Below are 72089 nucleotides of genomic sequence, written 5' to 3' on the forward strand. Positions count from 1 at the left end.
ACACATGTGCAAAGTCCTCTGAAATTCTATGCAGCAAACTTTCATTACAGTTTTACTGATGTTATCACTAGCTTTAGTTCTATTTGCGGTGGTTGTTTTGCCTAATTGGTACATCATAATCTTTGATGTCCTCATATAATCAATGCATATTTATATCCATGTTATAAGATTTGACACTGCATTTTAACATTTTAAATAACCCTAGGTTTACGGTTGTGTCATTTTTTCTTTGAGCAGCATAAAGCTCTCCTTGACTGAGGCTGAATCCTTAGACAGGAAGGCAGCGCACATCAAAGGAGCTCTCTGTGCTCTGGCCCAGACCACCCTGCCATCTCTCCGCTACAGGTATTTCTATTGCTGTTCCCTTAATAGGCAGAATATTCTCCATCCTGGGCAGTTCCCTCTGCCTGTGATGATGATGATGATTATTATTATTATTATTGGTATTCTCAGTCCTTTCTCTTCTCTTTCTCTCTCCTCCTTCTCCATAGTCTTCTCCTTCTCTTAATCCTCCTCCTCTTTTTCCTCCTCCTCCTCCTCTTCTCTTTATCTCCCTCCACTAACCAACATCCTAAAATACCCAACTTGAAAAAGAAAAAAGAAAAAACACTTATTTCCCCCACCAACATGCAGTAGTATTTTCTCTGTGCTCCAACTGAATAAAAATGGTAAAACTAATATTTTGAGAATTTACTATGCGGCAAGCCCTGATGCTAAGCACCACAGAGATCATCTCATTTAATCCAACCAATATACCACATAATGAAGGTTTTATTCATCTCAGTTTTACAAAGGAAACCAAGATGGAGAAATGCGAGAAAGATGCACGTCATAAGAGGCAGAGCTGGGATTGAGACGGACCCCAAAACCAGCCCCGGACTCCTTAATCTGATCCCACTCAACAGAATCTCATTTGTGTTAAGGTTACTAGTTTGGGGGCCTGCTCTTCTCATTTGATTGTGAATCCTTGGGGTGGGGCAACGGGGAGCAGTACCTGATTTTTCCTTGTAATTTACCAGCTCCTGGTACAATGCTTGGGGCATGATGGTGTGCAATTCAGATTTGTGGAATTAAATTATACTAGCATTCCTATGGGAAATTACAACCAGCTTTAGGATAATGCTTCATGATATTTGTCCAGAAATGTCTTGTGGCAGAATGACTAGACCGCTATAAGCATGGCATTCACCCACCCCTTGTTGGCTGGAATGAGCTTCTGTATTAACCCACACTTGTTCCTCGGTATTCACCTGAAAAGAGGTTATAACCCTGTCAAATCATTAGAAGAAAGGATAAAATAATCATTATGATCATCAGAATCATGATGATTATTCTAAGCAACAGACAGTATTCTAAGTGTTTTGTGTATACATCGTTTCATACGCATAACAAACCTGTGAAATATGCACTATCTTTATTGTAAAGATGAAGACCCTGGCACTCACAGAGGTTCAGTGACCTGGCCGAAGTCACAGAGGTGGTTAGGAGGTCCAACCCAAGCTATCTGACTCCAGGAACATGAATAGCTCCCTGCATCGTCTGCTACTGGAATAGGATAGGGTGCCCTGTATGGGGACAGAAATCTTCCACCCAAATGCCCTGTCCCTCTGCTTCCTACAATGTCCTCAGGGTCCACAGAGTCCCACAGCACCCCTTAGACCTAGTAGACAACTTTTTTTTTTTTTTTTTTTGTAAACAACCATTACTTATTTGTAAACACAAAATAACATTTTTGGGTTTTTAGTTGCCTTTTTTTTTTTTCTTTTCTGTTGCTAGCCTGAACATGTCCCCAAACTTGCTAGTAGCATGCCAGTCAGATCAATTCCATTTCAAAGAACTGACTCTTAATTGCTTTTTCTTGGTATTGTTCACCCGGCACGCGGTCTTCCTGCTCATCTCAAATGGGATGACAGAGTCAGCAGTCTGCATTTGAGGCTGCAGTAGGCTCTTTAAATGGAAAAAGTTCATTGTATTGTGCTTTGTTCTGGTGAGCTGTGTGGCGCTATGCTAGGTTGTGCTGTGTTGTCTCATCTCCTCTTGTCTTACTGATATAGTAAAATATATATATATATATATATATAGATTTCATTGTGGTGAGAAACATCTTCTGGGTTGTTTCAAAGTAGTCATTGGAAATTCCTTTTCCAACACTGAGAGGCTTGGAAGCTGCCGATGTCAGTAAACGCACAACGCCCTCGTGTTGTTTCTGGGCTTGCAAAATGCCTCACTTCTTTTTTCTTTCTCGTGTACACACTCAAAATAGCACAGACGTGTCCTAAAGTGACAGGATCACTTCCCAATACTCCACAACGAACCTGCTTATAAGGATCCAGGCAGCATCTCAGTAACTCTCTCTTCCTGGCATCTTCTCACCAGACTAGAAATGACAGATTTCACCGATACGAAAAACAAGCACTTTTGCAAAGGAAAACATCTAAGGGATGTTTGTACAAAATAGTTCCAACAGGGAGCTCTTAGAGGGGAGATATCCAGATGTATTAAATTTGTAGCATACACCCTCTGACCTTTCCAGTGATTTGTTTAATAATGACTTTGGCATTTTTGCTGCTTAATTAAATGGGAAAAAAAAATTCTAAGTCTTGTCCAGTCAATATTAACTAATGTTTGCATAAATTTGAAAATCTAATTTAAGCAATTAATATTATAACAAGGAGGACTCCTGAATTAAGGAATGTTCATTTGCGCAAAATGAGCCGGTGGGGGTGGCCTGTCCACTGTTGCCAGTTTGTCTGTTTCTTTTAGGATTTTGCAAAGGGACATCAGGTACATGTTGGCCCAGGTTCCATCTCCGTGGTAACTAGGATCGAGCTGATGGAGGACTGTGACTTCATGAAGGTTCAAGGTCCACAGAACGGCATACTCAGGCCTCTGAGAGTGTGCCCGAGAATTCACATCAAGGAAACAAGAAATAACGCCAAAGAAACTGTGTTTCTTATTCATATCATGCCCCTTGGTGTTTTCCAGTGCTCCACCTTCCTTTCTATTCCAAATATTTTACAGAATTACCTATAACTAAAAGCCAATGAAACTAAGTAAACAGGCAAGTGTGGAATGGAATAGGAGCCTAGTAGTTAGAAGGAACTGCTACTCCATTTATTTTTTGTTTTTGATAGATTTAGGGGTACAAGTGGGTTTTGGTTACATGGATGAATTGTAGAGTGGCGATGTCTGAGTTGTTAGTGTGCCTGTCACCAGAATAGTGCACCTTGCCTCAGATAGGTAGCCTTTCTTCCCTTACTCTCCTCCCTTCTCAGCCCCCAATACCCATTGCACCATTCTGGATACCCACAGCTCAGCTCCCACTTATAAGCGAGAATTTGTGGTATCTGGTTTTCCATTCTTGCATTACTTCACTTAGAATAATGATAATGGCCTCCAGTTCCATCCAAGTTGCTACAAAATACGTTATTTCATTTTTTATGGCTGAGTAGCATTCCATGGTGTATATCTACCACCTTTTCCTTACCCACTCCTCAGTTGATGGGCACTTAGGTTGGTTCCATAGCCCTACAATTGTGAATTTGTGCCACAATAAACATAGGAGTGCAGGTGTCTTTTTGATATAATGACTTCCTTTCCTTTGGGTAGATACACAATTGTGGGATTGCTGGATCAAATAATAGATCTACTTGTAGTTCTTTGAGAAATTTCCATACTGTTTTCCATAGCGGTTGTACTAATTTACATTAATTCCCTCTTCACTGCATCTTCGCCAATATATATTGCGTTTTTGGCTTTTTAATACTGGCCATTCTGACTGGGGTAAGATAGTATCTCATTGTGGTTTTAATTTGCATTTCCCTGATGATTAGTGATGTTGAGACTTAGCTCATATGTTTTTTGGCCATTTGTCTCTTCTCTTTTAAGATGGAATTTTCCCCAATTAATTAATAATAACTGAAATCTACTCATTTTTCTAAAACCTTTTATATGTGTCTTCTTATTCATTCTCCAAAATAAAATAACTGTGAGGTATTTGGTAGGAATAGTAGTAATAGTACTAGCTGCATTTCCTTTTGAACAGAGGAGGAGACTGAGGCTTTGCGGAGAAAGGTACAATGGTTTTCTCAAGGTGCCATGGGATTTGTACGTGGGCATTTCAGGCCCAAGTCAATGACATCAAACAGCGACACCCTACCACCACCATGAGGCCAAGCCGTGTGTGCAGTCTCTTGGATTTGACTGTATTGTGGCAGCCTATGCTGTTCCGTTACCCATAGCTTTCAAATCTGGACAGCTCTATAGAGACAGCTCGTGATGAGATTGGGTCCCCTAAGCTGAAACTGCCGAGCCTCCCTCCTTCTCAGCCTCCTCCCACCCACACTGTGTTCAGACGTTCCTTCCTCGGGGTCCAACTCAGCAGGAAGAGCAATTTCTCTGCTCCTTCACTGACATTCCTCAATCCCTTACTTGGTACTTTTCTTCAGTCAATTTCACAGGAGATGGATTTTTAAGGTTTTAAAATGATTTGTTCTAAACTTCTTGTGTTTAATGTACAATATTTCTTAACATCATAGTGTGAAAAGCATTATAAACAATAAACCAATTACTTATCTCTTCAAACCAGTGGCGTGATTATCATAGTTCACATACACATGGGGCTGACAACCTAATAAAAACCCCCTTAAAAAATACGTCAAAAGTTTGGAAAAAAGAGTTGACTCTCAGGTCTCCTTAAACTCAAAGTCTTTATGGCATTGTTTCATTGGCCAAAAAGTAATTCTGTATTGACATGAGTTTGGACAAGGTTAACAAAAGATTTTTCAATCCCCAATTTAACTTCAGGGCATTTGCATTAAGACAAATGGGAAAGAATAGCTTTAAGGTTTAAAAAAACATATATTCTGCATGAATGGCAAATTGTTAAATGAGAAGGAAAAAAACATTCTAATAAAATTCCTGCTTCATTTAATTCAGGGTCCAAGAAAAACTAAACTTTCTGAGATACTTTCTCCTTATTCAATAAACATCTCAACTTAAACTTTTCCTCCAAACACTGGTATTTACATTTAATTACTTTTCCATACCCGTTTAAAAGACATGGTTTTAAGGGAAAACTCAATATGAGTTATATTTTGTTCATTAACATTGATCGCTCATATTCTTAACTTCACATATACCATTGTAAAGTTAATTCCAATTCAGTGGTTTCAGAAAAGAATTTTTGTTGACAATAACTGCTAATCATCCTTCTACATAAAAATAAAATATGTCCAGGCATTTTCTTAGGCTATCATAACATTATGTAATGGAAATAACTTTTCAAATCTAATTTTTGAGCTTTGTGATAAAAAAATTCATTACCATTGAGGGGAACTCTAGCTTTTTTGTATTAGGCAGATCTATTGCTCACAGAAATAGATAATCACAGGCTAAAAAGTGTTAGAAGCAATAAAAAACTAATGGTGACCATGCTTGAAAGTTTTTGAAATGGAGAATTTTACACTGCCACTATTCTAATTGCCTATCCATCCAACAAAGTAACTCCAGTTCAGTGTGTGTTCTAGCGTACCCTGTGGCTGGAGGCACATGGTCAACACTGGTGGAATTCACGTAGGAACCAGTGCTGCCCAAATCCCTTTTCTCAGTAGATGAATGATCTCACCTCCTACTTCACCAGAGCAGAACCCATCAGGAGACCCCAACTTTCTAACATCAAACCTACACACCTTTTGGAGCTGAAACATGTCTGTTTCTCCTGTTAACCATGGAGAAAATGTCCCTTCTCCTATCCCAGGTCAGCCCTTCAACTATGTTGAGACCTATTTTTTTCTTGCTTGTGCAGGACTCTTACCTACATTATCAAATAACTCTTCTTTTCCTATATTTTTCTTCTCTCCCTGCTTAGTGATTTCACTTCATCACCATCGATGCCTCCAGTCACTTGTCTATGTCCTCTCCTTTAGACAAAATTGTCAAAATAATTGTGTTATCTTGACTCACTATCTTCACTTCCTCACCTCCCTGCACTCAACCCTCTTCAATCTGACCTACAACCCCTCTCTCTACCAAATCGACTCTCCAGAGTTTGTCAGTGACTCCAGGTACGATCAATCTAATGGAAATTTTTGAGTCTTCATCTCAACATTATTTTTAAATTTTCTAATTGAAATTGTATATATTTAAGATACACAGCACAATGTTTTAATACACATACATCATGAACTTACTACTAGGCAAGCTAATTAACATATCCATCACCTCACATAGTTACCTTTTGTGTAAGTCTGGGCTGAGAACACTTAAAATCTACTCTCTTAGCAAATCTTGAGTATGTGATACAATGTTATTAACTATAGTTCCTGTGCAATACATTAGATATCTGGAACTTTTTCATCCTACATAACTGAAACTTTGTACTCTTTGACCAACATCTAACCATCCAACCACACTGCCACCCTCTGCCCCTGGAAACCAACAATCTACTCAACCTTTCAACAGACTGTCTACTTTCCTTCTTAAGACATTCTCATCTTTGGCACTGACAGCACTACACACCATTGGTTTTTCTCCGTTCACGTCCCAGTTTCCTTGGCTAATCCATCCTCCTCTGCCTAACACTTTAGTATTTTTTATTATTTGTTTATTTATAGACAAAATGTTGCTCTGTTGCCCGGGGCTAGAGTGCAATGGTATCATTATAGCTCACTACAACCTCAAACTCCTGGGCTCAAGTGACCCCCCTGCCCCAACCTCCTGAGTAGCTGGGACTATAGGTGCACACCACCATGTGACTAAGGCCCCAAAGCCAACTATGACAACAACAAAAATAAATAAATGGGACTTAATTAAATTAAAAAGCTTCTGCACTGCAAGGGAAATAATCAACAGAGTGAACAGACAACCTATAGAATGGGAGAAAATATTCACAAACTATACAACCAACAAAAAAGCAATACCCAGAATCTACACAGAGGTCAAACAAATCAGCAAGAAAAAAAACAAACAACCCAATCAAAAAGTAGGCAAAAGACATGAACAGAAGTTTTTCAAAAGAAGATAGACAAACGATCAACAAACATGAAAAGATGCTCAACATCACTAATCAGGGAAATGTAAATTAAAACTACAAAGAGATACCACCTTACCCCTGTCCGAATGGTCATTATTAGAAAGTAAAAAAAACAATTGATGCTGGCATGGATGCAGAGAGAAAGGAACACTTACACAACTGTTGGTGGGACTGCAAATCCATACAACTTTCCCTCTTAAACACACTAAACACAAAGGATCGATTATACTCCCTTTCTATATACAAGCAGGGCTATTGTACAGCCTCACCCATAAGGAAGAAGCCACATCAATGATCCCAGTGGCTCTTACCTTTCTCCAGGAGTCCTTCAGCAATTCCAGGAAGACCAACACCCATGCTTGAAGACAGGGAATTCTCTCCCCAAATTCCAAGACGTGTCTTTCTGGGTCTTCTTTCAATGGAGATAAAAGGACAAATGTAATTTTATATCACTACATTAACAGAGGAGACACTTAAATAAAATAAAATAACTCACACTGAGCCCACATCTCACCATTCACCAATGAACTTGATATGGATTTCTTAACACCTGCATGTCAGGCCAAGCCTGCCTCTCATTACCTTCATCTCCCTGCGTAATGCCTAGTGGTAAAACCACCCATTTGGGCTAATTTTTAAAATTAGATATAAGGCTGAATGGACCAAGGTAGTATGTCCTGACCCATAAATTTAACCACAAACTATTCATTTTTTAAATAATATGTTTATCTCACTGGTGTTGGTATGACCTCTTATACCTAAATAATTCATAACTATCCATATATGATTTAAAAAAAAAAAAAAGGTTGCCTTAGTCAGATTTTTCATCATGAGCAAAACCAGTGGGAAGATTTTTCAATTCATCTCAAGCCACAGCTAATGTTTTGATGAGAATGAGGCAAAATGATAATTAAATGAAATAAGCCCAAATCGCACATGGCTTATGTCGTAGGATTTTAGTGCCGTAAGGGGACTTTGAAAATGATCAACAAAGATGCTTTTATTTTTCAGCTGAGAAAACTGAGACCCGGAGAGGCAAATCCACAAGATTACACAACTAGCCAGTCATCCATCCAGCGACACATTAGTCGACAAGTGCTACGTGCCAGCTCTGAAGTGGGAAGTCCAAGGGTGAATAAATTGTACACAGAGGAGTCCACTGTCTTCATCAAAGTTGGAACTAGACCCAGGTCTCCTCAGTCCTAGGGCAAGGGTCTCCCCTTCCCAGAAAGATAGACTATTGGAAAGGCTCTTTGGGACATAGAAGCAGAAAGCCATTTAATGCCCGATTGTATGAGTAAAAACCCACCCAAACCCACATTCTGAGAGTTTCACTAACCATCAAGGAGTCACTTTCACACAAACAGACTAACAACCTCTGTTTGAAAACAAGGAAGATTTGGGAAATTAATTATTTCCAAAGTCATACAAATAACATTCAATTCAATGGTATTATCAAATCCCCACGTGACTTTAAATGCTTCCGCCTTCATTTCAAGCCACTGCTAAATTATCTGTGCCCTGGAGCATGAAAACGCAGTGCATAAATCAAAAACAAGTCAGGGTTTTTTTTTTTTTTTTCCCCCTGTGCTAGTGCAGAAATGTCAATTTGCCACATCATTTAGCAGGAGAGAAGAAAGCTCCAGATGGGATACAAGGAAGCATGAGCAATGAGCTTTTTCACTTGGGGGTGGGGGTATTTCTGATCAAAGTGAATTTCTTACAGTTTTAGAGAAAGTTCTTAACATGTAGGTAAAGTGTGAGGTCAGAAGAACTGCGTTCCTTTCCCAGATGGAAGAAACACAACTGAAATCAAAACTGAGACTAAGTTTCTACCCGGAACACCATCATCACCACTGTCACCGTGTTGTTTTCTTTAATTTGTTTATTTATTTTTACAATGTTTATTTGTTCGTTTGATTTTAGAGATGGGGTCTTGCTCTGTCGCCCAGGCTGGAGTACAGCGGCCCAATCAGAGCTCACTGCAACTTCGAACTCCTGGCCTCAAGCCATCCTCCTGCCTCTGCCTCCCAAACTGCTGGGATTACAGGCGTGAGCCACTGTGGCTGGCCTACAGCTTACTGATGACTTCCCATGCTAAGACAAAATCAAGACTCCTTATCTATCTTAGCACATGTGAATCTATGTTTTTCAACTGCACAGGGGAAAATCCACATGCACCCACCAATACGGGGAGCAGCTGCAAGAAGCTATTTGCTTCTATAGAAGAATCCTTAGGCTAGGACTTGGAAGAGCTGAGTTCTGGGTCCAGGAATGATAGGAGATCTAAATTATTCATGCCTGTACTCTCCCACCCAGGGCCTGGCACAGTAGAGGAGCTAATGCCACCTGTCTCCCCACCTACATACCGTTGATTCCTTTTTCTAAGTGTTCATTCATCTTCTTAGTCACTTAGTTTTCATTAGTCATTCATTCTTCAAATCTAGAGTAGCCACCTTCTACACCATCCGTCTCATCCCACTCAAACACCACGAACTGAAACTTGAATTCTACCTCTGAACGACTTCAAGTCTACTGACATTGGCCTCACCCTGCTCTGATGTCCTCACCATTCTATTTGCATCACATATTTTGTCACTTGATTACATACTGACTCATATTAGTGTTTGGGATTTTTGTGCGTGCGTATTATCTCTGAATTGCTTCACTGTGTTTGCCTGGACACTCATCTAAGTCTTGAACTCCTTTTCTAAATAGTCAAAAGTCTTAGTTTCTTACCCCAAATCTTTCTCAACTACTCCCAAACCAAAGTCTGAGCAAAACCAGTGATCCTTCATGTTCTTATATAAAAAATAAGATATCTTGCGGGGTGGAGGGGGGCAAGGGCAATATACATAACCTAAACTTTTGTACCCCCATAATATGCTGAAATTGAAAAAAAATAAGAAATCTCTAAAATGGTTTCTAGCTCTAATAGTCTGTTAAGTCAAAGATTTTATTTACCACTTAGAAATTCAGACTTGTCTTTTTGGATTTTATTATTGCTCCTTTCAATTCCCTACACAATCATAGTATATCATAGATGCTTAATCCAGGAGGAAATTTGACAGAGACCAGTGAGATTATTTCTCTGGCTACTCTTTGTGGAAGTGGCCAGAATGCCAAGAGTCAAACTCAGGTACTTTGCAAGTAGCCTTCAACTACTAAGGCCCTTGCTACTAAGCTAAGAGCATCAGAGATCTTTCTTTTTTCCTCCTCAAAGCATGGGAGAAGATGATACAAGCAGCTCAGTATTTGTTGGAAACAAAAGGCTTCTCCCCCAAAAAATCTGTCTTCGGAGCTAACAATTTTCAACCAACGAGAAGCAATTCCCTTCCTGCCAAACGGCGGGAGTCTTCTGTCTCTTTAAATAAAGAGAGATGCACGGCATGTCACAGGACAAACTGACCCAATTTAAGAAGAAAGAAATGAAATGATCAACACTTTCAGTTTGCAATTTGGAGATAAAGAGTGAGATCCGATCATCCTGGCATGTTCCTCATTTTCTGCTGGAGGAAAAAAATAACGGACGTTTATGAGAACTGTCCTCTGTTATTAAAGTGAGATGATTGCTTCGGCCTTTCTACAATGTTTTGTAATATTAATTTTCCGCTAACGACACTTTCAACAGACTCTGTGATAAATGCCTGTCCAAGTCTTGCTCTCGCTAGTGTCGATGTGTGGGACCGTAATGAGCACGACCCGAGCCTCTGACACAGATGGGAACCATCCATTACCCAACCCCGTGGCCAATTTGCAACTCTGATCCACAAGCCCTTTTTTTTTCCTTCTTCCAGCTGTTACCTAAATTTGTCCTTGCAACCGTTTGCATTGGTTCTGGAGACTTGTGTGTAACAGTCTCACTTTGCAGGTAAGTGAATGAAGAGAGGTTACATGCCCTACACCAAGGGATAGGACACGGTCAGCTTGCAGGGGAGACTCCTAGTGGGAAACCCTACGTGGCCTTTTGACCTTGTGGCTCCCCCAGTCACAGACATCAGCCTGAAAGCTAGTTGTTGGCAGGCTTCTGCTGAATTTGGAGCCACTCTATATTTTGTCAGCACCAACTAATTCAGATGGCTCTGCAAAACTGAGGCTTTGAAGTTTAAAAAACAAAAAAAAAGCAACCTTGAATACATTCTCTTGCTCTGAGTCTAAGCTATCATTTATCTGCCAGACAAAGAAAGAAAAAGAAGAGAGTAAGAAATGAATGGAGTGGGGAAATATTGGCCAGGTTCTCTGGAATTACCCAGCACCCACTCGGAAATGGGAGCCCCAAACCACATGCAGGCAGAAAACATGAGCTGCTGCCTGTTCTTAAGTGTATGGAAATATTTGAAATCAGTTTATTTCTGATTTCATCATTTTGTTCATTAACAAGCTTTCATTGCCAGATATGGGCCAGGTGTAGGGAATACATGTGTGATTAATTATTGCTCAGAGGATCTCTTATCTGTAAGCTCCATGAGACTAAGTCTCTGCTATTTAGTGTTATATCCCCATGCCTACCATGATACATGACAGAGAGTATGTCCAATGAAACAGACGTAGAGAAAGAGACAGAGAAAAAGAAAGAGAGAGAACAGGAAACTTAGGGTAGGAGAGAGCTAAGTTCCAACCCCAGCATCTCAGGAAATATCTGACCCAGAGTAGGAGCTCAGTGAATGTTAGTTGTTTATACATATAGTGGAATTACTATGATTTATTTCCAAAGCATTTACTACACTCTATGACTTGAGTCATTTGTGCTTAGCCTGGATAAAAATATCCTCACACAAAAATTGTATGTTCTGTTGAGACTTGTTTAGAGGGACGTGAACACAGTTAGCAGCTACTGGTCTTTATTATATGTTTTTGCAGGTGCACAGATATGTTTTGGCAAAATCATTTAACTAGTACCACTTCAAGGAAAGGTTGCAACTAAGGTAAAAGAACAAGAAGGCTGCGGGGACGTGGAGGATGCAAGGCAGGAAGCAGAAGGGCTCAGGAGGAGACTTCAGGGCACATTTTTATTGTTTAAGTTAAATTCCCAGAACATAATCCACCCAGTGCACAAGCATGTATTGAGGCCTTGCTATGTGAAAGACCCTGAGTTAGAAGGGACAGACAGACCCTGCACTCAAAGAATCTATGGTTGCAAGGGACCTGGACTGAGAAAAATACAATTAAGATGCCCTGAAGGCTGGATGCCATGGCCCACGCCTGTAATCCCAGCACTTTAGGAGGCCAAGCAGGGAGGATCCCTTGAGGCCAGGAGTTTGAGACCAGCCTGAGCAACACAGTGAGACCTGTCTCTATAAAAAAATTTTAAAAATTAGCTGGCCACACTAAAGAGACTGGATCTCATCCTCAGGATAATGGGAAGTGGCACTCACCGCTGAAGTAAGCACAAAAACACAGACGGGTAGCAAAATAGAAGAAGGCCTTGCAAAGCCAGCTCCCTGTAAGGCATGAATGCAGACCATTGAAATCCTCCGGAGTTCAGCTACCTGGCACATACTGTCAGAGCGCAGGGAGTAAGCAACGTGGAGAACACAGAAGTGAATGTGACCTGACCTTCAAACTTCTTACTATCTACAAAGAGAAAGTGGAGTACAGAGTAGTAACTGCCCCAAGAGGAGGACAAAGAGCAGTGACAAAACCAAGTTAAGAAGGAATTACCTCCAACGCGGGCGTCAGAAAGTGCTCCATGGAGAAGAGGACATGGAAAGCTCTAACCGTGGTTCTCCAGCTTCAGTGTGATCAGAACCACCTGGAAGGCTATTTAAACAAGGCTGTTGAGCCCCGCCCCAGACTTTCTGATTAAGCAGGTTTGGCGTGCAGGCCCTCAAATTTGCATTTCTAACAAGCCCCTGGGCCATGCCGACACTGGGACAAAATTTCGCCGAAGGCTGAAGGCATCCCGCAAAGAGGAAACTGCCTACGTAAAGGCACAGAATTAGAAAAGCAAAGCGACATCCTGGTTACAGTCAAATTGGTGTAGCGTGTAAGGCGCATGGATCTGCAGCTGAGCCTTGAGCAAGGCGGGTTTGAATTGCGCAGGTCCACTTTTACACAAACTGTTTTCAACAAACACAGTCGGCCCTCGTGTCCCTGCGTTTTGCATCTGCCACCTGCGGGTACAGGGGGTTGACTTTTTCTATAGGTAGGTGACTGCAGGACCTGAGTGTGCACAGATTTTCGCATCCTCAGGGGTCCTGGAACCAATGCCCCGCAGATACTGAGGTATGACTATAGGATACCGTCCGACACAGCCTTGGTGAATTACCCAATCAACCCTAGTTAAGGAACAGCAACTGTGCCAGAATAGTTATCAGGTATAAGGCAATGATCAAAGTCAGAATAGCTTCCACATGGCCTGCCTCTGTCCCCATAAACCTGCCAACCCTTGAACTACCCTAGCTCACTAGGTCCACCTGCTTTCTAAACCAAAACAGCTGTTAGTACCCACCAGCTCAGCCACTGGAGTGCATGACTGCTCCCTTTCCTCTAAATGAAAAGGAATTACAAAATCCCTTTAGCTTAGTCAAGGTAGGGTTGGGAATTTTCAAAAGGAGTTTTAACAGGCAAATATACATACAGTTTTCATTTCATTTTCAAAAAAAAAAAAAAGTCCAGTCCAAACAAAAGATTAGGTTGGCTGATGCAATTTTACAAGGTTTGCAAGGTGCTACAGATTGAATTATACCCTTCCCAACAAAGGTATGTTCAAGTCCTAGCTCCCAGTCCCTTAGCACGTGTTCTTATTTGAAAATAGGGTCTTTATAGAGAATCACAATGAGGTCATTAGGGTAGGCCTTAATCCAGTATTGCTGGTGTCCTTGTAAAAGAGAAAATTTGGGCTAGACACAGTGGCTCAGGCCTATCATTTCAGCACTTTGGGAGGCCGAGGCAAGAGGATTGCTTGAGCCCAGGAGTTTGAGGATGCAGTGAGCTATGATCGCACCACTGCACTCCAGCCTGGGTGACATAGAGAGACCCTGTGTGAAAATAAATACATAAATGAGGCCATTTGGGCAGCTACACACAAAGGGAAGACTGCGTGAAGGCAGAGGATTGGAGAGATGCATCTATGAGCCAGGGAGTGGCAAAGGTTGCTGGCAACCGCCAGAAACTAACAAAGGCAAGGAAGGATTCTCCGCTGTAGGTTTCGGAGGAAGCATGACTCTGCTGACAACTTGATCTCAAACTTCTGATCTCTGGAACTGGGAGACAATAAATTTCTGGTGTTCTGAGCTACCTAGTCAATAGCGCTTTGCTGGGGCAGCCCCAGCAAACTGAGACAGAGGCAATCTCAAATTCTTTCCGTACAATGCAGGCACACACCCACATATACCACACACATCTTGGCATTTGCCATTTTAAAGAGTATGTCCACATATTGCCCTCTGTCCTACTAAGTGGCCTTTGTAATCAGGGTAAGGACTTTCATTCTCAGATCACAACTGCATGGAAAGCTTTGTATTGTTTTCAGCGAATGATAAAGAGCAAGGATATATGTCCCCTAGGTTCCCCTATTCTTTTGATGACACATATACAATTAACTGTTACCACACAAATGGTAACTGTTAAACTCAATGAAAGGCCAGCCAACGCTGCACGTGATCACAGGCCTGCTCAGCTGCTATCACTTTGCCTATAAACTCTGTTCCTTCTGTACACCTTGCCTTGCTCTTGGGTGGAGGCATAATTTCCCACAGGTTTGCACAAATAATGAATAAGTGGACAGGAGCCACGTTGAGTGCCAGCTCGCTATGTCTGCAGAAACTGCAAAACAGGTTGCTTGAAATTACTAGAGTCAGGGGCTTCCCCTCCTGTTAGGATTTTAGAAGTGAGAATTAAATCCATGGTAATTATAAGCTTTGATGACAGAAGTGGGACGTTGGAAGAGACCCTACTGGTTTATGGTGCTCAGAACTTACGGTCACCTGCAAAGACACCATGTGAACCCACAGGGTCTAGGAGGCTGGATGAATTACCCTTCCCAAAAGCGTCCCACCTGTGTGTTCCAAAGCCATGCACCTGGAAACCAGCCTGCTTTCTGTATATAAGGAAACCTCCCAGCGCACGAGGGGCCCCTGACTCAGGAGAGGAGGTGGGCAGTTGGCGAGTTGGCGAGTCGGCGAGTCGGCGGCCAGCCGGGGCTCCTGGTAGCGCCATGTGGCTGCTGTGGTGCGTCTTGCTGTGCTTTCCTTTAGCTCTGGCTCTGAGTGGCCGGCACACACCCAAGGCACCGGATCGTGCTGGCGTGCTCCACTGTGGGCTCCACTGTGGGCTGCAGGGCTTTCGGGTCACTGCAAACCTTCTCAGCCAGGAGGCAGAGACTCCCCCTGTGTTAATAGCGTGGGGTAAGTCTGAAGACTCGCTCGGCCTGGCCGGCACATGATATGTCTCCTCTACTACCTAAAACTGCGCTCTGGCTTCCTGCCTTTAATGAACCCCTGTAGCGGAGAATGAAGAGTCTAAAACATGGCCACTTCTGATGTGCATCTGAGTTCCTTCTTACTGGCAGCGGACCCTCGGGGTCTACTGGCCAGGCTGGCTGTCCTCGCCCAGCGCTGGTGACCCAGACTCTGACCACTGTGCTTTTGACCTCTCCCCACCCCTCCAGACAACCAGGGGCTACCGCACAGGCTGCAGAATGACTCCGGCTGTGGCACTTGGGTAGGGCAGGGCCCGGGCAGCTCTGTGGTGTTGGAAGCAACCTACGGCGGCTGCTATGTCACTGAGTGGGTGAGTACGAGCCAGTGGTCGGGGACACTGAGTGAGCCCCCCTCATGCCACCGTCCAGGCTGACGGCACGGGGCCTGTCCCTGCAGGACTCCCACTATGTCATGCTGGTCGGAGTGGAAGGAGCAGGTGAGGCTGGACCCGACGTGGTTGCAGAGAAGCTGCTGCTCAAGTGTCCTGTGGATCTTCTCGGTCAAGGTTGGACGCTCGCAGGTTCTGGGTGGGGTGGGGCTGCCTGGAAAGGTGCCTTCGGGCCTCTCCTACTGGCTCAGTGCGGTGACACCTGACACTCATGAAGGAAGGGTGGTTTTCTCCCTCTCTCCCCTCCCCAGGGGGTCCTTACGATAACTCCCAGTTGAGAGCTTACTCAGTGCTAGGGCACCGTGGTAAGGGTTTTGCATGTCACTCCCCTAATCCTAACCCCATGCTGCAAACACTATTGCTGTCCCCTGGCAGCGAGCATACCCACAGGCCCGTCCCTGCTGAGTGACAGAGCCGGGATTCAAACAACAGCTAGCCAGGAACCGGGGGCTCCTCACCCGGGGGAAGGGGGAAGGGGACTAACTAGGGGACTTGGAAAACGCCTCCAAGGTGCCAACTGTACACTGAGACTAAAATCCAAGTCCCCTACCCCCTCGGCTGGGGGACACTCGGCCGTCTCACTGGGGAATTAGCAAGTAGGACACCTATTGCAGAAGGTCTCGCCTTGCCATCTGAGAGTCCCACTTCAAAGTCGCAACAGACCTGAATTCCCAGCTCATTCTTCCCACCTGCCTTGGTACCCAAAACACAGCCTGGGTGGGCAACACCCCAGACCTACTGAGCCAGACTACTTTAGAAAGATACCCGGGTAATTCACGTCCACACCATAGCTTGAGAAGCACCCCTCTTGTTACTTGAGGCCTCAAGGAAGGCACCCCACCACTTCTACAGATCTTGCTGGTGTTCCCGCCTTTCAAAAAGAACTAACATCAGGGCCCTCCTAGGAGGTGACTTAATAGTTAACCTTCGGAGACTTAATCTACAATATATAACATAGATGTGCTTATTCAATCATCTACCTATCTGTGGGAATCTAACGTTAATGACTTGTAGCAATGATGTTCAAGACCAACCTTTCTGTACTCTGCCTTCTTCAATACCTAGCCCGAGATGCTCCCGGGGCCGACCCCTGTGACTCCATCCCAGTGGGGGACAGGCTTCCGTGTGCAGCTCCATCCATCTCTCGCAGTGACTGCGAGGCGTTAGGCTGTTGCTACAGCCCCACGGAGGAGAATTCCTGCTATTATGGAAACATGGGTGAGTTACCGCGTTTCTGAAACCAGCTGAGGAAGGGAGCCACTGACTTACAACGAGAGCCAGAGGAGGGTGGAGAGAAGGGTTTGCTCAGAAGGCAAATGGTGATCGGAGGCTGCCTTATGAGCGACGAGTCCTAGGACGCTTGGACCCTAAGTAAGAGTTTTCTACAGCCTTCCAATTTCTATTGTCCCAGAATCCACTGTAAAGCCAGTAACACTGGAACTCGAGAAGTCAGGTCTATGTGCCAGATAATCACTGATAGAAGCTTAACTTTTCCCCCAAAGGATAGCCACTTTGGCTGATGGTCTGAGATTGTGTTTAGAGAGCCTCATTTTTTTAAGATGACTACTTTCTGTGTGTCCTAACTCATGCTCCAAGTTTTTCTAATATTAAAAAGTCGCTTATTGAACATATACACGCCACACTCTAACATCTGAGTCTGAACTGATAAGTAAAACAAGGCAGGAGATAACGAAGGAAACAGAAGCGAGGAGGCTCAATACCTTGCCTGGGGCCATGAGCGGTGCAGGCAGGACTCGAAGGCAGACGCTCATTCAGAGCATCAGCGAGGCAGTTGACAGCTGAGCTTGCACTGAGGCCGCAGCTGGGGACACCAACTTCTCAGAGGAAGGGATCAAAAGTTGTTAGACCTCCTGTCTGGCTCCTTAACGAGAGAGATGACCTGCCTTCAGTATAGCCACTCTGATGTTTCAGTGACCTTGCACTGTAGCCGAGAGGGCCACTTCTCCATCGCTGTGTCTCGGAATGTGACCACGCCCCCCCTGCTTTGGGATTCCGTGCACTTGGCCTTCGGGAATGAGAGCGGATGTGGCCCTGTGATGACGACACACACCTTTGCCCTGTTCGTGTTGCCGTTTACTTCCTGTGGCACTACAAGACGGGTGAGAGCAGCTCTATTCCTGGCTCTGAAAGTCGGTGGGAACGTCCTGGTGAGGGATGGGGGGTATCTTGGCCATGAAGGATGCTCCTGACTCTGTTGCTTGGTGTTCAGGACAGTCTCGAGGGCAGAAGAATGCCTCATCACTGAGACAGTTGAAACTTCCCCTGGGTCAGCAAAGGCCATCACAGCCGTGATCCAGCTAAGGGATTTTTACTTTGCCAAGCCATAGAAAAGGAACAGGTTGCTCTTACTGCAGTGCTCTTGTAAACCAGCAGGGAAGCTTATTATTTTGGGATTGGTGGTAGCACTCCAGCTGCCTCTTGGTTACTCAAAGCCCCTTTCCATTCCTTTGTTCTGCAATAAGGCAGAGTGGTAACTTCCCAGATTCTCACGTGCTCAGGGTAGCATTGCTCAGCACCAGATGAGCAAGCTGCACGAAGCATCATCTGGCTCGCAGGAATGACCAAGACTTCTCACCACCCACTCCTGCAGATCACTGGAGACCAAGCAGTGTATGAAAACGAGCTGGTTGCAACTCGGGATGTCAAACAATGGGGCCATGGCTCCATCACCCGCGACAGCATCTTCAGGTAAAGTCTTAGTAAACCTGACCCTGTTTGGCCAGAATGACGTCCCTTCTTCCATAAAGCCGGAGTTCCAAGGTAAACCCTGAATCCACAAAAGACATTCCTCTGCTGGTGAACCTGTCCACCGCCTTGGTTCGCCAATCTCACGACCACGACTTGATTTGGTCCACCTGCATGGCTGCCTCAAACTTGATCTGAGCCTCGAGCTCTCCTGGGTTTCTGCTATTCCACTTAACCGGGTTGTTTCTCATTTTAGCCTCCATTGTTCATGCTGTAGCCAAAAGGATCCATTGAAAACCTTATATCGGTCAGATCACACACTTAAAGCTTTCTTGTTGATTTTATGCTACGGAAAGACAATATGAACATGACCATCAAAGCCCTGGGCATGAAACAGTCCCTACTCTCCTCTCCAGCCTGACGGCTTCTCACATTCTCGACCCCTCATTCACTAATGGCCAAATGCAGACTGGTGCTTCTGGTGAATTTTCCAAAGTCTTCAAGCTCTCTCTTGCCTCTCTGCTTTTTCTACATCAGGTGTTGCTCCTACCTCAATGGTTATCTTCATTCTCCTTCCTATCAAGTCACCTGAAATGTTTTCCCCGGATCCCTTTCTCTACACAAGGCACCTGTTTCTCATGGAACCATGTCTGTTTCTTACTACGGTTCTTATCTCCAACTCAACCACTGGTCTTAGCTACATATCAATCTCTCCAACTAAAATACAGCTCCCACAAGGGCAGGAACCACAACCATCATATTTACAAATGTGTCTAACACCTGATACTTACTGGGTCCACAAGAGTTAAAATGAAAGGAGGTGTGGTCAGCCCACCCAAGCCAGCGAGCTAAAGTCTCGTCTTCCTGCAGGCTCCGAGTCAGCTGCAGCTACTCCGTGAGTAGCAGCTCTCTCCCAGTTAATGTCCAAGTCTTCACTCTCCCCCCACCCCTTCCTGAGATCCAGCCTGGACCCCTCACTCTGGAACTTCAGATTGCCAAAGGTAAGACCCTCTTGGCTAGGGCATCTGGCCTGAGATCTAAACTGTCACTGCTGGGGCATGAAGACCCCAACTTGGCAATGAGACACTTGTACAGAGGTGTTTATGGAGAAGATAGTCCTCTAGTGACTGTTTCTTACCATGTCAACGCCGTATTTTGGCCTCTTGCAGACCACAACTACAGCTCCTACTACACTGCGGGGGACTACCCAGTGGTGAAGTTGCTGCGGGAGCCCATTTACGTGGAGGTCTCGGTCCTTCACAGGACAGACCCCTACCTGGGGCTGCTCTTACATCAGTGTTGGGCCACGCCCGGCGCAGCCCCCCTGAGTCGGCCACAGTGGCCCGTGCTGGTGAAGGGGTAAGAGGTTCCTCCATCCATCCACCCCCGAGTCCCTCAAAGGAGCCCCTCCTGACTGCCGGGTCTCTTGGCGCAGATGTCCCTACAGTGGAGACAATTATCAGACCCAGCTGCTCCCGGTCCAGAAAGCCTCGGATCTGCCATTTCCCTCTCACCACCGGCGCTTCAGCATTCATACCTTCAGCTTCGTGGACCCTGCGGCAGCAAAGCAGCCGCTCAGGGGACAGGTAGGACGCCGCCTTCCCACCCCTCAGCAGAGCCCTGAACCTCCCTGGGACCTGGGACTATTTCCACATCCTGTCACTCCTCAGCCCTAATACTGGCTGTCGGTTCTGCCCAGAGCAGCCCTTGATACCAACTGAGTGAGGTCTGTCAACCGGACTCTGGTTCTTTAGGGCTTTTATGACATTGGCTTGGGCTACCAAGGTTTTCTGATAAATCTCCTGAACTTCTTGCTTGGGAGACAAAGCAGGTTTGAAGACGTACAAGGTGGTGGCACACAGTGTGACTCGCATTCTGTTGGCTCCCAGGTGTACCTGCACTGCAGTGTGTCAGTGTGCCAGCCTGCTGAGACGCCGTCCTGTAGGGTAACCTGTCCTGCCGACCGTGAGTATCCCAGCTGTCTATACGAGAGGACAGACTTGAATGAGTCTTGAGTCCCATGTTTAACCCAGCTTAGCCTCTCGCCAAATAATTCAACTGGAGATTTCCCTTATTGTATAAGACTGCTCCAAGTACCTACTATACAATAGAACAGAGTCTACTCACTTCCTGGAATACCAGGTCTCTTCAAATAAGTTCTAGTGTTCTATACTGCTGTAGGATGACTACAGTTAACAATGCATAGTCTCAAATAGTTAGAGGATGTTGAATGTTCCCAACACAAACAATAAATGGTTGACATGGATATGCTAATTACCCTGATCAGATCACTATACTTTATATATAGAGACACCACGATCAAATATGTACAAACACAAAAAATAAGCTATAAATCCTCAGGTAACTTTCAACCTTTCCATATGAATTTTTATTAGACCAGGTGCCAAGCCAGTCTATTTCCTACATATGGTTCAAAATCATACCTGGCTAGCTTACAAATGTAAATGTCTACACCTGCTTGAAGGTCTGGCAACATGGGCTAAAGATCTCCAGGTAGAATGACTGTGGACATAGTATGTCCTCCAGTTAATCACGGCCAATGCTCCTAAGGTGTGTATGTACTCCACCTGGTCCACTAACCTACCTGTCTAGCCCCTGAATGAACTGGGATCCATGACCCCTAAAGCTTTAAGTCCCTTCCAGCAAAACTCACAGTAACTAAATGGTACTTAAGTATTTAATGTAGCATTTTACATACTTAGCATCCAGCTCCGATCACGTATATTACCTCTACTTCTAATGAACTAAACCACCTCAGACCAACATTCTCAAGGTCCTATAACTGGAAACAGAAGCAGGATTCGAATAGTTCTGTTCTCTATTTTACCAGTTGCCTCTCTCACAGGCAAAGGGCTCTAAATTACAAACATGCTAGCGTCAAAGGGATCTTTCATCAGGAAAGGATGGCGGTTGGAGATAGTTTCTAATATTTCTATGCGCAGATCCCAGTGATACTGAGGTGTTAGATACAAAGTCTGACTTGATCAAGTTTGTCTTAACACACTAAAATGAGGCCTTTGTAAAGCATGGAACAGCTTTCCATATCAAGGGACCTGGACTTGTACCATAACACCCCCTACCCCTGCCCTATGTGAACAAAAACAAAACTTAAGTCGCCAGCTCTCATCTCTCCACCAGGAAGAAGAAACTCTAACATCAGTCTTCAGAATAGTACTGCTAGTGTTTCTAGCAAGGGCCCCATGATTCTACTTCAAGCCACTAAGGATCCTTCAGGAAAATTCCATAAATACTCAAGTGAGTAGGAGGAGACCTAACTTGCTATCTGAAGCACCAGTCAACCCAAAGCTGCTCCTTCCCTACTGATCAGTGTTTTTCTGAAAAGAGACTAACATTTTCCCATACCAGAAGACTGCCAGTCGGTCAGGCCACAGACTCGCTTGGTTGACTTCAGCATGTATTAATCTGTCTTTCCATCCTCTAGGTGTTCCTGTAGACTCGCAAGCTCTGTGGGTGGCAGGCCTTTCTGGGGCCTTAATTGCTGGAGTCTTGTTAGTATCCTACTTGGCTATCAGGAAACGGAGATGAGTTACTCAGACCAAATGTGTCAATAAAATAAGATTGCACTACTCGCCTGGGTCGAGCTTTTCATTTGAAAGGTAGGAAGCTAATAAAATGAACCTATCTGCTTTTGCCATCTCATCTTTCAAGCTTGGGGTGGTATCTCACCTGAGAATAAAATAAAAACTGTGATATGATAAACCCCTTACTTAGTAGAGGTTTTATAAGCTCAAGAGGAAAATACAGAACCCAACCCTTCCACAAGACAAGAGCAACCTAGCTGGAGTTAGAACTGGTCTGTAACTAGTCATGAATCTTAGACCACTGGTTTGCCAACTCTAGTGTATGCATCAAGATCACAGGAAGACTGGGAAGAAAATTACTGGCCCCACTCTGAGTTTGATTCAGTAAGTCTGGGATGAGGCTTAACCATTCACATTTCTAACCGTTTCCCAGATGATGATGTTCTTCCTAGTCCAAGCATCAGACTTTGAAACTCGTAGGTAGAGCAATGACTGAAAGGATGTAGCCAATCATGAATCGGTCAGCAGGAGGTAGCTTGATCAGAGGATGCTTAGTTGAGCCAGAACTGACGAGTAGTTTCCTAGTCTAGTGGACCTTAAGACTGGTAGGAAAGACAGGGGCATACAATCACTGTGACATCTCAATCTAAATGTCCTGTTCAAGGAACACTCTGGGGTACCCTCCTGCCACAGTAAAGCTCCACAACTAATCCTGGTTAAACAAAATTTCCTTATTCATCCCTCTTCAGGAAGTAATGTCTAGGTTGACACTTCAGCAATGTGAAAGGTGTTACTGTTGGCTTTTGAACGACATTTTTGCAGTCAAGCCAACCCCACTTCAAACTGCTAAGCAAGGAAATGAATAATTCCCTTTCTCAGACAGGGATGCTACACGCTTATATGACAAACCATCCTAGATGTTTGATAACATGCTTGAGCCTCCTGACAGTCGATGTGGTGAGCATTCACCCCCAATGTCTAGAACCCAGGGCAGATAGAGGTCAAGTAACTTGCCAGTGTCACCTGGTCAAGTAAGGGTAGAGCTAGAACTTGAACTTCAGTTTTGGAGTTAGACATTTATATTTTACGAAAGCTCTTTCGAGACCAGTTTCCAGGGGCAGGCACAGGTTCAGCTTGATGAAGAGTTCTCTTAGGCTTGTGGGCTTTATGCTTTGCAAATGTCTGTGTCTACTGACCTTCCGTGCTGACAGCTGAGACTTCGAGAGGAGAAGTAGAACAATGGTCTCTAATTGCAGTGGTGGCAATTTTTAACTCATCACTAAACAACTCACCTTGGCAATTGTAAATGGATAAAATCTTTTAACCTGATACATCTAAAATTTATCTGACATATAAATTCAAGGTTTTAATATTGTCTCTGAAAACCATTACATACTTAATTTGCATGGTGAACATTGATGGGAAATACTGTATTTCTAGGTATTCAAAGTTGAGAATTTACATCTATTTTCCAATAGCTGAATACTACAACATCTGTCTCAAAACTACATTTTTATACTAACCAAACTTCAAGTGCTCAACAGCATCATCTGGCAAAGAGCTACTCTAGCTAGTAGCTACAGAGTGACCCTAAAGTCTAACTAATTAAAATGTCTGTTGGACGTACTATATGACTGACATGATACTATGCATTGGGAGTAAAGCAATGAACAAGAAAGCTGCCCCAACAACTGGAGCAGGCAAGTGTCAGGTGACAAATAAGAAAAATAAAGTTGGGTAAAGAATGACTGGAAAGGGGAATTGCCAAATTACATCTTACTCTCCCTGTACGAGAAATAAGTGGATATGGTCAGGAATTCTTAGCTTACCCCTAAAGCAAAGCAAATGTACAAGGTCCTCTAAATGCAACTAAATCATGAATCTGGGTGCCAAGAACCAGGAAGGCTAGTCTAGCACAGTCCCTGGGATGTAGGTTGTTTACGTGGTATCAGTTTGCCCTTTGGGGGGGGAGTGGTAACACGTGTACTATCCTATATATCTCCAAAGGGAGCTAGAACTTGTTTCCTGTATTTTACCACGGAATTTCTCTTCAAAAAATATAAGAGTAATATCCTATATTTCTGCACATATAGTATTCTGGTTTTATAACAATAAAATCCTTACTAGAACTTAGTCTGATCAACGGAGAAAGGAATATTGTTGTAGAAAAAACAACTAAAATGTAGCTCTGAATTGTAATAGTCCCTCCTTAAAGTTGAGTAACTGCTCTAAAGAGAAATATTAGTTGGAGCCATTAATTTGAATAGCTTATTATAGTGTCTCTTAGCTAAACTAGAAACTTAATTATTCCCCCCACACATACTCCTGGCCTCATGCTTAAACTTGCATTATTTTTTTGGCATTTGTCCAATTTTCAACAGCCTTTGCCTAGGAACTAGTAAAAATTTCTCACCAAAGGATGCTTATTAAATATATACTTATGTGCAATGCAGAGCTTAAAGCTGCACCCTAAAAATGAGAAAAATTTCATGAGCTACCCAGGACCCTCCATATCTCTCCTTCCTGACAGAACTATCGTTTTAATCAAGTATCTACCCCACCCTACATCTATGTCCGGAGGTGAAGCTGACCTCATCCTGGTTCTAGCAAGAAGTATCTTTAGTCTAAGCATAATCCCATCCCTCTTGTTAGCAGCTGGTTCTGGAGTGAGGGTGTGAAGCTGCCCTGGAGAACAACTACAGAGAGAATTTGGAAAAATCTCCTCACTCCTAAGAGCTATTAGGGGTACTCTCTCTTCTTCCTCCGTATTTTTGTGTGCAGCTGTGAAGTCTAAAACTGCCACACCCAGTGTGCTATGTGCCTACGTTTAAAATCAGAATTAAAGATGCCAGAGTGAGGATTGGAAAAATACTTGGTTCTTGTTGACATCTTTGAACCATCAAGTCAACCTGTCTCTGGACTTCTAGTTATATATGGTAATAAATTTCCTCACTGTTTCAGCTCTAAAAGATAACAGCGCTGTTAAATATATAGACATAGAGACAAAAGCAAGCAGAACCTGTTGAACACTTATGGTATGCTGCATTCTATAGAAGATAAAATAATTACAAAAAAGCAAACTCACATTTACTTTGATTTACCCAAATGTCTACTTTGAGTTTATCGTGGAAGGTTTACCAAGATCATTTTGGTTTTCTACCCATTTGGTACCTTTCCTTGGCAAGAATGAGGGGCACACCCCCTCACAGAAGCAAAAGTAAAATTCATTGTTGAAAGTTTTTTTTTTTTTTTTTTCTTTAAACACTCTCCATATGTCAGGCACTGCATGGGGGAGGTACTGAGGATCAGAACTCAGTCTAGAGAACAAAAACTTACTGAGCTGACTAGAAATACAGAGACACACACACAAGCAAGGTTATTGACTATGGCCACGCGTAGGGACCCAGACTGCAGGGTGAGGGCTTGGGAATTTGAGAGTGTGTTTGGTGAACGATGCAGGATGAGAAGGGCAGAGAGAAGGTCCAGGGCTTGGAAGAAGAGACAGGACATTCCAAATGGAAGAAAAAACATGACCAAAGTCAGACGGAGGCAACAAACAGCCTGATGTGTCCAGCAGATGCCAAAGCATGTGATAAAGCTATAATTCTGTAAAGACCGCAAAAATGGATCCAGAAGGGATCGACATAGCCATGGAACGAAGCAGAGAGTTGGGAGTGAACCATTTGTACGGGCGAATTTACTACCTAAAAAAGGCAGGATTTCTAAATCAGTGCAGAAACAATAACACATTTCTCTTTTCACTCTATATATCTCTATATTGTTTAAATTTTTTTACAGCAACCATATTCATGTATCATTAATTTTTAAATGACAATTGAAATCATCTGTTGCCTTTACGCACTATGAAAGTGATACCTCTACATTGAACATTTTAGAAAGCACAGGAAAGTAAAAAGATAAACACTGCCCTTTGGTTCATACCCTTCCAAACTTTTACACATGTATTACTTTTTAACAAAAGATTACACTTGACATCCTTGTGTATCCTGATTTCTTTTTATCGCCAATTGTGGTGGTTTTAAAATATGTCTGCAAGTTCTTTGACACCTGTCTCTTCAGGAGGTACCCCCCGCTTAGTTGCTTAAAACAACAATAATCTTGTATTACCTGTCACAGTGTCTGTGGGTTGGGAGTTCAGGCAGGGCACTGCAGAAATGCCTTATCTCTGTCCCACAATATCTGAGGCCTGGGCAGACTTCGAGGCTGGGGGCTGGGGCCACCACGAGTGAAAGCAAGGCCAAGTTCTCTCTCTCTCTCTCTCATTCTCTCTCAGAGAAAGGATAATAAAAATAGTCACACTATCTGTTCCATGGGCTAGGGGGAACCCAACACTAAGTCCCTTTACCATCTTGCAGAAAAGACTCACCCAGCTAAAACAGGATATCCTAGAATTCAATCAGCCTGGGTACCAGGCAACCAGAATTCAGACCCAATCAGAGCACTGTTTAAAGATCAACCCAAATCTAAATGGGCCGTTGGATTTTGGGCTCAAGCCTTGGGTGTCATCCCTAAGGGCATGGACCACAGGCCTTGCTAAATTCTTAACGTTCTTTTTCAGGCAAAGACAGGGAGTATTTCAAATAGTTAATTAGACTCACCCTTTTAAGCACCACTGATTTCACCAATGGAGCCCACTCCTAACAATCATTCTGGTGATTGGCAAAGCCTCTGTGGTTGGTGAACGGAGGGGGAAGAGGACCCCGGCAGTGGCCACGCTGGGTGGGAGCTTCCCGACTACAGTGTTAGCTGACCACTCCCGCAGGGCTTAACTTCCTGAGTGACTACACTTAAGGTGTAATTTAACACACTGTCTACGGTGAAATATTTCTTAAGCAAATGTAGACATCCTTGCAAACAGCTCCATGATATTCCGTCGTATGACTATACCAGACTACTGAACCATCTTCACTTACGCCAAACATTTACATCATGGCCAGTTTTTACAGTATCACAGACAATTTAGGGAGGAACGCCCTAATACAGACACTTTTGCGTACTTTTCTAACTATTCCTTGAGAACAATTCCTCTGTGTGGAATTCCTAGGTCATATATTGCCCAGTTTCTAGAAAAGAGAAATAGTAAATATAAGAAAGTTGGGGGAAGGTTTCAAAAGAAACTATACTGCAAAACTGAAGGCAAGGGAAAACGAAAGGAAGTCCCAGACAGGAAATGGGAAAGGAGTCAAAGGGGTCTCAGACTTCCAATTCCTCAGTGTTAACTTTGTGGCCAGATTTTTCCCTTCCCGAGTTTCACTAGAACCCCCTGCGCTCACCACCCCTAATGCCCAGCCAGTTCATCCCTGTTTCTGGAAGGACCAGGTGTAGAGTCCTAGGGCTGATGAGAGGTATCACTTGCTAGGGCTTTCCCTGTGGAGTCCCTCACTCCTACTATTTCCTCCTCATTTGCCCTCAAGAGAAGGAGTGGGAACTATAATCCCAGTCTTTTCTCCATCCCCAGCAAAGGGCCAGGCAACAGCATTTCTGGAGGGCAAATTAGCACAATAGCAGAGGACACAAACATTGAACTCCCAGGCCTGGACTCCCCACCAGAAAAGAGACGGCTCCTCCCTCCAGCCGGGACTCCTGGGAAGAGACAGTTTAGGTCCAGACGAGAATAATCCAGTTCCAGTTTTGCAATGGAAGGAAAAAAGATTATACTGTTAAGTCGCCAATGAAATCTTCTTTACACGACTGAGACCAATTTACATAAATTTTCCCCCATTTTAAAACAAAGGAAAAACAAACTTCAAGCTCCTAAAGAACGCACAGGATTTGAAAAGCCAAGTCTTCTCAGGTTACCTCAAGGCAGGGTCTGGTACAAAGAGATAAGAGTCCAATCCCTTAACCCTGACTGCGTTCCTAGGAGGCAAATGCTTATTTTATTCTTTGTCCTATTTTCAACTGCCAGGCAACTGCTTCGCTGGTTGAAATCATTTCCACTGAGAGAAAAGGAGAGAGAAAGAAGGAGAATGATAGCAGGGTCAGAGTGGAGCGACCCCTAGACAGGATGGGCCGATGGACCAGGGCAGGGACCAGAACATTTTCTTATTACCTGTGCAGCCTCGGTTTCCCGTGCGGATCTGCCTGGTGCTCAGTACCCAGTAGACAAACCTCTTCTTTTCCCCAGGCAGCACGGGATGGGGAGAGAGGCCAGGAGTGCTTCAGATGGAAACATAAAGCCAGGGACTGTGCCCAACCTCCTGTGGAAGCGAGGAAAGGGAGGAAAGGAGGGAGGGAGAGAGAGAGAAGAAGCATCCCACCTGCAGTAGCCCTGGCTGGTACTCAAGCTCTTCTGTGCTTCAGCTGTTTTGAACAACACAGAGGGGCTGGGGGCAGCGGAAGCTGTTTGAGGCAATTCCATTAGGCTAGAAAGCCCTGGGAAAAAAAGTTGGATAAGACTTAGGACTGATTTAATCCATCAACTATTGTATTTTAATCTGTGTTTCTTGCTCAAAGTCAACAAAGATAGATTTTTTGTTTTGTTTGTTTGTTTGTTTTTAACAAAGTTTCAGAAAGGAAATTACCACACGAAAATTTCTCCAAAATCAGCTGTGTGATCTCAGATGGTAACATTGCATGGTTTTCTTTTCCATATCTGTAAAATGACAAGATTAAACTCCATGATTCCTAAATTTTCCTTCCAGCTCAGACATATAATATTTGCTTCTAGGGTGCATAAGATGTTTTTCTCTATAATTTTCTTTCATAGTTTATATTAGAATTGTCATGATTTTATTAAAAGTGGTCTAGATCCGTGGCCCCCAAGCTTTTTGGCACCAGGGACCAGTTTCATGGAAGACAACTTTTCCACCGATGAAGGAGGGATTAGCGGGGTAGGCAGAGCTTGGGCGGTGATGCCAGCGATGGGGAGCGGCTACAAAAATATGGATGAAGCTTCACCGGCTCTCCTGCGTCTCACCTCCTGCTGTGCTGCCGGTTCTTCAGTTTCATGGAGGACAATTTTTCCATGGGGGGCGTCGGGGGAGTGGAGGCCGTGCTCAAGTGGTCGTGCCTGGCGGTGATGCGTGGCCTGGCTCCTAACTGGCCACGGACGGCAGGTGTGGGGGTGGGGACCACAGGTCTCCATGATAGAGAACAAAGTCCCACTGACTCTGGCTTACACTAAAGGAATTAATTTCCAGGAAAGGAGTAAGGAAGGGAAAACTGGTGAGAAGCCACACACACAAGCTGAAATACAGTCAAGCCTCAAAGAAAGAAAAGCTAAAGGCCCCCCCATCTCTCTCTCACGGGCCTTGAGGACACCCTCGTGGCTTCTCCTCTTCTGGGCACATCTGACCCATTCTCCACTCGCTCCAGCAGCCGGCTGTCCCCGCTAAGCCATACCGGGACTTCTCACAGCTCCAGTTCGCCCTCAGTGACTATCTAGGCCCCGAGTCTGCTTCATGGATGTTTTTGACTGCGGTTCAGAGAAATAAAATTAGAGCAATTCATCTCTGGAGGCAGGTTTCATGGCATTGGTCATTAACAGCCTGTGATTGGCTGTCCTTCGGGGCGGGCAACCACCTCTGGTCCAATCAGCTGTGGGTGGGAGGGTAAGGTCATGTGACACAAAACATGGCCCCTTAACTTCCGGCCAGGAAGATTCCCTTGGCTGCGGTTAGTGTTAAACTGTATAGATATGTGCTGTCTAACTAGTAAGGCAGCCTCTAGCGTCCTGCGGAACTTAAATTCGAATTAACTGAAATAAAATTAATTTAAAAATCAGTTCTTCATTTATATTAGCCACATTTCAGGTGCTCAGTAGCCAGCCACATGTGACTAGTGGCTACTACACTGGACAGCACAGGTAGAGAACATTCCTATCATTGGAGAAAGTTCTGTTGGATGGTACTGGCCTCTAGACAATGGATGTCTCGAGTAGAGTTATTAAATGTAGAAGACAGTGGGAACAGAATTATGTTACTAGCTTGTCTATCTTGATGCCACAACTTAACTTCTTGAAGTCTTTGGAGAAATATAATAGGCAAAACAGATCCAATTTTCCTTATGTACTAGGGGCTTGTTGAAGATCATGAGGCAGCCAATGGTACATCTTATCAGCTATCACTTTCTCAAATAAGCAGAGGCTATTTCCTGGGCTGTGTCCTGGTCAATGATTCTGAATCAGCAAGATCTACAGATACACAGGGAGGAAGTTAGAATGTAAATCTGGGGAGTTAATTTGTTCCTTTCACAAAAGCCACAAATAGACTTGAGTTAAAACTGTGAGATTTGGTACCTATTCAAACAGGGGTTCCATTGTCTCTACCATCAAGGTGACCCTCAAAACGTGGCCTTGAAGCATGATGGTATATGTAATAGAGACACAGTATTCAGTCCTTGCAGAATAAGAAAAGCAATCAAATAGGTCAGGGTTCTTTTGCTTCTACTGTCTTTGCTCTTATTTTCTAGCCAAAACATAAACAGGGGTAGAATTCACTGAGTAGCTAGGGTGGTAGAGGCTAGTGATGACATTCCTCCTAACTGATTCCTGTGTTATGAGTTTGCTCTGTTTCCTGCTTCTTCCTCCTCGGGGCCTTCCTTAGCTCCTATTTATGAGCATGATTCTCCAGCCTCATGTCTTTCCCAGGAACCCCTAAGTTCCTGCCAATAAATTGATACGCTTAAGATACACAGACCGAGGCAGTTTTGAGGTATGCAAATCAGAGCCTTGGCTGAAATATACTTCTGTTTCCGTTCTTTAAACAGTTTTGGGTTTAGTCTGGTTTGAGATTGTTAGTCATCGCTCCTCCTTCTTATGCCAAAAGAAACCCCCTCTTTTCCTATCAGTTATTTCCTCTGTCACACATTGCCCTACCTCCCCACCATAGGGTTGCACATGCAGCCTAAGCTATAAAAGAAATTGTCCCATTCTCCTGGGCACAGATTGATTTGGGGTGGTCATTTCACTCCAGAAGGGACAGTGTCACTTTTCTGTGACTGCTAGAGATCCACAAACAGAGAAACTATTTTATCCTCTGAGAACAGACCTCAAAATCATATAAGCCTGGACCTGCTAGGAATCACAACAGCTGTGTAGGGAGAACCTGACAGAATTGCATCAAGTCAGAGGACAACAGAGAAAGACAGAGGGAGGGAGAGAAAGAAGGGGTTGGGGGAGGGAGGAAGTAGGGAGAAGAGAGAAGCATTAAAGCAACTTCATTTGTACTCCCAGATTCACCTGTGCCGGAAGTGCCACCCTTGGACTTCCAGATTACAAAAGCTAATACATTTACTTTTGATCAAAGGAGTCTGAGTTAGGTTTCACTCGCAGCCAAAGGAATCTTCATTTTCTCCATATCTGAAGCCAACTAATGGCAGGGAAGAAAATTAACTAACGATTTCATTTATGCTAAGTTGAAATCTACTCATGGATGAATGTTTCATCCGTTTACTCCAAGGTTGGTTTAGGTTTTTGAAAGGACTCTGAAGGTTTGATGCCCTTTTCCTGTAATGCTCTGTCTGTACTATTTTGAAAGCTGTCTTCTCTCCCTCCCTCTCTCTGTAACAAGAGTTTATTTTTCAGAGCAGTGTTAGGTTTACAGAAAAACTGATCAGAAATTACAGAGATTCCATGTACTCCCTCTCCTCCTCCCCTCAGTTTCCCTTATTATTAACATCTGGCATCAGTGTGGTATATTATTCATATATTCATTAGAACAATTAATGAACCAATATTGATATATTTTTATTAACCAAAGCCCATAGTTTACATTAAGATTCACTCTTTGTGTTGCACTTTCTATGGGTTTTGACAAATGCATCCTGTCACATAGCCACCATTATATTAACAGTATCATACAGAGCAGTTGCACTGCCTTAAAAAATCCCTTGTCTTCCACATGTTCATCTCTTCCTCCTGCACCCCCCAAGCCCTGATAACCCCGAATCTTTTTTACTGTCTCTATCTATAGTTTTGCTCCTTCCAGAGTGTCATATAGTTGGAATCATACAGTATGTAGCCTTTTCAGACTGGCTTCTTTCACTTAGTAATATGCATTTCAGCTTCCTCCATGTCTTTTCATGGCTTGATAGCTCATTTATTTTTATTATGGAGTAAGATCGCATTGTCTGGAGGTACCACAGTTTGTTTATCCATTCACCTACTGAAGGACATCTTGGTTGCTTGTGATATGGGGCAATTATGAACACAGCTGCTAGAGGTCAGATGACCTCTTTCTATTATGCCCTCCTTGTCCTATTTTGAGAGCCACTTTCCATTTCTCAGGACCTATTCAGATGTCACCTGCCTGATGAAGCCATCCCAATTCGTCTAGAAGGTGTACATAACACTTCTTACATGCTCTATACCAGCATTATCACATTATTGTATGGTTTTTCTGTGTCTGTTCCTTATCAGAGTGAACTCTTTGTGAATGTCTTACTCTCTAGTGAGTTACTTAATCTCCCTTTACCTCAGTTTCCTCATCTGTAAAATGAAGATAATAGGGTTATTGTGGGACTTAAAATAAGCGTGTGTGTGTGTGTGTGTGTGTGTGTATAGATATACACACTCTAACATATATATGCCAGTATATATACTATATATTTATTTTTAGAATAATACCTGGCATATAGGTATACACTGCGTAAATCTTAGCTATTATTCTTTTTGATTGTTACTAATGTTAGTCTCTTGTCTATGCTCATAGCAACCAGCATGTAGATGCCACTTAAATAATTTCTGAATCAATAATTTCCTCATAGGCGTTGGTTGATACATGACTAACCATGATTTATAATTTAAAAGAATAATAACTATGTCAGAATATCAACATCTATTATTGTAGTTTTCTCACATTGTTACTCAGCTATTTTAGTGAAACCAGGAGACTCTAGGTGACGCTGCTTCTGTGACAAGGGCACAGAACAGCTGACAAGGCCTGGGAGAGGGAAAGAACTGGGGCATTTACCACTTTCAGATCCACAAATTTTGTAGATCCAGAAATTTCATTTCCATTTCCTCTGTTTGAGTCATTTCTCTAGAATTGACACACACATTCAAATAATACAAAGTCCAAGGGCTCTGGCAAGTGAACTAGAATGGCAACTCAAACTTCCCGTGAAAGCTACAATTGGCAATGGGAGGAGGATGCTTAAATCACCCTGACCTGAGCATTTATTTTCTCCCTCTCAGAAAACTTGATATCATCATCACACCTCGGTCTGTGGGTTTAAAGAGATTTTACCGAATTTGTATACAACCCGTGCCATTTGTGTAAGGAATCTAGAAAACATCAGAGCTTCCTTTGTATGCTCCCTTCAGCAAGAAATCATTCAAGTTGAGCTGTTGTCGATGTCTGAACCCAGGTCTCAAAGCAAAACACATCTGAGTTCAAATAATACGACTACCCGTCATTTTTTGTTTGTGAAATGGGAATAGGGATACCTACATCTAAAGGTCATTGAGGGTTAAATGAGGAAGGCATCTAAAGCTCCTAGCAGAGAGCCTGCCATAAGTTCCCTCTCTCTTCCTTGCTGACCTCATTTGCCAGGGCAGAAAAGGTCCAAGGATGTAAACACAGCTCTGGCTGCTGGTGTCCACTCCCAAACCCAACCACATTTCCTAACTTGCCTTAAGGTTTGGGCATCACCAGCTTTTCAAAGGTTCGGTCAAAGATTAAATTTTTTTTTTTTTTTTTTTTTTGAGACAGAGTCTCGCTTTGTTGCCCAGGCTAGAGTGAGTGCCGTGGCGTCAGCCTAGCTCACAGCAACCTCAAACTCCTGGTCTTAAGCAATCCTACTGCCTCAGCCTCCCGAGTAGCTGGGACTACAGGCATGTGCCACCAGGCCTGGCTAATTTTTTCTATATATATTTTAGTTGGGCAGATAACTTCTTTCTGTTTTTAGTAGAGACGGGGGTCTCGCTCTTGCTCAGGCTGGTCTCGAACTCCTGACCTCGAGCGATCCACCCGTCTCGGCCTCCCAGAGTGCTAGGATTACAGGCGTGAGCCACCTCGCCCGGCCTTAAAATTTTTTTAAAAGATTAAATTTCTTTGGGCAACGACAGTACTTGGGATTTAATTACTTTATAAATGAGCTTTGATCTTACAGTTGTGACAGTCTTCCCACCATCCCACCCCCACCCACAGTTCAGTAGACTGTGCCTAATTATCTTATCCTGCTAAGTCATTAAATATGCATTTGCTAAAGTCATTTCCCTCCTCCTTTCTCCCACCCCCACCAGAGATTTTATCATAATTACTGATTTACTTTCCTTCATTAGAGTATGATTAGTTTGTGAATCTTTTGTTTTGCTAACATATCTGTGTAGCTGGGTGGCCCTGGGAATTCTTCTATTCCTGGATACTTGTTAAGGCCTCTTCCCCTTTCCCTCCAAAGGAGAGAATTGGTAGTAAGAGAGGCCCAAGCTATACAGTGTGTCTAACTGAGCAATCATTGAACTGGTTAAACAATTGGTATCTTAGCCTGGGTTCCCCTGAAAGCAGAGACTGAGGCAAAGAACTCTGGGAAGGCAGTTTGCATGTCAGGAGCGGATGGAATCTAGGGATGGGAGTGAGGGACCAAGGGGAGAGAAACAGGAAAAGGAGGGAGTGACGATGCAAGGCATGTTGCCAAGGTAGCCAACGCACCAATAGACGGGCCCTCCATCCCATGGCATTTTGTTTTCTTTTTTTTTCCCTCAATTTTATTAAGTTGTAACTGACTCAAAAAAAAAAGTATATATTTAAGGTGTACAAAATAATAGTTTTGTTAGGCAGATAGTGAGGGATTCTGGGTCTCCTAGGGATGAAAGTGGGTGCCATGCCATTGCCCCATCTTGTTTCTGCCCCACCCTAATCTCCCCAGCGACTGCCATACCTGGGGGAGGAGGGGATACACTATGAATCAGCCAATCACAACTTAGTGCGCCAGCTGTGAAAGAATGCAGAGGACTCTCTAGCCCAGGGGCCAATCAGCTCTATAGGTACCATAGAGTCCGGAAAGTGACTTAGAGCATCCCGCATGCGCAGTAAGACTCAGGTTATGCAACTCCCACCTGTCCAATCAAAGAGGTTTCATGATGATGTCTGAGCCACTAGGGAGGTCCCAACCTGGGTGCTATAAAACAAGACACAGACCATAACCAGGCCCTTTTTGCACCCTTCTTTGCTCTTTTCCTGCTGTGACAGTGGGTCCAGTCATCATCTGTGGCGTATGTATCATGCACTGTAAACCTGTATCTTGCTCTTGCCCTATAATCCTATCTTTCTCGCCTTACTAAACTCATTTTTCTGCAAATAGTAGGCAGACACTAGGTTGGAAACACTCAAGCTGTCTCTGTACCTCACTTCCACTTTCCGTCCAGAAATAGTGCCTGCCTATGTTGGAAATGGAGTTCTCTGAACCTATGTGGGTCTGAGGGCTTCCCAGTTCTTTAATTGTACTTTAATTGTACTTCAATTAAACTCTGTTAAATTTGATTTGTCTAAGGTTTTTCTTTTAACAGTTATCATGCTGTACCTTAGATAACCAGAATTTATTCATCTTATAACTAAAAGTTTGTGCCCTTTAACCAATATCTCCCATGACATTTTCTGAGGAGCGTCTCAACATTGTCCCCCCAGGGGAAGACAGGGGCAGCATTTATTCATTGGCTCTGGTCCCCCGGCCATCAAGGGTGGCCTCGCGGGGCATAACTCCTTGGATTGCATTTGCAAGTGGCAAGTGTGTTTACTCCAGATGGGTAACCTCAGGCATCCCATGCTGCAGCCTAAGAGAAGCCCAGGGCAGGAAGCGAGAGGTGGCCCAAGCCAGACGAGGAACTGTCAGGTAGCAGCTGCGTGAAGCTGGAAGAGGCTGCCTAGAAATACAGTCATGCACCACGTAACAATGTTTGGTCAGCAGTGGAGTATATACATGATGGTGGTCCCATAAAATTTTCATGGAGCTGGACAATTCCTATTGTAAGTGCACCCCAAGGGCCACTGAGATTATATCGCTAGGCTAGCTAAAGGGAAGCCATTCTGCGTTCAGTATGTTTTTGGCTTGTTCTTAAAAGTTTAGAATTAACCTGCTGCTTGCTTACACAGCTGCCAGACACAGGATTAAAAAACAACCTTGAAGGAAAGACAGATTGAGAGTCTGGAACAGGCCAAACTGCAGACAGCTCATGACAGGATTCGCAAGATGACCTATTGTTTGCTGATAACTGTCAAACAAGTCATGATGACTTGCACAAAGCTTGCTTTCTGCTAGGTACTCCTTCCCCCTTCCTTTTATAAGTGGCTGAGTAAGCAGAGAAAGATGAGATGATCTTTGCAAAAATGGTCCCCCAGCTCCTCGGGCTGCCAGCATTTGAGTAAACCACCTTTCCTTCATCAGCCTCGCCTCGTGTTTGGTTCTTTGGTGCTGGGCAGCCGAACTTGTGTCTGGCAACACTATCACTTAGTGACATCTTGATGATCCTCACCCTCTGTAGGCCTAGGCTGATGTGTGTGTTTGTGTCTTAGTTTTAACAAAAAAAGTTTAAAAAGAAAAAAAATTAATTAAGACATACAGAAAGCTTGTAGAAAAAGGATATAAAGAAATAAAATACTTCTTACAGTTGTACAATATATTTATGTTTTAAGCTGTTATTAACAAGTCAACAAGTTAAAAAATTCAAGTTTATAAAGTAAAAACATTACAGTAAGCAAGCTAAGTTTATTATTAAAGAAAGAAATTTTTTAACAAATTTAGCTTAGCCTGAGTGTACAGTGTGTATAAAGTCTATGGCAGTGTGCAGTAATGTCCTAGGACTTCGCATTCACTCACCACTCGCTGACTGACTCACCCAGAGCAACTTTCAGTCCTGTAAGCTCCATTCATAAGTGCCCCGTAGAGGTGTACCATTTTTTAATCTTTTATACCATATTTTTACTGTACCTTTTTAATGTTCAGCTATGTTTAGATACACAAATACTCACCATTGTGTTAAAATTGCCTGCAGTTTTCAGTTACATTAACATGCTGTACAGGTTTGTAGCCTAGGAGCAATAGGCTGTATACCATACAGCCTAGGTGTGTCGTAGGCTATTCCATCTAGGTTTGTGCAAGCACAGCCTTTGATGTTTCCACAAAGACAAAAGGATGCACTTTTCAAAACACATCCTCATTGCTAAGCAATGCATGACTGTACAAGGATCAGAGCAGAGCACTAGAGATACAATTGGCATATATACCATCGCTCTTTTTATTTTCTACTTTAGGCTAATTGCACAAATGGTACCCCTTCCTAAGTCCTCTATCTGATGCTACTCATTTCCAACTGAAGATTAGAAAGAAAATACAAAGTGATTCCCAGCACCGTTTAATGGTACTCTGGCCACTGTTGATTATTTTACAGAATATTGTAGAATTTTCTAAAATCACTTGAACCTGCTTTTAAAAATGCCATAGAATACATTTAAGAGCAATGGTCAGTTGGGGAGGAATGCAATGTCGCATTAAGTCTAAGGGTGATGAGATGTCCTGCTCATAAAGTGTTAGGGGGAATTTGCCTAAAGCACAATGTAACCACGTCAGACCAATCTGGTTCCATTTTTATGTAAGGAAGTTGTGAGTTGTTTTTCAGTTGCCATGGATCCCCAGGTTGAAGGTCACGCCTGAGCATGCCCAGATGAACCCAGGGTGCACCCACAGGCAGAAGTGCTCAGAGGGAGATGCAGGGACTGAATTAGGAAGCGGATGTAACATGGCAGGACCCAGAATCCAATCAGATCGAGCCTAGGCATCACCCCTGGGGCAGAGAACCAGTCAGAGCATTGTTTTCCTGACAGCACCCCATCACAAGATCCAATCAGATCACACCTTGCTACCCTCTGACTATAAAACCTGCCCCAAGCCCCAGCTCGGGAAGAGATTAGAGTCTGACTTCTGCCTCCTTGTGTTGGCTGCCTGACAATAAACCTTTCTTACTGCAACAATCCAGTGTTTTGGTGTTTGCCTTTCTGGTACGTGTGGGCAAAAGAACCCCCAGTTCAGTTCAGTTACAACAATACCCCTCTTGCCACTGTCCCTTGGAAGTGAGGGACTGTCTGAAAATCTAACGGCACTGTCTCTGAATCCCCTTTAAGGTAGGGAGCTGGGAGACTTCAAACCCCGGATGATGGAGGTCGTGGAGAGAATGCTCCTTACAAAACAGAATGTAATTGGGAAAATGATTTCCCTGGGCAATGTAGGACATTGTGGCAAGCTTCTGAAGTGGCTTGAATGTGATTCCAATGGAGTGTTTTCAAATCTTTTCAGTGTAACAAAAGTAATTTAGTCTAAATTTAAATGTGCAAAGTCCTAGAGGGCAGGGAGTTGATTTATATACTTATCACATCGTGGCTAATAATGTACTTGAAGAACAAGAGAAAATTGCACTAAGTGAGACGGGCAAGTATGCAAAGGCCAGGGTGTCTTCAGAAATCAATTACTTAGCTCTGGTTAAAAATCGCACCCGTGGTAACTGACAGGAGAGGGTTTACTTTCAGATTTGTGGGGAAAACATGACCTTTACCATCTAAGCTAGGGAAAGAACATTGTGCATTGCCCTGAGGCAAAAACAATAATCCTCTAGCCCACAGGAATGTGAGCAAGTTACCATCTTAACTGTAGACAAGCGATTGTAGTTTTCATCAATTGTATTTTGTCAGGTTTCAGTCTGAAATGTCGGTTCTTGGTGCGCTCATGGCTGAAGAATGACCAGACACACCAAAGTTAGGCAAGCACAAAAATGAGGTTTATTGAGGAGAGAAAGACAGGATTATAGAGCAAGAGCAAGATACAGGTTTACAAAGCATGATGCATAGGCCACAGATGATGACTGGACCCATTGTCACACCGAAGGACAAGCAAAAGGAAGGGTGCCAAAAAAAGGGGTTGGTTGTGGTCTGCATCTTGTTTCATAGTGCCCAGATTGGGACCTCTCTAGTGGCTCAGACGTCACCATGGAACCCCTTTGATGGGACAGTTGGGAGTTGCATTACTACGCATGCCGGTTGTTCTAGGTCAATTTCCGGATTCTGTGGTCCCTATGCTGCTTGGCCTGTGGGCTAGAGAGTCCTTTGCATTCTTTGGCAGCTGGGGCACTAAACTGATGGGTGGATTCATGGTGTATTCCCTCCTCCCCAGGTATGGCAGTCGCTGGGGAGGTTAGGGTGGGGCAGGGCCAAGATGGGGGCCACAGCACCCACTTTCATCCCCAGGAGACCTGGAATCAATCCTTCACTATCTGCCTAACAATTTCTCTATCTCTGAGGATGATTTTAGGAAGAGCACATGACTTTGGGACAATATGGAGGGATATTAGCCTCAAAAGATTCAGTCTAAAGCCCTAAAAAAATTTTGAAGTGCAGTACAATTTCTGGCGGAGAATAAGTTTTACGATGTCTGTCTATACTGTTTTTAATTTAAGATAATGGAAATTTGGGTGAAGTTGATAAGCCAGACGACACTGTGCAGTGTTGGTGGGGACAGGAGAAAGAGAAAGGGAGAGGGTTATCCGCTGAGAGAATGTTTCCCTGAAGCAGCTGAGTATGCGTTGAAGACACAAGGTTGGAGGTGGGATAAAAACTAGAAAGGAATATTTGTAAGACTGATCCTCTTTACATAGTGCAGGAAGCAAAGACAGATGATAAAGTGTTGATAAAGGATGGATAAGGCCAAAGCATTAAGAACAAAGGCAAGGCAATTTAGAAAGTTTATTTTGGAAACTGTTAAGTGTAGGGGTGAGCAGAAACTTGTACACCCCCGCCCCCGCCAAAAAGCGCAAAGTTCACTGAAAGACCAACACACAATTAAGGCAGATTCATAAGAGAAAGGTTTATTTACCATGTGCATGGGGAGAATCATGGAATGATTACCCCATATCCCAAAGAAGTTCAGATATTTTTTATATATGCCTTTTAGAGGGGAGGGGCCCTCCCCTCTAAAAGGGAAAATGAGGAATATAGATAATTCTGTTTATGGCGATAAAAGGTTGCTAGGGAGGATGAATGGACGGGGGAAACAGATTGACATGTAAATTAACCTGAGACAGGTATTATGTTTTAAATGACTTGGGCTAGGTCCGGTTGCATTCTGCAATGTATTGAGATAACAGGGAGAGGAAGGGAAGTCAATTGATCTTTCCATCAGGTATGTAGACAGAGGGAAGGCCTCTTCCCAGGACCTGTTAATCTCTAAGAGCCTTTAATTCCAAATACTCTTTATACCACGGAGTCCTATTTTGGGGTGAAATTTCCTGAGCTCCTTCACAAGCAATGTATTGACAAGAACGTTAGGCTAAAAGAACCTTTATGAATGAGAGATTTAATGGCAAGCTATGGCTATATTTGGCTACAACTCAGTAAAAATGACTAAGAATAAGACACAAAAGCCATGATTTTACTCCTTGATCCAATAATGACTCAGAAGTTTAACCTTTGCAGTTCTGGAGTTGGAAATGTGGCAAAAAGTTCAGGCTGAGTTTGACAAAAACAAGAAAAGTAAAATCGGGGGAGAAAAGATACTCTGGAGGCATCCACATAAAAGTAGACAAAGTGCCAACATGTTTATAAATGGGATCCACTTCCTTTTTTACATTCTCATGGGGGATTTTAAAAATAAATAATTGCTTTATAATCAGTTTGGGCACATTAGGTGGAAGATAAATGCAAATAATATGGAAGATAACTTCCAGCTAAGGGACACAAGAGAAGCTTTTAGAGGTTATCAGCTTCCAGTAAGCAAATAAAATGATAAATGAATAGAAAAGACCATAAACTTTCTCTTATGTGCCAAAGGAATAATCATCTCTTCTCTACAGAGTAGCCTATTTTTTTGTTTGTTTGTTTTTGTTCACAGTAACCAGAACATAACAGAGAAGCCTATGTTTAGGTTATGTTTCGAAAAGAATACATGTGTTTTGCTCTTATGGGGTATCTTATCAGTCTTCCTGCCAGTTTTCATTCATCATTATGCATTCATAAAAGATGTGTTTGTCTTAAATTAAGGAGGGAAACCCAACGTGGGAAATTGTGTGAGATGAAGCCACTCAATTTGAGGCACAGGCCATAAACGATGTGGGGTGCTGGCCCTCCTACTAGCAACTTGCGAAAACTCTATGTCTTGTAGACAATATGTTTTCTATTCCCTGAGCTTCATTTTTCTCACTTGGGTTGAAATTTAATTATTAGACATCATATATTAGTTAATTTTGGGAATCTTATTTGTTTTCAACACAAACTATAATCTCTGTTTTTTAATTGTTGGTCAAATGTCATCCCTAGAGATAGCAAACTGCTTTAGAAATGGTTTTGAGATTTTCAGAAGCTTGCAATAGCAGAGAGTATTAAAGTACATGTAGAAGGAGAAGAAACTGATGAAAACAAGGTCTAATTCCTCTTCAGCGTTAAAATTTTTTCTTTCTCCACTCCTCATACATTGCTAATATTCAGATAATCAGAAAATATTAAGTGTCTCATCTTAGCAGTAGGAACAACAGCAGTAAACTGTGCAATGTTCCAGTGGCAGTGCCATGTGGAGGGAATATAGTCTAATGCAAGAGGCAGACTTGAAAATAAATAGCTCTAATGCAATTTGATAAATTAAAATGTCTGAGGAACTTAGAAGAAGAACCAATGGCCCCTTCTTTGATGAGTCAAAGAACACTATGCAAGAGTAGGACTGTGAACCCTAAGTGGGATTGTATTCATCAAAGCAAAGTGGAATGGGTATTTGAGGCAAAGGACATGGAAATTTTGGGGGAAATGGCCACAGGACTGCTGTGGCAACAAAAGAGTGGCACAAAGGGAAGAGGCAGACAATGAGAATAGAAAGGAAGACAAGAACCGATATACACGATGTTCTAAGGAGCTTGGACTTTATTCTGTAGGTGGTGGAGGAGTGTGGCAATTATATATTCATTTTAGAAATGCACTGATCCTAACAGCAGATGAATTAGAAAAAGGAAATATCAGAGGCAGGAAGACCAACGAGGAGGCTGTTGCTAGAACATCGTTTAGAAACAATGGGGGCTTGAACCAGGGCAATGGTGGTGCGAAGAGACAACAAGAGATGGATTTATAATCGTTCAGTAGGGGGAAAAGCCAACTTGGTGAAGAAGGGTGAGAGGTAAGAAGAGAGAAGGATCATAGTTAAGTATGAGCTCTTTTCTGTTTTACGTTTAGTGATTCGGTGAAATGGAAAGGAATTAATGAATGAAAAATGGCTGATTTAAAATACACACGCACTCTGGGGGGGGGCGGGGAGAGAGAGAGAGAGAGAGAGAGAACTCTTCTCTCGCCAAAGAGTGAGCTAGAGTCAGTGTTGCAGAATGATTGCAATAGTTGAGTTGAGATGATGGGTATAGACCAGCTTATGGTACTACCTTCTTCCGCGTTTTTGTAGTTTAGGTATTTTTTCTAAATTACAAAGTTGCTGACAATTTGCATTATTGACGTGATTGAGCCAAATGAATCAGTGGCCTAGGACGGGTTGTGGCGCTGCTCTGCCTCTCACCACCTTCTCTCCCCCTCTCCTCTCTGCCAGGGCCACGGCGCTGCCATTTTTGTGCATTGTATTTTATAAGGCAGAACGACAAAGAGATGCGAAGTCAACAAGCACGCGTTCACGACATAACCTCAAAATTAGAATACTTTTATCATCTATTACAAATCAGGGCAACGTCCACATATCTAACACGTCTCACAGACACATGCCCGATTATGGTACTTTCATATTATTCTTCTCTGCTCATTTGGCACTTTGTAATTACATCCTGTGTATCATCCACACACTGTTCACTCAACAATTTCCACCTGTATCCAAATAGACAAAGGTACATGATCAAACTCTTGACATTTCTTTGCTTTTTCTCTTTAGCATTCCACTGCAGCCTGTCAGTTTTTAAACCCGGCATTCACAATTCTTGCGGTGGAAATGTAATGAATTCTGAAAATAGAAGTATCTCAAAATGTGAAGCCTTGACGCATTCATGGTTTTGAAACTTATGCACAATGATAATAAATGTATTGCATTTAATTCACTTTGTTTACAGTTTGCATCAAGGTGTATAAGACCAAACACTTTTATTGTGGTTTTAATATGTCCAAAAAATGTGGGTGTGTTTGTGGGTGTGTATCTATATTATAATTGTACTTTGTTTTCTATTTCTGAGATTTTACCTTACTTGCATTTAATTTAGTTCTGAGATTGCAGCCTCTTAAAATATGGCACCCCAATAGAGGTGCTGGCAAATATATTCTGCCTTCCTTCCGGAGGTTGCTACCTTGACTCTACTTTTTGTGATTCTGTTTAGAAATTGGGGTATGCTTTAAAGGGAAGAGTAAAAATATAAATTTGTGTCCCTCAAACAGAGACGTAAATTATGACCTCACAGGCATGAACCCCTAAGTAAATTATGGCAGATGTGATATATAATGTCGAACATTTCATTAAAGATGCTTCAGAAGTTATTAAGCATGTGAGTCTCTTCAGAGTTCAGATAACGCAGACACAAAAGGATAAAGTTTCTTTTCTCTTTGGAGAACAGAAAAGTTTGACATGGTAAATATTACAAATAAGTAATAAAAACTTTCAGTGGAAAAGTACATATCTAGAATCATAGTCTCCCGTTCCAACTGTCAAAGCACATCTCTCTGGTTTAATTTTAAAATTCATTAAAAGTTCTGTTTCCTTAGCTTAGGCATTACCATCTGGAATAAAGTTTGTTCTGGTATGGGATAAAAGGAAAACTTTTTATTATTGAAGAGTTAAATTGACTACTTGTAACTATAGAGGTTTATTCTTAAGAAAAAGAAAAGAAAATGAGGGCTAAAGATTTTTTCTGATAAAGCAGTTATTTTCAAGGCAGGTATTTAAAGTCCTCAGCATATACTTTCTAACATTGAATTTTACTTTATAATGAAAGTAGTACACGCATTTGTTGACATTTCCTAAGCAACAAGCACTCCCTGACAAGATATGAGATTATCCATTCGGGCAGAGAATTTCAAAACTGAAGTTTTAACCTACACCCAGATGGGACCAACTATTCTTCATGTCCGCACTCAGAAAACCTAGGGAAGGCTTTTCTAAGTGATGGTCACAGGCACTTGAATCAGTCTCCCAGTATCTACTGTAGACTCTCTCAATTGATATATAGTGGGAAAGAAGAAAAGAAAGATATACTACTTAAAATAGGGATCCGGCATTATTTTTATATTAACAAGGTCTAAGTATTTATATTCTGATATGTGGCCATGATTAAATATGGCAAGTGTTGCCTGCAGGTTGATTCTAAATTCTCAATTCAATCTAAATAGCATTTAGAGTTTTTTGATGATTTAAATATTCCCTGTTGCAAAGTTAGGTAAGAGATGGGGACCATACAGAAAGACATGGGACCCTGTGTAACCGGACTCCTGATAGTTGATGGGAGCATCCCATACACCAAGTGCCAACGCATTCTTTGCTCATTTCTTCACAACTTCCATTTATTTCTTCAAGGTGAATTCTAATGATGGTGGCTTTTGTTTCCCACTTTGTTCTCTCTCGTTTTTGGTAAATTTCTTTTGGGGGGAGGGATGCTTCTTAAATTATTTGTAAGGTTGTATGTGTGGTAAAGCTCCAGGCTCAGAGCTAACCAATAAATACAAAGAACTAGAGTAAGATATGGGGCCATTATCTAAAGAATCACAGTTGGAACAACTGGGAATGTAGAAGTGGGATCCTTGGGGAGAAGCGGGGCGGAGTCAGTGGTAACTACATCTTCACAGCAGACATAAGTGAATAGAAGAAGAATAGGCAGGTTTGATTATGAAAAGAACATGCAACGTACCTCCAGTGCACGGGGTGCACTATTCTATGTATGGAGTTCATCACATACTAAGGGATTTACGTGAATGTTTCCCAAAAGTATCTGAGAGCTCCTAGGACTCAGTGTTCAGGTCTTATTGTTCTTTGATTTCAGACCCTACCTCTCCTCATACCCTCCCATTACCCATCCTCCATTCTCCCATCCTCTAGCCTGCCTCCACCCCTTGGCTTTGCCTGAGAATTTGTTACAATGTATCACACAAAACAGGCACCGCCCCTCCCCCCATTCAGTTGCCTATGCGCTGCTAACTACATCCTAAAAAATTGTTTCACTTTTAAAAGAACAATTGACCCCTGTAAGATATCTTCATTTATGGAAATAAGCTCCTTCAGACACAATAGGAATGCTATGCCCAACAATTACTTTATCTGTGTAAGGATATAGCATTTATGGTTATTGTTTATAAGGATATAAAATAAAAAATTATGCTAGGACAGAAGTTATACTTTCAAAATTATTTAAAACTTGATTTTAGTTTTCAACATTGGTGATGTCACAATTATTAAAGCTCACAAAAATAAGGAAAGGCCTTTAAGAGACTCTTGCTACTGAAATAGTGATTCCAAATAAATAAATAAGCACACTTGAATTGATAACAAGGCTTTGAGCTATTGAGCTTAAAAGTAGGCTTACCTCCTTAAGATTAGCAAACTCAGAGGCATATTCTAAAAAGAGCTTTTGAAAATGAATTTTTTGCAAACTGTCATCAAATATTCATAGATAAAATAATTATGTGAGGAGATAAAAGGATGATGGAAATTGAAGGGGGCTGACAAGAAAGGGAACTGGATTAGATGGTGCTACAAACTTTCAGAGAGGGAGATTTTTCAGACAGGGTTAGTAGGAAGCTTAGACTTGAAAATTTGAGCATCTGCTTTTATAATTCTCTCATCATTCTTGCCCTACTGAATAAAATACATAGAAGGAGGATGTGCTTAGGTGACAATTACTTCACTATGATGGAATTTAATTCCCATATGTGTTTGCATTCGTCTCTGATTATTGCTCTGCAACCAGTCTTTTCCCTACCATGAACATGAACAAGACTGTGTGCAGTGTTCTTTGCAGCCTCTGTCATGTCTAACAGAGTTCAGAATAAGTACAGCTGAACACTACAGGCTGGTGGCCGAGAAGAACGCCATATACTCAGTTTCTTATTTCCTCGCTAAAGGTCAACCCACCAGACATTTTAATTTTTATGGTCTTATAGCTAACTGAGACTGGAAAGAGAGGGATTTGCAAATTTCACCAACTTAATTATTTTAAGTCTGAGTATTTGATGATAGAATGTAGGAAATCCATTTCCAAAAGAACTTTCTAGAAAGTTCTTCCCATCTGAAGTTCTGCGTTTATATTTTCTAATGCCCTCTTGGATAGTAGCTGGAAATCTACACTAGATATCTGCCCTTTACTCTTATTTGTCAAATCTCTCCAATTATTTTGACTCTACCTTTTGATACAATCAAGGCTCAGTGAGTGAACCAGGCACCTCCTGACCAAAGTAGGTAATTTACCTCCTGTATCTTCCTCCATACTGAATATTCTAGTAGGTCTCTAGCCTCACCCGTGCTTTCTGAGTACATAGTTATCCAGACAACTAAGGGAAACAAATGCCTAAGTCAGGGGCAGTTGTGGAGCAGAAACTTGTTTTCTGAATTGTCAGATACCTAATAAGTTACAGAAAAATATATTTATATTTTACATTATATTTTATAAGGTAAAAATATATAAATGTACAAAATATAAATATATTTTAAGTCATAAATCTTTATATATACATATTGATAATGATTTTATAATAGGTTTTATTGTTTACTAGATAATCAACTATTGAATATACGAAGATGCCCCCCATGAATATGCCTAAAATCCATTCACCATAAGGAATGTGAATATGTTTAAACCAAAGAAAACCTCACATTATTAATAACTACCAAGAGATGTTTTACATGACATTTTGCTTGATGTTTTGTACTAAAAAGATTAAGGACTATGAAATGCTTCCCTGGATCATTTGACAAGATAATAATATTTACGTATTGTATCTATTAGGCACCACCCTTGTTCTAGGAATAAAATGTAAAAAGCAGAGTATTTTTATGAGTAAGGAGTCAAGGAAACAGAGGGTAACAGAGCCTTCAATGCTATAGCATGGAAAGTGCAGGAGGCTGAGCGTAGCGCTTGGAAGCTGCCTAGTCCAAATGGGGTCAGATGCCAAACAAGTGAGTAGATGTTTGAGCTAAGTCCTTGCATCCTTCTGTTTCTAAAGCATGAATGTGTTAGGGATCATTCCTACAGGATTCAGGCATAAGCAATGTGGTCTTCACATTAAAGAGCAACATGAATAAAGGCACATTGAAGTGTTAACAGCTGATGTTGGCTTCATGTGTTCCCTTCTCACATTTTAATAGATAACTAAAGACCTTATGTCTAGCTCCTGTAGCTAAAACATTAATAGCTAATGAACTTTCAGATTTCAGTAGTGCAGTAAATTAATTTGGATAAAGTGTACTGTCTTGGCTCCTTCAAATTACAGATGCCATTTGTAGATAATATTATCTCTTCTCATGTTTCTCCTCTTTTTAGCTGCTCTGTGCTTCCCCACCTTTGCTCCCAAAGAATTTTAGGAAACTTCCAGGGCTCTGAGCTGGAGCTCAAAAACTCCTGAACCTAGAAATCAGAGTGTAAAAGAGGACATTAGCTTTTAAAACTGATTTATAAACCAGCCAATAGATATCCAAGGAAATGAGTTTCCAAAAAATATTTCTTATTTTAAAACAATTTTTGATGTATACAAAGTTTTTCTCATCCTTCATCAAATTATACCTAATGTTAATATCTGATGTCACCACAGCACAATGACCAAAGCCAGGAAATTAACATTGTTACAGTAAACACAACTATAGATATTGTTTAAGTTTCACCAATTTTTGCAAATGTCCTTTTTTTATTCCAATATCCAATACAGGATCTCAAATTGCATTTAGTTGTTATTTGTCCTGAGTTTCCTCTAATCTATGATAGTTTCTTAGCCTTTCTGTGTCTTTCATAACCTTGACACTTTTTAACAGTACTTCAAGAGTTGCCTTGGAGAATGTCCCTCAGCTTGGGTCTGTCTGGTGTTTTCTCATGATTAGACTGAGGTCAGGCATATTTTGCCAGGAATGTTGTAGAAATGCTGTATTATTAGTATATCATATCAGGGGTACATGGTGTTAACAGGTCTTTCTGCTGGTGACATTAGCCTTGATCAGTTGGTTAATGTGGTGTCTGCTGGATTTCTTTATTGTGAAGTTTTCTTTTTCCCTTTATAATTAGTAAGTATCTTGGGGGAGATACTTCGATACTATGAAAATATCCCATTTCTCCTCATACTGATACCTCTAATTCCAATCCCAACCACAAGTGTCATTTCCAGCCTTCTCTCACTCTTTGTAAATTGTGTTCTCCAACAAGGGGAAAATTGGCTCTCATTATCTCATATATTTGTTCAATCTTAGTATAAACATAAAATGGCTTCAGAATTGCTAAACCATACCCCTGTGAGACACAAAGATGCTAATTACATTATAGATTTTGCATAGAGTTCTTTTTGTCTTTAGCCTTACAGTGTCTGATCAAAACATTGTTTTCCAAAGTTACTTAGGTTGGTTCTTTTCTTTCTTACCCTCAGTGTGATTAAGGTGTTCATTCATTTAGGTTCATTTGTTACTATTCATATTACTTTGAGTTTTTCCTTCCCCATCCTGTTTGATCTTAACTGTTTATATATTTTAGGGTATTTTTTGGTATGTGAAACCTTACTGAAGTTTTGAGAGTCAGAGCCATACAAGAAGCTACATTCTGAGAACTGGTACTACCATTCCCCTTCCTACCTTCTTTCCGCTCCTTTAATACCTATCTTCTATGGGTAACAGCTCTCTTTAATTTCTGGTTTATACTTCCTGCATTTCCTTACACAAATAAACAGATACATGTATATTTTCTTCTACCCCTTTCTTTCTTACATGAAGGGTAGCCTACTGTAATCTTTTGCACTTTGCTTTCACCACTTAACAGTAAATCACAGAAAATCACTGTTTCAGTTCATAGAGATTTTCCTCATTCTTTTTTTATAGGTGCATTGTGCTCCAGTATGTGAATGTACCACAGTTTATTCAATTGCTCTCCTATGTATGGGCATTTAGGTTCTTTTTGAAATTATAAACAACACTGCAATGAATAAGTTCACTCATATAGTTTCGAATGGTTGGAGGTGTGTCACCAGCATAGATTTCTAGAAGCACGATTGCAAGGTTGAAAGGTAATGTCTGCTTTCTCACAGGCTCTTCAACGAGAGTGTGGTGTCACACTTTTTCTTTTTTACCAGTTTGGTAGGTGAGAGGTGGTATCTGAGTAGATTATCCTTGAAGGAGAGCCTCACAGCCCTACCTCCCAGACAAGTGCAGGTCTCCTCGTCTATGTTCTCATGTAACATGTCACTCTTGTAAAGGCAAATGAGACCCTAGTAAGGATCATCTGGGATAGATCTACTCTCCAAGTTCATGAGCATACAGAATTCTGTGTGTGGAAATTATAGAACCAATATTATAAAAACAGAGGCTCTAACCTCTGCATATACTAAGTAAATAAACAGCTGGCAATAAAAACAAAGATAAAAACAGTACTCTATATACCCTGTAATGTTCTCATGAGAGTCACTGTTCATGAGTTTCAGAATAGTGAGCAAGATACACATGAGTCCTTTGCTTAGGAAGCTTGTTGTGAAAAAAATTGGCAAGATAAATCCCTATTCAAGTGGAAAGGATAATAATTATCCCAAACCATAACATTTTATAAACAACTGTTTCTTTTACTGCCTTTCTGAGAGAAGAAAACAGTGGATTCCTATATACTTTAAGAAATAACATACTTTTATTTGGAAATTTAAAACCATAAGATTGCTTATTAAATTACCTATGTCTCCTTCCTAAAAAGTAATCATAATATGTATGATTTCGAGCAACATTTTTGTAAAATGGAGAAATCTCATAATGTCATTTAGTGACTATTGAATATTGCTTTGTATTAACAAGGAATCATTCATGAGTTGGTATTTCCTGGGAAATTCTTTTCAACAATATGACCTTTCTGATAATGATATTATTTTGGTAATATAAAATTCAATGGCTTTATCATTGAGAAACATTAGATTATTAGTGAAATGCATTTAACCCTTAAGTTATTATTTTTTTTTAATACAGTAGAATCTTCCATACAGACAACAAAATACAGTTTTGGTGAGGCACAGTGGCTCATAGCTATAATCCTAGCTCTTTGGGAGACCAAGGTAGGAGAATCACTTGAGGTCAGGAGTTCAAGTTCAGCCTGAACAATATAGTAAGATCCCCGTCTCTACAAAAAAAAAATTTTAAAGTCACTTTTATGTACCATTTCTTAATTTCTGTGAAGCCCTAGGATTATTTCCTGTAATTTATAAAGTGGGGTCTAATTTTAGTATTAGAGGTATTGTAATGTTGGGTGAATAAAGAAACAATAGAAAAACTAGCTTGTCTTTTTATTTTTATTTTAATTATGCAGATGTGAGTTTGAACTCCTAATACTTTATTTAGAAGATATAACAATTCCAGTAACTCCAGAATTGAAATGGTTGCATTATAATAACTAATTTCAAATAGGCTAGTCTGTAACATGGCTGGTTGCCTGAATATTCTGTGTCACAGAGACACACTCATGAGTCTTGTTCTTCTAGAGTAAATGTAGGTGTCCCTTGTTCTTCCCCTGGGGGTGGCACAGGTGATTAAATGCTACCCTGTTCAACAGGCTTCACTTTTACTGGGGACATTACGAAAATGCTTTACTCCTTCCCATTCCTTCCTGAGAAGTATGCTCTTCCTCAAAACCAAATAAGTGAGATGGAAGAACAGAAAGGGGAATGGGCTGGGCATGGTGGCATGCACCTGTAGTCCTCTCAGTGCCTTGGGAGGCTGAGGTGGAAAGATCTCTTGAGCCCAGAGAGAGACCTTGTCTTTGGGGAAAAAAAAAAAAAAAAGAAAAGGAAATGATCTGGAAGGATAGTGAAAAGTGGAAGGGAAAAATTGGTCAGGAAAGGAAGGAAGGAAGTAGATCCACATACTGCCATTGATCCAGTGACTTCCATATTCAATGCCATGCACTCAATGCTATTAAAAATTTCCTGCATGTTATGTTACCTTCATTGAAGACAGATTTCTAATATAGTTAAAAATTTTGGTGTTAACATTCTCGAGAACCAGGCACATATATGAGTGCTAATGTGCGTTGAATAATTAACATTAAGTTACAATGTCTAGCTTACTTTATCGTAAGAACACAGCATATAATGTATATAACAGATACGATATGTGTTAATGGGCTGTTCATGTTATTTGGTAAGGCTTCAGGTTAACAGTAGGCTATTAGTAGTTAAGTTTTTGTAGAGTCAGAAGTTATATGCAGATTTTCAATTATGTAGACGGTCAGTACCCTTAACCCCAGCATTGTTCAAGGGTCACCTGTATATCTAAATTGGCTTATAATAGCTCATATACTTTCTTCTTCAAATGTTTAAAGTTTATTTTGTCACCAATTTTTTTTTTCTACTTCTTTCTTTCTACAAAGTGATTAAAAATATTCTGGGGAATCAAAAAGTACTTTGTTCATCATTTCTCCAAAGCATTTAGGACAAAATGTTCTATGCAGCCGTCTCCCACTATCTTTGCTGAATGAATGATATGCTTACCACTTAATAGGCTTTAAATAAATGTTTTTGTGAATTGCCTCACAACTCTGCATGGTTCTAGATTCTATGGAAACAGGCTTATCTCCATCCTATTTTCTTGCTTGTGATATTGGCAGTGTACACTGAAATATGTCTCTGTTATTAAAATAACAATGAACACTTTTCTAGTCTTACCAACAGTATTCAGGGAGAAAACAGCCAATTATTAATAGTCACCCAGGAGTTTGTTCATTAGCCAAGCCATCTTCCATTATTTCATCCCAATTTAATGGCTTTAAATATTTTCATTCATGCTCCATATCATGAATAAAAATAATTTCAGGACATGTTTTCTTCTTACCTCTTTGCGCAAGAAGAAATTTATCTATCTACTCCAGGGTCTATAGAATGTTTCATTACATTACCTCAACCTGGAAGACTTGTTCTGTCTTTACAAGGGATGATAAATCACTTAAGAAAAAATCAACCCTTTAGTATATCAGAATGCATTAACTGTAATAGAGATTTTTTATCTGGTTCATAGTGGAATTTTGGTTACAACAATAAGGAAAAGTACACCAGTCCTTTTATGCATCAATTTATTTTTTGCTATAACAGAAACCAGTGCTCAGTATATGCTTATATATATCTTTCATAAGAAGTGTTAATTATACCTCTACAAAGCATTCAGCTCTAATAGATTCCAAATATGAGAACTAAGGGGCTCATCCCACAAGGAAAACCTGTACAAATTTTAAGCACTTAATATGCTTCTCCTAGATAGGAATTAGTACCTTACTGGATATAGTTAAACAATATTATACTATTGCAACAGAACTAATGCATTAATAGAGAGAGGCATTAATTATTTAAAAATGTATAAAATTATAGAGTTTTTGAATTAGTCAATCCCTTGGCATTCTTCTAGTCTAAGCTTATCATTTCAGCAGATGGGGAAAATATTGTCGAGCTCAAAATACTCTCATGCGTTCAACCCAGTGCAATCAAAGATGACAGGCAGAGCAACAACACAAGATAAAGCACCAGCTTATGCTGGAGGAATAGATGCTTCGTTGGCTTTCTGTGGAAGGAGGAAGAGTTTTAAGGAAGATATATGTAAAGAGCCTACCTAGAACCAGGTGTCTAGTGTTTCTGGGAGTGAAGGTGGTGTGGAGATGCCAAAGCAGTGATTTAGAACTATCTTTGTCCATTTGGCCTGCTATAATAAAATGCCATCAACTGGGTAGTTTACACACAAAAGGAGTTTATTCTCACAGTTTTGGAGGCTGGGAAGTCCCAGATTGAGGCACCTGATGACTAGGTGTCTAGTGAGCCTGATTCCTAGTTCATAGATGGCACCTTCTTGCTGTGTCCTTTCATGGTGGAAGGGACAAATGAGCTCTCTGGGGCCTCTTTTAACTGCACTAATCGCACACAGACCATCTCAATTTAGAGTGTATGTTGTGCTGTAAGTGAGCATCACTAGATTTTAGATGTACTTTTTTAATAATTGCAAGGATTTTTAGATTTGAATCAAAGGCATTATTTGCAAGGCATATCCTGAGAGATCATAAACGGGAAGTTCCCTCTTAGGTATTTTGTGTCCTTTCAGAGCAGTGTACATGCAAGACTAAGAATATACAAGCGCCTTGACCAAATAAATCATGATTATTCATACTAGTTGTTCAAATTGGAGTAGTGTTGGCTTTGAACCATATGGTCCCTCTAAAGGTAAGGAGTTGTCCCTTAAAGGCCATCTGGACTTATCCTCCAGGCCTCAGTAGCTGACAGTATCCCTCTTGCTGTTAATGTTTCAATCACTGCCTTTGACCACTGTCTGATCTAGGATGTTTGACCGTGCATCAGTTTGATATGGCACCTGGTTCTTAAAGCTTTTTCAAATATGTAGTAAATATGATTTAGTTTATTATCACAGCAAAAAAAGGGCAACAAACATAGGCCATTAGCATATCAGAAAATGACAACCCCACTTTTTTGAGGGACCCAATAACCCCTCAAAGGCCCCACCTCCTAACACCATCACATTAGTGATTACATTTTAACATGTGAATTTGGAAGGACACAAATATTCAGACCAAAGCAAGAACCAAAAGAAAAATACAGCAAGAGCTGTAGTGACAGCAGAGCAGAGAGAAAAAGATGTCTGCAGTGAAAGGACAGAGAAGCCTTTTTGCTGAGCACCTGGGGGAGATTAAAAGAAGTTTCTGCTTCTAATGAAGAGGGTCTCCTGTTTGTTCAACCAACCATGTGAAAAAAAAAATGTATCTCAGTTGGTTTTGTGTTGATATAACAGAATGCCTGAGGTTTGGTCATTTATAAAGAACAGAGATTCATTTCTTACAGTTTTGGAAGCTGGGAAGTCAAAGATCAAGGCACTGGCAGATTTGGTCTCTGGTTCCAAGATGGCGCTTTGTTGCTGTGTGGTCCAGAGGGGAGGAGCACTGTTTTCTCACATGGCACAAGAACAGAGTGGAGAGACTCCACCCCTGCAAGCCCTTTTTATACTGGCATTAATTCATGCATGAGGCAGAGCCTTCCTGACCTAAACACCTCCCAAAAGGCCCACCTCCCAACATTGTTGCATTGGTGATTAAGTCTCCAACACATGAATTTTGAGTGACTTATTTAGACCATGGCAAAAGGCAAATTGGGTTTGCAAAATTAAATCTACCTTTAAGGGTAAAATCTCCCACTTTTAACCAAAATAAAAGAGTTATCTTTTTAAAATAAAGCTAGCTTTCTCTCCAAATGTCGGGTTTGTGTCCAATGAATGAGAGATCTCCATTTTTTGAAAGTGTTTCTTGTCTGTTGTGTGTGTGTCTGTGTGTGTGTATTCTGGGTATTAAACTCTTGGCTGAAATTGCAAGCTGTGACGTGTCTGATAAATGAAGAACCTATTATGCATTGGAGGTGGCATAGAATGGTTTGGCTGGGGGAGCAATTATGCTGCAATGTATCAACCCCACTTCTAGGTATATATCCACAAGGAACTGCTCACACACGTGGATCAAGCAACATGTATGAGCTACAGAATTATGTGTGGTAGCAAAGAGGGAAGAGTGCATCTCAGAAAATGGTGTTGAGTGAGAAACAAGAGAAACAGAATGAGCTTTGTTTTAGTCGATTGTGTGTTGCTATAACAGAATATCATGACTGGGTAAAGTACAAACAACAGAAATTGACTTGACTCATGGTTTTGAAGACTGGGAAGTCTAAGAGCACAGCACTGGCATCTGGTGAGCTCCTTCATGCTCTGTCATCCCACGGTAGAAGGTGGAAGGGCAAGAGGAGTCAGCGCAGGACATACCTGAAATCCTGTTTATAACAAATGCTCTTGCGATAACTAACCCACTCCTGTGATGGCTTTAATCTGTTGATGAGGGCAGAACCCTCATGACCTAATCACCTCTTATTTGGCCTTACCTTCCAATGCTGTTGCTTTGGGGATTAAGTTTCCAACACATGAAATTTGGGAGGACACATTCATTCAAACCATAGCAACAGCTATGGTCAAATTGGCATAAATCAAACATTCACACTATATATTTTACAAATTCAATTGTACATGTTGAATATATTAGACATTTACCTCTGCCTGGGAGGGTTTAGAGATATGAATGAGTTAGAAATAAATGAGCAAGTAAAAAAAAAAAATACTTCTACGGCAGAAAGTACATCTAGCAAGAAAAAATGGTGATGGTCTGCAATGAATGGAGGAATGCAATTTATTCCACCTTTCATATCTGAGGTCAAAAGAAAGAACAGAAAGGAAAAAGAAAGAGAGAAGAAAGGAGGGAAGACAGGAAGAAAAAGGAGAAGAGAAAGTTTTGTAATAACAAATTGAACTCGACTACAGAACAAGATGAAGGAGAAGATGCTGACCACGTCCTGTGGAACTTTACTGTTTACTGAACAGTTAATAAGAAGGTCATAAATATTCATCGTCTTGCTCCCTCGCTCTCGCCTGCCTGTCCTCCTTCCCATAAAATTAACTATAAACAATCCTCTTTCAGTCATCACCGAGAGGGACAGGGATGCATCTAAAGGAGATTCGTGAGTCTAAGGTTGAGCCGTTTCTTTAGGAGAAGCAGGTGTTGTCATTTGCTGATAATGTTCTACATGTGCTGCTACATTTTCCAATTTGCTAAAAACGTTGTTTAACACTTGTCATTTATCATGTTTAAAGAGCATGTTTACCGTATTCGAGAACAAGCCCATGCACCACTCAGAACTCAAGTAACTGAGAAACAAACCCTGGTTTATCTAGAAAAACTGAAAACATGAGACTGTATACTTGCAAGTTCTGACCACACACAATAAAATATAGTTGAGGAAATTGTTTGGAAACTTTGGATAGAAACTGTATTGGAGGGTGCGCGACGTTTGTCCTGTTCTGCCTTCAGGATGAAGGCGCTTGTTTCCCTGCAGCTGGCCGGCTGGCGGTGCTGCTGCCGAGTCCTGCTCTGGGCATTGCCTTGCCCGAAGGGGGCGCATGCTGAAGGGACCCCCATCCCGGAGCAGCCTGCATGCAAAAGCCTGGTTCTGCGAGGTCCATGTCCCCATTGCCTCAGGGAAGACCAACTCCGATGGGCCTTTCCAGCTGATCTACTGAGGCTTTTGGGAAGCCTTTCTGAAGCCCTGTGTCTTAGGTCAACTTCCTCCCCTGCCAATCTCTCTCCCAGGTTGACCCTAAGAGCAGCCCCATTAAAGCTCCTACACAGTACTCTCTATGCACTCTGTTTCCCTTGGGGGAACTGAAGCTAAAACAATAATAAGAAAATTTCCCAATGAAGAGAAAGAGACACTTGAGATGACTTGATGTCCTGTCACCAACACTGCTACCTTGACTTCAGTTCTGTAAAAGAACAATGGTCACAGTCGAAACAATGACATTGCTACCAACGAGTGCTGGCTTTGTGTTAGATACCGTGCTGAACAGTGGCATTACAGAGACTGGCAGGACATGGCCTAGAGAATCTTAGGATGAGTGAACTTTCTAGACAACTATTTAACCACACATTTTCTTTGATCTAGGTAGATAATGTCTTTGATATGCCTGCTCGTAGTCATAAGAAAGCTGAGACAGTAAATCTCTGGAATATAGATTAATACACTGGTAGGGTTTTCAGTTATCCTCTAAACCCTGGAATCAGTGGAGAAGATAATAAAATATTTCTGTTTATGTTATCTAGAGTAGTTAATCCAGCTTTTATTTATTTTTGTTTTGCCAGCCATGATGTGCTCTCAAATTGCTTTTCGTTCAGTAAGTCCTCGCCAGCTTAGGTTGCTAAGACACAGGCAAAAATCTTGCAGGGAGCAAAATAGGTATCAGAGATGAACAATTCAGAGGTGATCGAGGCTGACATATTTGTATCAGGTTTTCTTCCTAAAATTCTACAGAATAGATGATAAGTCAGTGAATCCCAGACACCTCTGGCTGTGGGACAGGGTTGGTCTTCCTGCTGAATTTACAGATCCAAAAGGCGTGATAACACTGGCTGAGATGGCGGATCCTCACTGCCAACAGGCAACTGGGGAATTGGGGCACAACGTGGGCAGGGAGGAGCCTCTGAAATGCTGGAGACGATCAGGGTGCCACAGAGGACCCTGCTGTCCCACAGTCACCATGCTAACAAAGGGCACAGGCCCTCAGGAGTGGAAGTTTGGTCACCCCATCGGGCGAGGAGCCACAGCTAGCCGCAGTTCCTGCTGAGAATGAAAAAAACAAACAAACAAGGAATGGGTACAAGAAACTGTAGCAACTTCATAAATACGCTGCTGCAATTTTACAACATATCCCGTTTCAAACACAAGGCCTAGTGTAATTATGAATATTTTTCCCTTCCTTTAATATGAATGTATTTGCATATATATGAACCAATTCTTGTCCTCTCCCTCCCTGTCCTGTTTCATTTTTATCTAACAGGAGACGTGTTGATAGTGGATAACCTCATTTCTGCGTACGTAAGAGACAGGGTAGCAAAGACAGAGTGATGGGAGCAGTCAACATTAACCAAGGATGGACGAGGTGCACGTTTAGGTGTCCTCTTTGGGGGAGATTAGCATTTGTTTGGTTATATGAAGGGTGGTTGCAACATGTGAGGTGGATGAGTGGTTTTGCTGGTGTCTTTATTTGGAATCAACGTGGTTAAAAGGAGGTGTTTGTGGATGTCGTGCTGGTGAGCAGCAGGCTGTGCGGGATTGCGCTGGGTCACCTTGGCTAAGGCTGGGCACTGCTTGTCATAGAATTCCCTTTGCTCTAGGTTTCTGGATGAGAGAGGCAGAAAGGAAGGGAAGGAGCACCTGCTCCTCTCAGAAAGTGAACGGAAGCGGACACTCTGATGGGCAGACTACGGGTGGATCCCAACAGCTTACGCCACGCCCAACTGGCTTCCTGATCGTGGCCCTACTGACCAACAGTGGCCCCTGGGCCCACCCCCAGACTCGCGCCATTCCGCTCCAAAGTGTCCGCACAGAGGTGGCAGCTTCTCCTAGAACTCTCAGCAAACTCTCTTTTCCTGTCCCACCTGGGCAGTCAGTCAGGCTTGGCATCTCAGCATGCTCAGGCTGCCACAACAAAATACCGTAGACTGGGTGGCTTGAACAATAGACATGTATCTGTCACAGTCCTGGAGACAGAGACGTCCAAGATAAAGGTGCCAGCTCATTCGGTTCCTGATCAGAGCCTGCTTCCCGCCTTGCAAATGGCAGTTTTCTTGCTAAATTCTCACATGGTAGGGAAAGAAAAGCAGAAGTAGCCCTCTTCTCTTTCATTTTCTTTTCTTTTTTTTTTGTTGAGACAGAGTCTCACTTTGTTGCCCAGGCTAGAGTGAGTGCCGTGGCGTCAGCCTAGCTCACAGCAACCTCAAACTCCTGAGCTCAAGGGATCCTCCTGCCTCAGCCTCCCGAGTAGCTGGGACTACAGGCATGCGCCACCATGCCCGGCTAATTTTTTCTATATAGATTTTTAGTTGTCCATATAATGTCTTTCTATTTTTAGTAGAGACGGGGTCTCGCTCTTGCTCAGGCTGGTCTCGAACTCCTGACCTCAAGCGATCCACCCGCCTCGGCCTCCCAGAGTGCTAGGATCACAGGCGTTAGCCACCGTGCCCGGCCACTTTCATTGTCTTATAAGGGCATTCATCCCATCACCAAGGCTCCAACCTCATGACCTAATTACCTCCCAAAGGTCCCACCTCCAAATACCATCGCACTGGAGGTTAGGGTTTTAACATATGACTTTGATGGGGGAGGGGCACATTCATCAGTCCATAAACCTCTCGGAATGCCCTGAAAGGCAGATTATCATGTCATGCCTATACTTCTGATGGACTGATTGGTGAGAATTGTTCTAATTTCCTGCCCCCACTCGCCGTACGCATCAACTTCTCCAGCTCCTTCCACCTTTGCATAATCTCTAATTTCCATAATAAATCTTATTCCCAAAACATGCATAGGGACTCTGATTCCTGGGCTGAAGCGTGAGCGAGACAGGTGTGATGGGAACAAGCACGGCTACTTTTAGGACAGGCAGGAGGTGAGCTAGACAGGAGGATGGGCAGCGTGTTAGGGAGCGGCAGAAATGTCTTTGCATCCACCAGGGAGTTGGGCTGGATTAGGGAGAAGCCTGAACCAAGCAGCAGAAATCAGATTTGGTGCCAGAGGCAGGTCAGAAGCCACCATTGGCCTCTTAAGAAAGGAAATGATGAGAGAAACTATCAAGTTGTCAGCCAGTGAATTTCTCTCCCATATTAAAAAGCAATGGTGAAATGTATGATAAAAAGTTCATCGAGTATATTAACAAAAATCATTGATTTTATTGAAGAGAAAATATCAGAAATAGTATGTTAAATTGATAGAGACCTTAAATTTTTTTTGAAAAGTTCTCACACTTGAGGTAAGATGCAACATACTTCTTTTTGTCATATAGAATGCAAAGGCTTCGAAACATGAAACCAAGGCCTCAGAAATGAGCAACTTTTTCTAGACAAAGAAATGGAAGAGCTGGTTTTCTTAGGACTGAGCTCGAAAACAAGCCACTTTTCATTTTTATGAATGGTAAGTGGTAAGTTATGCACAAATATGACACAATAGCAATGGTTTTCAAGGGCAATCACAGAGTGTGTCATGGGAGAAGCCATTTTTTTCCCTAAAACAGAAGGATGTTTAGGGAGAAGGTAGGGACTATATTCCATTTTTGGAAATTTACAATGCATGTTATTAGATATTAGTTTATAAAGGGTTATGAGAAGGTGTGCAGTAATTTTGTCTAACTCAGTGGGTTTTTGTAAGTTTTAAAATGTCCACTTTACTCCATAAAACACTTAACCAGATGCCATTTACGTCTGAGGAAGAGATTGCCCATGAAACCGATCTACGGTAAAACATTTGCCATTAGCATAGTCTCATTTTATACATTTTGTACTTAGACAAATGTATCACCGTGCAGAAATATACATATCACCATTACATTTTACATAAAACAAAGGGAAAGTATCAATAAACTTCAGAAAGTAGTAATTTCACCTGTCCCTTAAAATAGACATGCATGTCAATGACGTATTCTTTTTGGGACTGAATCTAAGTGATCTAACTCAAATAAATATTCATGCCCAACACTGAGAACAATTAAAAAGAAATAAATATGGGTGCACAATTGTTGTAAAGACATCGTAAATGGTTTCTCATATGTAATTTTATTTTATGGTATTCTGCTCTTCCATAGAGCATAACATTTTCTCAAGCCTTTTTTTGGACTCCAGTCAATGGTTAGCAACGTACAATGGTGGCCCATCTTTCCCAATAGCCATCCCTAGACAGACTGGATACCCTCTCCTCTGTGCACAAATATGCACAGAAAAGTACTCAAGTTTTAGACTTGGGCTTGTGTATTTTAATTTCATTTTCCATTTCTGGTATATTAGGAAATGATATGCACTGTAGTCTGCCGAAAGCACCGCTTGTGTTTCTGGCAGTGACACATTACTGCTATTACGTAGTACGGTGGATACCGGAACTACGAAGGCAGGAGGTAAGCTGTTAACTTAAACAGCAGCAAATAAAGAGTGAATTAGAAAACTCAGCTATTGCCACAGATATCCGTGACCTCCGTAACATACATCATATGGGAGGCATTTCAATTTGTGATCTCTAACCTAGCAATGTCGATGGCTTCCTATTCATTCTAGTACTTCTGGTTTCCTACTACCCAGGAATACATTAAAGATCACGGAAGAGTTGCTTACTGAAAGGAAACCCCTGACAAAGAGTAGGGGAGGGAATGCAGAAATTGAGAAGTTATGTAGAATCCTCTGTAATTAACTATATTTCCGTATCTTGAAAGTGATACAAAACACAGTCATTTGCAGAACTGGTTCAGATTACTCACATGCCAAATACATTTTTAGTCTTCTGTGTGAGTGTTTGGAAGTTATGTATGTTTATATGAAATGAAGCTGTTAATACCTTTCTGCAGCAGGGACTGCAAACCAGAAAGCTAAGACAAACACAAATCCAGACATGGAGTTTCCCAAACTGCAGTGTGAAAAGACTGCAAACAGTTGATTCCACACACATGAATGGATTTCTTCACTAAAGAAAACCCAAATAAAGTAAGGGTATATTGGTATATAAATTTTACTGAGGCCCTGTTGAATGTGCTTAGGGATGAAAATAACCCAATATATATGTGCGTATGTATATCTGGTAATATGCTTCGAAATATAGGTCTAATATATTTTGTGTATATAGTATACATATTGAATTATTGCATGTGTCTATATACACACACACATATATACATACACAGTACATTTACACATATATGTTACACATGCACACTAAAGGGCTCTGAACCATGACCTAGGAAAGGAATTTTAAATTATTCCCAGAAAATATCATCTCAAAATAATTATATAGCAAAAAGGTGGAGGAAAATGTGCAATACCATTCATAAGGCCACTGAAAACAATTCAAAGCAAAATGACTTAATTCTAAAAGTAGAGTTTGAAACATTCTGGACTGCTTTCTGCATTAATTGAGCAAATACTATATGCTAATCAGTCTTCTAGCAGTCTTCTAGGTGGTGTGATAGAGCAGTAAACCCAGCAGAACAAATCCCCGCTCTCCCAGAGCTTGTGTTTTAGCAAGAAGAGAGAGGACATAGGGGGAGATATGATGGGTAAGGTGGGCACACTGTGCCCAAGACAGCCTTAATGTTGCCCTCAGCTGGATTTGATTTTAGACAGGCTTCTCTCTAACTCTAGGCCCTGACCTTCCTTTTCTTAGAGGATTGGCTTTTGAAAACTTATTTAATCTGTAAATTCTTTATCTGCCTCTTTGAGATAGAAATCTTTGTAAGTGTCTCTTGCCAGGTTTGACTGTCTCACTCAAGGTCCTGGGAGCCATCTCTTTAAAATGCAGTCATGGCGGAAGAGAGCTTCCCTCTCTGCCAGTCTCTGGGAGAAGGCAGGGCTCCAACCCTGCTGGGGGAGTCTTGCTGCAAGTTGTAAAACTACTTTCTGCCACAAGGGTGTGCCAGAGTTTACTTCTCCTTTGGGTGAAGCCAATTATCATGGTAAGCACAGGTGGCCTAAGGGCCCCCTTCCCAGCTCTTAGCAATTCTCCCACCCTTTGTTTCAGTGGAGCTGAGTAGCCAGACCTGGCCTGTGGCCTCTCCCTAGAGCTGGCAATAACGCTGGGATAAGACAAGCTTGTGTTGGCTCATCTTGTCGGTTGTGATTCCTCTTTAACAAATGGAAGGGAAGGAGGAAGAGAGTTTGGTTGATCAGGGGTGTGTGTTGTTTTATAGAATGCGGTCAGAATAAAAACCTGTGACATGTATCATATTTGAGCGGAGAATTAAATGACGTGAGGACTGAGCTCGTCGGTCTGCAGCGGACGAGCATCTCTCATAGAGGGAAGAGCTGTACGGGCTGAGGCAGGAGGGCAAATGAAGGACAGTGATGAAGCCACATGGGAGGACAGAAGGCCGTGGTTGAGAGAGATGGTGAGAAGCCAGATCCTCTAATGCCTTGTAAGCCATCAAGCAGACTTTGGCTTCTACTCTGGATGGGATGGGAAGCTCTCAGAGGAGGGTTTGGAGTAGAGGAGTTAAATGACTTAACTTACGCTCAAAGATAGCTGCCATTTTGAGGGGAAAAATTTAGGGAAACAAAGGTAGGTCCAGGGAGACCAGTTTGCAGCTGTTACAATAATGTGGGCAGAGGGATGATGTGACCTTAGACTAGGGTGGTAGCTATGGCGGGATGGTGAGAAGAGGTTGTGATGGCGGGGATGGTGAGAAGAGGTCGTGTTTGGCCATATTTTGAAGGTTGAGATGACAGGATTTGCCGCAGAATTGGATGTGCAGTATGTGAGAAGGAGAGGGCTGAGGGATGACTCTGAGCTGTTTGTCCCATGCAAGGGAAGCAGTGGCATGGTCAAGATGGGCCACCACAGGAAGCGCTGGTCAGGGGTTAGGTCTTTCCATGTATATCCCCTTCATTGATCCTTACGATGGTCCTGTGCATGTACTGTTGTTATCACGTTGAAATGAAGAAATTGGATTCGAGAGGATGTGAATAATTTTCTCAGCATCACGCAGCTAGTAAATGGGCAGAAAATGGCAGAAAATGATGGTACTCAGTACCATGCTGGGCTGAATACATATCCATACATATATTCGTCTGAGGTTGGGTTCCCCTGAATGCAGAGTCTGGGACCAGAGCTTGTGTGCAGGTGGTTTATCTGGGAAGCAAAGAAGCCTCAGGAGCAGGAATGAGGAACGGGAAGAGCGCGGGAAGGAAAGAGGAAAAACCAATGCCAGGCTGTTCCTGAGTCTGGAGCCGTGAAAGCTTGATTCTACCAGGACTCCCCGAGGCCTGCAGATCCCTCCCAGAAGTGTCTGCCAGAGGCTGGGACGGGGAGCACTAGTCCTGCCAGGCTCCCATTTCCCAGAAATGGACGGGACTACACCCTTCTCTTCTGAGCTTCACATCCATGCAGTTCTGGAGCTTCTTGTTGAGTCTGTGGTATCCAGAGAATCCCAGGGCAGAAAATGACGTTGCTCAGTACCATGCTAGGCCGAATACATATCCCCACATGTATTCGTATATATGTATGCACACACATGTATATACATATATACACATGCAAATGTCTGTACATATACATATATGTATACATATATACCCACACATATGTCTATGCGTATATGTATATATGTGCATTTGAGCTCATATCGGGACTCCCGAGTCCCTGGTCTGAGGCCCCATATCTGCCATAAACCTTTTCCTGGGCTCACTTTCACCCTCAGTCCCGCCCTCCATGCCTCTCTTCAATCCCCCCTTGCTCCCAATTGGGTCCGAATGATGGGTTGCAGGGAGTGACTCTGGATGATGGCTTTACCTCACCTCCAGGTGAGTTGCACTAGCTCGTTTAGCACTGGCCAACCTGAACGCTGGGACTTGGGGAAGAGCACTGCAAACCTGGGGATGGAAATGGCGACGTGGAGGAGTGGCGTGTTAGAAAGAACTCACACAAGGGATCTGACAGTTCCACTGTCCTGATTCTTGCTCACTGTGACCTAGTTAGGTCACTCCTCACCTCTGGGCCTCAATTTTCTCACCAGTAAATGAGGGATTTGGGGCTGACCTGTAAAACCTTCCGACTCTAATGTTCGGTAGTTCTATGGGACACAAGACGGGTGTGTATTCCTAAAAATGCATCTTTGTAGTAACAAAAGGAAATCTCCCAAGGTTTCAACCAAAATGGCATTTTTCCGAGTACCCTCTCTTCTGTGGGGTGCCATGTTCCTGGGGAAATCCGTGCACAGTCATGCAGATTATTTCCTGTTATTTCTGCAAGTTCACCTTGACGAAACCCAAGTCTGTAATAGCTTCAGCTGCCTGTTTGTGAAAGTAACAAAAGCGATCGGGATGATGCTAGAATTTTAAAATGCTGATGACAATTAGTATTTGGGCACATACTTGCTTTAGTTGGAGCCAACACTTTGGCTTAAGAAAAAGACTCAAACCTTCAGCCAGAAAACAAAAGTGTAGAAAAAAGATTTCCTCCTTCCTTCTCCCGTCTTACTCGGCTGTTTTATCTCTGCAATTATTTCTGTTGATTCTGAATGTTCTTCTGTTTCATCAGGGACTGGAGGTCAGGATGGCAAACAGGATGCCGTTTTCATAAAGACGACCGTGCAATTTTCTCATTATATCCTAGGGAAAACTGAAGCAGGTTTACACAATGTGGCTTGTAGGGTATTGGCATGATAATGATTAGAACGCATTCTTTCTAGTGAGCGCCGTGGGCTCAGACATCGCCCAAGCAGGCTGAATCTGCAGGCTATTGAGGGTGAAATGCATTACAGGCAAAGCTTTGAGGAATATTAATTTCTTCGGTTTAATTTCTAAAAGACAGCTCGGACATTTACTTGACAGGAGAGATTGCCAAATTCAGTCAACCCAGAAAACAATTATGTGTGTTTTAAAATGCAGAGGAAAGATGGATCAATTACCTCTTTGTTATTCCTCATGGTTTTGCACTGAGAGTCACTTAGGATTCAGGCGTTAATTCCCACCACATGAAGAGGGCATCATCTGTCCTTGTAACTGGTGCCTTTGCTCTCTCCCTTCTCCCGTCAAGACGTCGTGGGGAAACCCGCTCAGCAGTGCGGCCCGTCGGAGCCAACATAAAACTGTAATGAGCTGTCATGTACTGGTGGAACCTGAGGGAGCGAGGATGCATGTACCCCTTAAAGTATTTGGAGCTTTTAAAAAGTAGGCAGTGTGCTTTCCAACATGAAGACGGGGCAGGTCTCATCAGCATAGTTTTTTTTGTCTCTGGAGCTAAGGGTCACTTTGGGGAAGAGTGAGAGGGCCTTGTTTCTCAAAGCCCCTCTCCGGAGCTGCTCTTTTGCTAACATTTTTTGCTTTATCTCAAGACAGGTTAGGGCATTTCAGAATGGCAATTCTTACGGTCTTTGATATTTTGAATCAATGAACGATTTAATTGGAACAGATTGGCAAATAGGTAAAAAAGCAAAACAAAACAAAATGAAAATGAAAGAACAACGTGTAATTACGGTGCATGGGTAACCATGATGTCTCAAAGTGCCAGCCCTGTTACACAGCTCTCTTCTCGCAAAAGCAGATGAAGGAGGATTTTTTTTTTTTCCTCAAAATTTGCTATGCTTTGTCACATATATAAGCTGGATACCTGGGTCACTTATCTTCGGACTAGGGACCTCAGTCTGTCCCGGTGTAAGCATACTCAAACGAAACACAAGGATGTTTGGTGTGAGGAATATGCTAGCAGAATGCTCTATGTTGGATAGTGACTGGTGAGCTAAATCAGGTCTCCTTTCTGTGGATTTTGCAATGCGAGGCCTGAAAGAGTGTAGTTCGGAACAGCAAAGCTGGCCCAGTGCCAGCTGCAGGAAGGAGGAGGAGCCCACGCATAGGAGCCAGTGGGTCACTGGGGTGGTGGAACTGGTCCCCTGGGGAACAGGGTTCCCAGGCTCCTGGCCCCTGCTCTATCCCCTGTGGTTTTCCTGTCCTACATCGTAACAGGTCGCCCAACTTCTGAGAAGGTTTCTTGTTTCCTTGCTTCCCTGAGTATTCATACATTAAGTCTCTACTACCAGATGGTGTCTTGAACACATCTATTAGAATCTGACAAAGGTTAGCTGACAAAACAAACCAATAGTTTATAACCAACCATTTTCTAGCCTAATTGTAGAGGGAGATAAAAGGTAAAGTAAAATGAAGAACAGGAATTGATAGTAGGAAAATGTGTGCTCTCTTTGATTCTAACTGATGCCATTCGCTTCTGTGACTATGCTTGCTTTTAGTTGTTTGATAAATATAGTTAATCAGAATGAAAAACAGGGATAAGAGCAAAGGTAACTCCATGATAGGCTAGGCTTCCTGGATGTGAGAAGCCTAGTTCTGCTTCTGTATATATGGCTTGCTGGCTTGGTGCTTAGCGTATGGCAGGCTTCACTAAAGTAAAGGAAAACAAAGCCCCGGGGAGGTAACCGCAAGTTATTTCCTGATAAACGGCTGGAGAGTCCAGGGGCCTCCAACCAACTAAGTAGATAAGAAGAGCAAGTCATGATCAGCGCATGAACAGCTTGTGCAGGGCGTGTGTTCCCAGTATCGCTTGTAACCAAAAACTAGAAGGTATGCAGCAACAGCCCCCCTCCCCGTCGGAGACCCTCCTCTTCCCCTGGATGATGTTAACTACAACTGGCGCCAGCGCGAAAAGCCCGAAGCTTAGAGTCAACAAACCAGAAGCCAACGCGATCAGCCACTCCTAAAAGAAAGAACAAATAAACTGAAGGGGGATGATGTGCAGACTAGTGTGTTGTGTGCAGACTAGTGTGTCGTGTGCAGACTAGTGTGTCGTGTGCAGACTAACGTGTCGTGTGCAGACTAACGTGTCGTGTGAAAACTAGCATACAGAAAAGTATAAAAGCTTAACCTTTACCCCAGGGCGGGGTCCTAGTTCCTGGAGAGGCCACTGCGTTGGTGCTCTGGAATTTGGACCCTGGCCCGGGCTAGTCAATAAACTCCTTTGCCTTTTTGCAGCCTCAGTGACTCTGCCTCTCTGTTCCTGGGGCCAAGGGGAACCGGATCTAACAAAAATAAGTGAAATCTCTTATCTTCAATGCAAATTAATAATAAATAGAAAATATGTATGTAGCATTTACCCTCTACCAGGCACTAATCTGCAGACAGGCATTTATTTAATCCTGTCAACACAACCCCATGAGGAAGGTACAATTATAATCCTGATTTCGTAGATGAGGACACTGAAGCACAGAGTGGTTAAGTAACTTGCACAAGGTCACACAGCTGGTAAATGGTAGAGTTCAGTCGTGAGCCCAGGCAGCCTGGCTCCAGGGCACTTGCCCTTAACTACCACACTATACTGTTTTTATACATTTCTGTAGCTCTTTGACTTTATTTAAAAAAAAAAAAACTTAATAATCTGAATATATTACCAACTATGTATTTTCCACCTTGGGTAAATTACTTAATCAGCCTATATTTGTTGCATTTAGCAGAACTGTAAAATAGACTAAAAGGTATTTAATTTTCTTGTCACCCTAATATGGTTTTTGTGTGAATAGAGCGTGATCATCAATGTTGAGACTAATCAAAGCACTAAATAAACATAAGACATTGTTGTAGCTGTGCTTGCAAAAGCCATCCTACGAGCCTGAGCTTGTTTGCAAGATATGAATCAGAGCCTGGCGACACACCTCAAGTAAACTTTTTCTTAAGTAATATGACCCATCTGGGAAAAACTGTTCAGCTGGAGAAAAAATATATTACTAATTTGTTCTAAATTTGTAAAATGTTCATGCATTATGGGGGGTGTGTGTGTGTGTGAGACCATAGATTCAGATGTTTATAGATGAAAAGAAAGCTGGAGATTAATATAAAAGAAAAATAAATAGTCATTATGATCCTCTCTGACCTCCTAAAGATGGGTCATGTCCTCTTCCCTCTTCCTGACTTAGCATTTTATGATCGCCCTGATCAAGGTACTCAGCATGTTTTTTTGTAAGTACTCATGTGCTTTTGTGTCTCCTTTTTGGATTTTCGCGGCTCACTGGAGGAAAAGCGAGTACATGCATTGATTGCAGTTTGGGCTGTGGAGGTGAGATGCCTGCCTGGTCATCGCATTCTAACATTTCTTCTGCTTCACCTTAACGGGCTGGTAGAAGTCTGGGGTCTTGCCACCTTCTTGGGAAATACCCTGTACTCTTTGCTCTGTGAACTCTGACACTAACTGGAGTTCTATCTTGATTCCTTCATGTTCTAAGGAATGGGCACAACCCAGGAAGAAATTGTTACCTACCCCACATTCCATTCTCCCTTCCTCCTTTTTAACAGAAGACTGCTTTATTTGGGAGAACAATGTATCCAACTAAAACAGTATGTTTCTTAGCTCCCCCACCCCACACCTGGTAGCTGGGGGTAGCCAATAAGATGTAAATAGAAGTCCTTGGATGGGGCTTGGGGAGAAGTATATAAAGGCAATTGCCTCCCCTGGGAGGTTTTCCCTTTTTGCTGCTTGCTTTTCCTCTTCTTAGTTGGAATGCAAAGTTGAAGGCTGGCATGCCAGCAGCCATCCTGTGACTATAAGGCAAACTTGAGGGTAGAAGACAAGGACTACGCATGGTGGAACAGAAAGTTGGAAGCAGCCTTGGTCCAAGATGGCACAGCAGACCTGTCCTAAAAACACTTCACTGCCTACCACTTTTCCTTTTATACATGAACGAGTTAGGTCCTGTTTGAGTCACTTAATCCTTGTCTTCTTTTCTTGCAGGCAGACAGAGGTCCTTTCCTTTATTCCACAGCAGTCCTAGGCCAAGATAGACTAAATGGAATTTAGGAATAGCATTAGAGGATCAGTTACATAATCAGTGAGAGGATTTCTCTGTTGGGCATCAGACATCCCTAAAGTCCGACGGCTGCGCTTTTTATTCCCTATCTCGCCAAGTTGCCGAAATCTGTTAAGACTCAGAGAGGCTCCTCTCTTTCATTTCTTCACTTCCTTCTCTGTCTGGTCCTCATAAATGGAAATGGACTGAAAAATACCTTAACATACAAATACATTTTCCACAGAAATCCGTTCAAGTCCTTAATGGGCCATTTATATAATTTGACATCATTAATCACAATAATTCTCTTCAAGCTGGAACATTTGCATTTGGATGCATTCACAAGTGCTTGGGAGTCCCCCCACGGACGTGATTAGACACTTGACTTACTTCTCAATGACCAGAATGGCTCTGCCAAGGGATCCTTCTCAGAACAGAGAGTGTCTATATCCAATCCTGGAAAATCCAATTTTCACCCTTATACTCCTGGAAGCAAATGTTGGCAGTTTAAAAATAACTCATTTCCTTCTAGTTGGCCAGGCTTCAGAAATAACGAAGTATAGTCTCAGAGCACCTCTCCATATGAATCTTTCTGGTGGCAAAGAGATCCTAAGACTTTGTATTAGGAAAACAATGTGCGGCCGGGTACAGTGGCTCACACCTGTAATCCTAGCACTCTGGGAGGCCGAGGTGGGAGGATAGCTTGAAGTGAGGAGTTCGAGACCAGCCTGAGCAAGAGCGAGACCCCATCTCTACTAAAAACAGAAACAAATGATCTGGACAGCTAAAAATATATAGAAAAAATTAGCCGGGCATGGTGGCACATGCCTGTAGTCCCAGCTACTTGGGAGGCTGAGGCAGGAGGATGGCTTGAGCCCAGGAGTTTGAGGTTGCTGTGAGCTAGGCTGACACCATGGCACTCTAGCCCAGGCAACACAGTAAGACTCTTTCTAAAAAAAAACAAAAAAACCCAAAACACCCCACAAAGAAAACAACGTGCATTGATCAAATAATACTGATTTAAAATGATTGAACATCATAAATTTTTTTGTGACAAATAGTTTTATCCCATTAAATGAGAGAGAAAAAATGCTTTAATATGTGTAGGTGTGGGTATATACCCCTGACTATGAATGACTTTCCTGTAGCACAAAAACTCTCAACCACAAATTCCTCTCTCACAGATTTTTCTTTAATTTAAAGAACGCTTTTTATATCTTTCCCCCATAAAGTGTAATCTCTTCGTAAAAAAGGAATATTTTCACACTGACTCCAGCCAAGGTCTATATAAGTAAACGATGAGAATTAATTTCAACTTTAACAATACAAAAGGGAGCATATTGTTTTGTACACTAGGAAAGTGAAAAACAATCCTTACTGAACTTAGTGACAACAGACATATGCATCACATTAGAACAATAAACGTGAGATCTCTCAGTGATAAACAGGAGATAAGAAGAAACTAAACTGTAAGCTGTTCTTTCTCATTTGCATCTAATACAGAAGAGCAGGGTGACAAGAAAAGATGACAGTGACAAAAATAACCTATTAGCCAACTTTCCTGGTTTTCAATTCTCAAACCCAAGGTGCTTATTAAAATTTAGTTTAAAAATAATTATAACTATTAAATGTCTCTAAAACAACGAACGTAACTAAAACTTGCTCAAAACTATTATGAAGAAAGGCGAGAAATCAAATAAAATTTTAAGCCCCCCCAACTAACTGAATGGACGCCCCCCCCCCCCTTGGCCAAGGGGACGCCAGAGAAACCTTAACTCTGAGTTCCCAGCTGTGACAGGATGGGAGGCCAGATATGCCCAGGCATACCTCCTCCCTTGCCAACAGCCACTAGGCTTTCTTCCCTAAGGGTCAAACAGAACCAGCCCTTTGGGAAGACTTGCTCCTCCCTTGATTTCTATTAACCACCTAATCCTGCTCCTCCCTTTTTGCCATTTCTGCACTGCGAGGGACCAGCGCTCCTTCTTGATGAGGGGCCACAGACAGTGGAGTGGGTCTGACTGGTCTGTGGAGAATGCACAGAGAGGGTTTTTGTATCCTCTACTTCACCTTTAGACATCAAAGGGCCCCAAAACTCCACCCTGGGATCTTGTTAATGCCGCCATTTTGGGTACTTGAGACCCATGAAGGGGAATGAAGCTCAATTGCGCACGTGCGTGTTTTTCTGTATTTGCTGCTCTTCAGCAATAATTCTATTTTCATGCAATGCAATTAAAAAAAAATAGTTTTTACTGGGATTGTCCTTGAGTATAGTTTTATTTCTAATTTTGTGCTTTATTTCAGCACATGAAATAAATGTCTTCTAAAAGATATTAAATTAACAAATTATTGCCATAATTTTTCTACAATTTGTGGTTTCTATACTAAGGTATAAGATATCTAAAGTCCAAACTTGAAAAATAATTTGAAAACAAGTGTATCTACTTAAGGAAAATATTAAATTAAGAGAAAATGTTAAATTATAGATGAAATTGATCACATACTTAACATGATTCTTTATAAAGACCATTCCTTAGATATCTTTAAACAATGTTGGTGCAGTATATATAACTGAGTCATAGAATTTTAAAGTAGAAAGATGATAGAAATATATTTTATAAAAATTAAAACTATTTGTATTTTTTTGTAATTTTAAATATTTAAAATTTCCAAAACAAAATATTTATTTAAAATGTATGTATTCTTTAAATACTTCTTTAAAGAGTTAGGTAAACCAGAATCAATTAAGAATTTCTGCAATAAGAATTGATGCAGCGAACATTTATTCTGATGACTCTCTGCTGGTAAGGTTTCTCAATGCAGCGAGAGATCTATTTTGAGCAGACATCTGGTTTCATGCTTAAAGAAATTCATTTTATTCCATGGTTTACCTTGGGAAATGTTACAGATCAATGAATAGCACTATTCCTTAGCTTTTCTAACTTTACATTGGAGTTCATGAATAT

At 42.0% G+C, this 72089-nt stretch overlaps 1 protein-coding gene across 1 annotated transcript; it reads left to right on the top strand.

Moving 5' to 3' along the window:
• Window positions 1-15191: 15191 nt before the first annotated feature.
• On the top strand, window positions 15192-22117 carry ZP4 (zona pellucida glycoprotein 4). Its single transcript, XM_069484715.1, has 12 exons — window positions 15192-15381; window positions 15645-15766; window positions 15853-15955; window positions 16910-17062; window positions 17777-17964; window positions 18456-18553; window positions 19421-19551; window positions 19720-19909; window positions 19986-20136; window positions 20440-20515; window positions 21710-21826; window positions 22014-22117. Exons 1-12 carry the CDS (start codon window positions 15192-15194, stop codon window positions 22115-22117), a joined length of 1623 nt encoding a protein of 540 aa, XP_069340816.1.
• Window positions 22118-72089: the final 49972 nt, after the last annotated feature.

Source organism: Eulemur rufifrons, chromosome 11, assembly GCF_041146395.1.
Source record: "Eulemur rufifrons isolate Redbay chromosome 11, OSU_ERuf_1, whole genome shotgun sequence".
Taxonomy (NCBI): domain Eukaryota; kingdom Metazoa; phylum Chordata; class Mammalia; order Primates; family Lemuridae; genus Eulemur; species Eulemur rufifrons.

Excerpts from the sequence above, each read along its gene's own strand:
- ZP4 (XM_069484715.1), top strand. The coding sequence starts at position 15,192 with ATGTGGCTGCTGTGGTGCGTCTTGCTGTGCTTTCCTTTAGCTCTGGCT. Across the intron at positions 15,382-15,644 it reads CCCTGTGTTAATAGCGTGGG|ACAACCAGGGGCTACCGCAC; the intron begins GTAAGTCTGAAG and ends CCACCCCTCCAG. Across the intron at positions 17,063-17,776 it reads CTGCTATTATGGAAACATGG|TGACCTTGCACTGTAGCCGA; the intron begins GTGAGTTACCGC and ends CTGATGTTTCAG.